This window comes from Miniopterus natalensis, chromosome 13, assembly GCF_054644295.1.
Source record: "Miniopterus natalensis isolate mMinNat1 chromosome 13, mMinNat1.hap1, whole genome shotgun sequence".
Lineage (NCBI taxonomy): Eukaryota > Metazoa > Chordata > Mammalia > Chiroptera > Miniopteridae > Miniopterus > Miniopterus natalensis.
In genome coordinates this window covers 32,473,924-32,534,912 of record NC_142093.1, presented here as the reverse complement: position 1 = coordinate 32,534,912, position 60,989 = coordinate 32,473,924, and the positions used below count along the sequence as shown (strand labels likewise).

Here is a 60,989-nt window from a genome sequence, read left to right as displayed (position 1 = left end):
GCAATAAGAGAAAAGCAATTTGTTACCTACAAAGTAGCTCCCATAAGGCTGTTAGCTGATTTCTCATCAGAAAATCTACAGACCAAAAGGGAATGGCATGAAGTATTCAATGTAATAAAAAACAAGGATCTGAAACCAAGACTACTCTATCCAGCAAGACTATCATTCAAGATAGATGGTGAATTACGGAGCTTTCCAGACAAAATAAGGCTAAAGCAGTTTATCACCACCAAACTAGCAATACAAGAAACGTTAAAGGGACTGCTGTAATAATAATAAATATATAGAGAGAAACATAGGCATAAAGAATAAAAACGGCAATAGATAAGTTCCTATAATAATAACCTTAAATGTAAATGGAATAAATGCTCCAATCAAAAGACACAGGGTAGCTGAATGGATAAAAAACCAAGACCCATATATATGCTGTTGACAAGAGACCCACCTCAGAACAAACGACTCACACACGATGAAAGTGAAGGGATGGAAAAAAATTTTCCATGCAAATGGAAATGAAAAAAAACTGGGGTAGCAATACTCATACCTGACAAAATCGACCTCAAAATGAAGACCATAACAAGAGACAATGAAGGTTACTACATAATACTAAAGGGAATGCTCCAACAAGAGGATATAACCCTGGTAAACATATATGCACCCAATATGAGCACCTAAATATATAAAAAAACTTCTGGAGGACTTTGAAAGATTGACAGCAACACAGTCATAGTAGGGGACTTTAACACCCCACTGACTTCACTGGATAGACGTTCCAGAAAAAAATCAGCAAGAAAACAGTGACCCTAAATGACACACTAGATCACAGATCAGATGGGCTTAATTGACATTTACAGAACATTTCACCCCAAAGCTGCAGAATATACATTCTTCTCAAAAGTGAATAATGGAACGATTATTTTTTCTTTCCTCTTCTTTACTTCTAGGAAGCTTTTCTTTGTACACGTGAAACACTGGAAGTTTAATTTCAGAGACACAGGGGTCATGAAACAGGAGTGGGAGGGGAAGGATACTGCTCTTTGACAATCAGAATTCAAGTATTTCAATCAATGGTAAAGGGCTCACAAGAGAAAATGAACTGCTATTACTCCACTGGCTAAAAGCTGTCCCTATAAAATACACAACCAAGTATTTTCCCTGCATTATTCAAATGCACCATTTGTGTTTTTCCTACTGGATCTACTAAATGCTGAGTGAAAGCTGAGTAAGGTAATATATACCAGCATTCCTTGCTGTGTAATCTATTCATTTTCATTTTAAGAATAGTTCAAGCATAATCCATATTTTAAAAATTAGACTAAAGAGAGACAGTAAAGGTTTTAAAGTTTTCTCTTTGAAAAGATGGTATCTTACAGTACATACAAAAATACTCTGAAAATACATACGACTTCATTTACAAAACACTGAATCAACATATTACAAGAATTACATGGTTATGGATTTTAATAAACTGAGCATGCGTTCGTGAAAACTTAAAAAACATTACGAAATGCACTGAAAAAAGCAGTGTAAAAAAAGACAACTCATATAGTTAAATAAAAATTACAAAGGTCCTGAGCCAATTAATGGTTGGTAACAATATCATTCAAAAATGCCTTTAGGTTTCAATAAAATCCACTGCTTATTTTTGCATGCCTAGTCCATGAAGAAAATGGGTGAAGTTGTGGGGTAAGTAATGGTCAGGAATTATCATGCCAATTTAATTTCACACCTCAAAAATACAAGTTTGTCATACTTAAAGGTATCTTGTTGATGCTGGAATGAGTTATTACTCAGTAAAAAATACCAGCCAGCTAACAAGAATGGCATGAAATAGGATATGTAACAATTTCACCTTTCATATACTGATTTTTAGTATTCTGGTTCTATTTTGATAAAGATGCATTTTGAAGGCCTCCATAGGAGGCAAAATATAGAGAATTTATGGTGGCCAACTCTTATGTAATCACTAGACTAATCCTCCCTGGTAACTATGTAACATTTGGACAGAAAGGCACACAAAAAATGAAAATTTAAATATTCCATGTGCCAATCTGGAAAAAAATAATTTAAATTAATAGAAGACAATAAGTACATCTACATAAATGAGGAAAGCAGAAGATACCTCACATTCGTTCATCTCAGGTTTCACAAAGTGGTTTCAATGCTAAAATAAATGTGTTAACATTTGGAAAATTACAAGACAATTTTTTTTTTTGTTTTCAACTTTTTCAATTCTATACAATGATTACAACATAAGACCAGAACAAAAACAAAAACAAAAAAAAGACCAAAAAAAAAAAGGAGGAAAAAGGGGGAGTTCAGGACTTGTTTTATCAGTGTCCAAAGAGCCAAGAACTGGTTCCCATAATAGAGAAATAAGCGTCAAAAGTTAAGGCAGTAAAACCTCCAACACAAAGCCATAAAGTTGTAGATGACAATTTGACAGCAGGCGATCTTCAGAGAAATGTACGTAGCAATCAATGAGAGGATGCTACAGCATCTGCAGGTCAAAGTGTGAGAGTTCAAAAACCACTTGAAGGTTGTCAGACCGATGACTGTAACTTTCACCTTATTTTATGTATGACAACCACTTCTATTTTTTAAAAAGTGGCTGCATCTGTGTCACTAATGATTGCATATTCACCTAAATAAGGAGGCACTGCTTTTACCGATTAAGGGTCAGTCGAATAGAATTTTTGATGACACGAATGTTACTTGCTGGAACTGGAGATGATGAATCTGGTAGTTCTTTACTGGGCAGTCTCTAGTAGGAAGAAATAGAAACAAAGAAGGGAAAGCAAATATAAGGCTCAACTAGTAAACCAGTCACAACTGAGTTTTCTTCCAAATCCCTTAAGCTCCTAAACACTCAAGTATGTGTTGAATATTTTATCCCAACGTTGATGGGCATTTCTTGTTTGGAGGTTTGTTTTTTTCTAACAAAGATGAAAAGCAGAGGGACACAAAAAGGATGAAAGTACTAAGAGTGTGATGTACAGGAAAGAGGACTTTGCTAAATCAACGACTACTGCTGGACTGAGAAACAGAGCACAGTCCTCCTCAAGTCAGGCAACGGTAAGAGAAATAGGAAGAGCTTGGTCACTAAACAGGAAACTCTTAGGGTGTGAAGTGTAAAATGAATGTGTTAGTTATGGAGGAAAATTTGATATGCGGTTACATCCCTCAGTTTCTGTAATATATTCATGAAGAACACTGTGAAATTCAGGGACATGTATATGAGAACTTTTGAGAGTACTAAAGATTATTATATAATGAAGGCCGAAGTCTAAGAAACTGAGAAATGAAGACACCTAAAATACAGTTGTGTGATAGAAACAGTATGTTAGTTTCTTGTCAAAGATGACCACAAGAGTTAATTCTTCTTGCATACTACCTTGGCTAAACAAATATCTATACGATATCCACATCCATTCAAAATAACATGAAAAACTTCAAACATATGTAAAAATAGAAAATAGGACAATGAAGGCTTAGATGCCACAACCAAGACTCGGACATTATTAGCATCTTGCCACATTTGTTTGGCTTATGCCCTTACCCTTTATACATGCAATATTTTAAAGCAAAACCCAGACTTGTCATTTCATGCTTTCATACTTCAATATCCATTTCAAAGCCTTTTCTTCCATTATAACACCCATATTTTAATTATATGCCCATATTTTTTGTGACCCACTCTGTGAAAAGCAATTTTACAAATTCTACAACTAATAGAAAATATGAGCATACTTTCTATTTTGCTTTAGAATGGTCATTTAGAATACATCCTGGGGAACCTGCTAGGGCGACGGCTGACTGTGATAAGAAGCACTTTATTCTTTAATGGGTGTGTGTGTGAAGATAAGCCATTTTGTTCTTGTTCACTGTAAACTCTCAGAGAAGGACTTTCTCTACCTTACACAAGGTTGACTTTTGAGGACCTGCTTATCAGTTTAACCATGCTTAACACTACTATATTATTAGTTTCAATCTTAATTGTTCGAAAAATAGATTTTTAAATTGAGGTTTAGGGGCTCTTTAGCTCATGTTTTAAGGTACTCAGTGTGTACACTGGCACATTTGATTCCTTCAAAATATTAATAAATACAATTCCTAACTATCAAACCTAAATTTTGACAGTAAGCAGTGGTGTACCATAAAAGATATACTATCCAGTCTTGGTTAAGAAATTACTGTGCTGGGCACTAAACTGCTTCTTTAAAGATAAATAAAAAACAAAGGTTGAATATAATATGAATAAATCATGAAGTCTTAAACTACTTCATTTATTCTAGACTTTTGAAGTACATATATTTAGGATCAGATACTTTGTTTGCTATTTCCACTCCCAACTCCCAACTATATTGCTGGTCTTTTGAAGATGGGGACAAAATCTTATTACCCTTCCCCTTCACCCAGTGCTAGGCTCTTAATAAACTTTTTGTACCTGTACATTAACTATACATTTTAACCTAGGTATATTACCTATCAGTAAGACTATCTGTTACCTTTTTGCGTGAAGTATCAATAGTTGGAATAGGCATACATTCTCCCCCAATGGCATCCTAAAAACAGAAGAATTATATACAAGTGTAAACTTTCTCACCTATACACAAACATTTATTTCTACATGAAATAAAAGAAAACTTGACAGATCTGACCTACTTTCAAATATAGTACTTTTCCTGATACATGCCTCATTAAAAGTATTTTGAAGCACACTATTAATATATTTACCACTGATTTTCTTTTTCTGTTTTCAGCAGCACGCGATTCCTTAAACTTTGATTCAAGTCGAATAAACTAAAATATAAACATTAAAATGATTGCTATTATTACCTACAAAAAAACATACAAAATCTATATAAACTGAGAAACTAATTAGTGATTAGGCTATCATAAAAACTACTTACAAACATGGGTTGATTACAGAAGAGAATTTATATTAGTTTGAATTTGACGACTACCCTTAATTTTTACAGTATGACTGATCTTTTGGTTAAAACAATTCAGTTTATAACAAATAAAATAGTTTTACCACCCTCTACTGGAGGCAGAGGAGATCGACATTATAATACACAATAAATATGACTGTTTAGTTACCAGTAATGACTTCTGTGTAAGAAGAAACTTATATTAATCATTCAAGTTTTCAGATACATTAGTAATTTGAATTTAGGATGAACAATTAGAATTGTTCCTTTAGGGTTAGGATAAATATTCTTTTTAAACAGTTAAATCCTAATAGAACACTAAGATGGCTATGGAGAATTGAGTTTCTTTAGTACTCTTTTAAAGTTAACTTTTAAAAAATCGACTACTGAATCACCACTAAAGTTTCAACTTTACCTTTTCTATATCTTTCAACCTTTTTGAAGACATATCTACAGACGGTGAGTGGGATCTCTTGGGCACAACATTTTTAGTTATATTTGCCATTCCATTTAGATGTAGTTGTCCCTGGACAGGATTGTGGGGTGTTGTGATCCTAGGAATAACATTTCGTCCTACTACAGTAGGAATGGTGCACACAGCTGGGGGTGATACAGCTTTTACTACAGAGTCAACTTCTGAAAAGGAAAAAAGATTACAGTAAATATATATATTACTATATAAATATATATGTAGTAATTAAATAAACATATAAATAATGTACAGGTACATTTTGTTAGAATAATTACTAACAAAAGTGTAGAAACCTACTTGCACCAATGACTGGAATAGATAGTCCTTGAGCTGGCAGAACACTCAGTGGCTTTTCCACAATTACAGCAGCAGGCTCAGCGTTATTCCTATTAACAGTGTTAAATTATCATCATTAAATAATTAAAATTTTACTTATTTAAACCACTTTTAACATTTAGGATTACTTCTTTCAAGTACTCCCACTTTAATATTTCATTGAAGAGAAAAGGGGAGGAAAAGGCACAGGATGCAGTGAGAATTGAGAAAAAAATTAAAACAAAAAAACGTGCATTTCTGTATACTAATCTAGTCCCACATATTCATAAACTTATACCATGTCCCATAAGATTACCAAAAATTCTCCAGTATTTCTAAACAAACACCTAATAAAATAAATTTAACTATTTAAAAAGGTATTAGAAAAGGTATAGAAAAGTTTACATTATCGTCAAATAAGCTAAAGACTGAAAGGACAATTTTGAAATACAGACCTTTCTGTTTCTCCTGAAGGAGAAATATCAGGCTTGGAAGGTTTGTTTGTAGACACTGGGGAATTAAAAGGTGTTCCATTATCAGTGTCTCTGGAGCTATCCAAACAATTGCTATCCAGAGATGATCTTTTGGATTGAGGTCCACTTGAACTTCGATTGACATCAGAAAGACTTTGCTGAAAGGGGGGAAAGCTTTTAGGATTTCAAAAAGCAAATGAGAACAATGACTTTTCAATTCTGAAGTACATATAAAACAAAGTATCTTTTGTAAGTAATGAAGGTGAGATTCTGGTCTTAGACTGAATTGTCTACACTGCCCCTCTTTCTTCTCCATAGGTTTGGGAGCTGTAAGAATGCAAATTTGGACCCAGGAACCATACGGGAGAGGTAAAATTACAAACTCACCTTTTTCTTCTTTTGAAGAATCTCTGCTGGAAGATAGTGATGAAGTTGTTTTTTTTTAACATGAGTTGCTTCGATTTTCATTCCCTCCTTTAGCATGTTTATATTGTTTGCCTGTCTGTACACTGTAACAATGTCAATATGTTAAATGGAAACTTCCTTCTGAACCAAGTGCTCTGTTTTCTTTTTCTGAAATGCATACTCATCACTACACAAACACACACTCCTTTTATAGAACAAATATTTCTGAAACGGTCTCATCAGGACACAGTCCTATTTAAATACTGACTAGTTTTCTCATGTCCAATTTCTAAGACTTTCTCCAAATCAAATCTCATTAACAATATAAATGTATAGAAAAAAAGGTTTTATCCAAATCTTGTTTTCTGCTATTTTCCCAAAAGGAAATCTCTTCTCAAAATTATTTGCCCAATTCTTATTCCAAATATCCAAGATGCAATTCAAGCTCTCCTTCTCCATGAAGCTTCTTTTACTACACCAATCACAGAATATCAGATGCCAGAAACCATCTAGAAGTACATCCTTACTATGCGGGTAGGGAAATGAGGATGAACAGCCCTGAACGCCTGTGCTGGGATCCGAATACACACAACCCAGGTGCTTTTCAAATACCTTAAAAGAAAACCAGTTTTATTAACTACCACATAAATTATTTAATGTACGTTAACTGTGATTACCCAATTACATTATAAGCTTACTGAAGACAGGGATGGAAGGCTTCTTTTGCATGGTAACTATGTGAAATACGGTAAATTATTTAATGTCTTGGGGTTTCAGTATCTCTACCTGGAGAACATTTTATAAATTTGTAATAAACAGTTTCCTACCCTCTTCATTTTTGAAAATTGAGCCCAAATTAGAATGAAAAAATTTGTATCTGTTTTCATTCCAGATTGCTGATAAAAGAATCACTAGGAGTGATTGTTCAACCTGCAGATTCTCTGGCTCCACTCCCAGAGTGTGATTCAGTAGTTCCAAGGTGATACACAGGAATGTGCACTTTTATGATAAACGTGAGGACTAGTTCAAAAGAATTTGGAAATCTCAGACGAGCCAAATCAAGAATAGTAATAGTATGAATGCACACTATTCCAGATTAAGACAACTCCAAATTTATAATAGCTATATTAAGATATTCCAGAGAGAGGTATTATTAGGGAGCTAAAAAGACTGTGAAAGACAGTCTTTTTACTAATTGTGAAACATTCAGCAAGCCTGTATTAACTGATACTTATTTCATGTAAAAAAAAAAGTAAAAATCAAGTCATTTTTATGACTGTGATTACAAACCCTGGCTGTGCACACTAAGAATCACCTGAAGAGTGTCTTTAATCTTTCTGTTTTAAAACAGGTAATACATTCACATGGTACAAAACTAAAAGGGTTCAGGAGTATTCAGTAAAGTCTCCTCACTACTAACCCTGAACACACCTAGAAGCAACCAGTTCTGCCAGTTTCTTTTTTTAAAAGCATGTACCCTTTCAGAAATATTCTATTTATAAGCAAGCATGCAATATATTCTTTACTCATATAAATGGTAGTGCACTATATACACTGCTCTGCAATTTCCCCCCCTACTTAATGTCATGGAAATTGTTTCATCATGCCTTTATTTTAATAGCAGCATAGATTTTCATAATATGGATGTACCAGATTCACTTAACCAACTGTAGAACTTTAACCCTTTGCGGTCGTTTGTCTACTCTCAGCCACCAAAGCTTTTTTACCGTTCCGGTTGTATGTCTGCTCTCAGCCACCACAGCAAGGAACCATACGAATCTTAACTCTATTCATTCATGTATCAGTTCATAAATCTTGTTTATCCTTCATAATCTTGCATGTTATGTATCACTGCTCTTTCAATGGAAATTAATTCCGACCAGTACGACACCCATGTCCAAATTTAATACAACCGCAAAGGGTTAAAAATTCCGCCAGCCAGATCCTAGGCAGATAATACTGCATTACAGCCAAGGTAGAGAACCATTGCTCGATGATGACAAAGTCTTACCTGTATCAGTAAATGACTGTATATCATATGTCAAGTCTATGTTAACACTTTCTGCATTCTCTACTCTCCGAAAAATTATTCCGAGGAACCACATTGATACGTAATTATTGCTACAAAACAAAATTTAAGAATTTCCATTAGTTTTTCACAATTTTACAGATGCTATTTGGTAATTAAAACTTGGGTGTTTATGAAAGCATAAGTACAAATTTCAACGGTCTGGCCAAACTCTTCACCAAGAGCATTGGTAAGTTATACTGTGTTGTTATAAGGATTAAATGACTTTGAAAATGACTTACTGAATGCATACTTAAAGATCCTCCAAATAGTGTGATGGAGGTTTTGCTGGGGTCTGTAGGCTACGAACATAGCATGTACTTTGTTTTAATGCATGACTACTCAAATACATAATGTATCATCCCCCATCAATGTCTGCTAAACAACAGTCTCACAACTGACCTTAAACAATGCTATGTTAAATAACAGTAGTTTAAGAAATGTAATATTAAAAATAAATTAACTCACTCTTTATAATGTTCCTTATTTCCTGGGAATGACTGGGGATTTACATGGGCAAGAGTAATAAATTCATTCCGCTCCAAGTTTCCAACAAGTACACGGATTTTAGATTCTACTAACCCAACCCTAAAATACAACAAGACAAGATTTTTCCATATTAAATTTGGAAGCTACATCCAAGTAAAGCAAACAGTGTATCAGCTATGATGCTCTATTTATTCACTTAAAAAATTCAGTCCAACCTATTAGTGACTCTTTAAAATACCACTCAAGTAAATGACAAGTAACTCAGTGAATTTGTTTTCCCTTTTTAAAAAGAACTGATTTATTTAATACGTTCTTGATCTAAAATACCTGTCTGTAAAGACCATAAAATAGTCATGACTTGAGCATAGTTAATGTTTCTAAATCTTTTTCTACTTTCAAATTTTATGTCTACACCCTAAGGCTAAGATATGTTTAAATAATGTAATCTAAAAGCTAGTAACTGGCACTTAGTGTATGAAATACACATGCTCTGATTTTCACAAAATTGATACTAGATATTGCACTTAAAAATTCACTAAAATCAGATCAGCTACTACTAAAATATCAAAAGTTTCATCATCAGATTTTTGCAACTTTCTATCTCACTTAAGGAATGTGACTGCTGCCAGGCCTGGCTCAGTGGCTGAGCATCCACCTAGGATGCAGGAGATTGTAGTTCGATTCCCGGTCAGGGCACATGCCCAGTTTGTGGGCTCGATCTCTAGTCAGGGGCCTGCAAATCAATGACGACTCTCTCATCACTGATATTTCAACTCTCTCTCTCCTTTTCCCTTCCTCTCTCTAAAATCAATAAAGGTATATTTAAAAAAAAAAGTGACTGCTGTTAGCTATCATATTAACTTATGATTTTAAGAATTCGAAAGAATGGCCGGTGTGGCTCATTGGTTGACTGTCTACCCATAAACTAGGTGATGGTTAGATTCCTGGTTGGGGCACGTGCCCAGTGGGGAGCATGCAGGAGGCAGCAATCAATGATTCTCTCTCAACACTGATGTTTCTATCTCTCTCCCCCTTCCTCTCCCTGAAATAAAAACATATTTAAAAAACAAATTAGAAAGAATAGCTACCAGAACATTTTTACTTTTAAACACTAGAAAAGCTTACATATAATAACTATGTGTGCTCCAATAGTAGATATACAAAACATTGAATTATTCCTCAAGGTAATCTAGACAACTGGCAAACTTTCTCTGTAAAGGGCCAGATAATAAATGTTTTAGGCTTTGTGCACCACTGTTTCTGTTGCAAATGTTCAACTCTGCCTTGTAGCAGGAAAGCAGCCATAGACAATATATAAATCAGTGGGTGATGCTCCATGGTCATGTACAATAGTCATTAAGATTTAATAATTTTGAAAATAAAGTGTTTTATAAATGGTAAAGCACCATATAAATATGTTACCATGATATAGTAAGTAGAGAACTTGAAATATAAGTCTTACCACTCTAGATGGTTTTCTTCTGTTGATGCACTGGCAGTCAATACTATATAATGTCTATGAAGAATTTTCAGCAACAATCAGAAAAAAAAAAAGGCATAAACATTGTTAGTGCCTGCTTTTCCATCATTACTTTTTCTCTCTCTCTCAATGAAAAAAAGAGCTTAATGCAGGCACACAGTTTATGAAAATCAAAACATACTCTGATTTTTTACAAAATTCCAGACCCTGCATTTAAAAAAAACAATTCACTAAAACAAAAACAAAAAACCAGTAACAATGGGTTATATACTGTACTACTTACAATACAGAAACTCTCTCATAACTTAGTTCTGGTTAACCTATTCTCTAACTCATTTGAAATATATGTGACAATTGTGACCTATCATTTATTAACTTTATAAGTTAAATGTTTTTCTTTACACATACATACACATACACACACAAAATGGAAAATTTCAAATACCTATACTTTTGAAAAAAATTTGGTGGCTCAAGTAGTTTGGACCAATCTGATTTCCCTTGAAGAATTTCACCTGTGACTGCGAGACCTAAGTTTAAAAAGCAAGAGAAAGGAGAGAGAGATTTTGAACACTGACCATCATATTATCAGCTTCTGTATTACCCTTCCCCCAAACCTCTAAACCCACCAAATTCTTGAGTAAAAAAAAAAAAATTATTATGTTCTTTGTCAGAAGACAAAAATCAGTTTCAACCAGACTGGGCTGATTCCATTTCTGGCCTTCATAATATATTTTGGAAAATCAATTACTAAAAAAATAAATATACATTTAAAAGAATTTTAAGAAATAACAGATATAACTGCAATATAGAATAAAATTATTGTCAACCAAAAACTTGTGGGAATATGTAAAAGGCAATAGGGCCAACAGGTTTACCTTGTTTAAATTCTTCTACCATTACTGTTCGAGTTGATGTGGACACATTATACGTAGAATTCTGTTGTGGGTAGGCTGGGGTGATTATGGGCATGAGATGATACCTATCTGATGGATTTACCTGTGAAATTAGAAGCAGAATAATTGATCTATTCTCCTATTTCAGTTGTCCTCACTTCATTTCCCCAAAAGTCTGAAGAATATGAAATATAAATTTAATACTACATTTCCCCAACTCTAAGAAGTACATTTCCCCTCCCCAACTACATTTATTTCTGAAGTCATATGTGACTGACAATCAAAGGAAACTCTGCAGAAGTTTATTTTCCCCCTGAAAAGCTGTTAAACTGATGATGCATCTTATAAACAATGGTCTTGTAGAACCAAGGAAATACAGTATCATAGCTGCAAAAAGCATTATCTGGTCCAGTGGTTCTCAATCCTCTTTCTACACCAACTCAATGGCTTACTTCCCCTAGGTTACTCAGAGAAATGAGCACTTACTTTAAAAGCAAATTAAAATACAAGGTGAGACTTATGCTATCTTGAAATCATGAATCTGCTTTAAACTGTACTGCAAAGCAAGTCTTTTATATACTTCAGTACTTTATTAGAAATTATTTCTAAGATAGTTTTTAAAAATGGATCATGACATTTGGGTTGATATGCCCACTCATCTAGTCTTGTATGGGAGATTTTTAATGACATAACATTTGGATTATCATTGGAGAAACACATTATCTGCCCCAAAAAACACAGCAGAGGAAGGGAAAAGACTATAGTTACATTAGAAGGAAGATGAGCAGGCACAAGAATTATCTTGAGGTTGTAATTTAGAGAATTGACCTTTTCATAAAAGATTTAATGAAATTCTGTAAGTCACATACCCGAGGATCCCAAACAGGCAAATTCAAATTGCTTTCTTCTGGTTGCTTCAGCAGCACAGGATTTGGCCATTCCCTAACATGAATAAGACAAATTAACTCACATAGGACCTCACTTCAGCAACTATATGAAATGTTAAAATCATGAGACTTTATTCCAACTTTCATACGGCAATTGTTTTGGGTATTTGGTATTTAAAAAAAAAAAAAGGAAAAAGCTGCTTATTTTAAAGCAATGTTCTCTGAAAGAGCAAATACTGCTTTGCCCATTAGCTGTAGCTAATTTAAATTTGAAATTTCCCCTTCCTTCTCATTTACTTTCATGGATCTAGCTCTGATAATAACAGCAACAGCTAATATTTACTGAAAATACTCCTAACAAATCCATGTAGTAACTATGATTATCATCTCCATTTTACATATGAGGAGATCTTAACTTCACTCGACCTAGTCAGTAATTGTATTGTGACCACTCTCTCAAGGTAAAGGTGCACATTTATAGACCCCGGGAAAGTGACATCTGGTGTCCCACCATTGCCTCAAATTTGATGTTTTTCAACTTTTAACTTAAAAAGAATGTAAGCCCTGGCCAGTATTGTTCAGTGGTTAGAATGTCCGCCCGAACACCGAAGGGGTCTTGGGTTTGATTCCTGGTCAAGAGCAAGTTACCTGGGTTGTAGGTTTGATGCCCGGCCCTGGCTGGGGCACATGTGGGAGGCAACAAGTCGATGTGTCTCTCACACATGAATGTTTCTCTCTCTCTGTCCCTCCCTTTTACTCTATCTAAAATCAATGGAAAAATATCCTTGGGTGAGGATTAACCAAAGTAAATAAATAAAAATTAAAACAGGAATGTAAGAAAACAGAAAAAGTCTATACATAGTGCTTAAATTTCCAAACAAATTCACATATAGGAAGAAGTTAGTAAATAATGAAAGTATACATATAAATACTTACCACTTGGAAAAAACTAAAAAGAACTTATGAACTAAAGTAGAAGCTGCTGCATTTGGATATAATTGGCAAGTTCTTGCAACTAGCATTGCCCAAGAGACACCACCAAGGAATCCCAGCATGTTGGAATAAATACCACGTCCTATAAAATTAATATATTTGTTAATTATTGTTAGGACCTACTATCCATGTCATTCAACTGTAAAGAACGGGATTACTTCCTAAGACTGTTGCTTAGAAATCTTTTACCCTATAAAAACATTAAAATCAATAAGCAGACCTTCATACTAGGCCCAGTCTTATTGGTAAACCGTAAAGCTGCTCGCCTTAGCCCCCTACTTTGCCCTCCAATACAGATAACCCCATTCCCTGCCTCAGTTCTGACCGCCCAACTAGGCTCCACTGATATAACATTAGAATCTCCCACATTTCAATATTTACAGCTGAGAAAGAAATGAAAAGGAGGCAAAATATCTGGAGGGTCTATAACTAGGGAAGAATAAACTTTCATTAGTAATCATATTCATGGGCATTTTAAAATTAAGTGTGAAGTGGGGACTAACTTTAGTATTTTGCACAATTTGGACATTTCTCCATAAAGTATAGCACACCACTGATGTTTATCTATAAAAAAGCATTACCATATTTCATCAAACCTAAGATCCCTTCAATTATATAATATAGCATGATTTTATATCCCATTAAGCAAGAGAAAAAATAAAAAATATCAATTTCAAATATGCTAAATATGAAAAATGTACATCTAAGAATTAACAAAACATGGTATTTAATCTGTAAGGAAAGACAAATTGTGATATCCGCTCACTACAAATTACTTTATCCCGACTATACAAGATAACTGAGCCAAATGACAAATTCTACTTGCTTAAGGTCTTTTTAGATGTGTACTGTCTAATATTATGGTTGCCATAAGTTACATTTGGCTATTTTTTGGAAGGGGCAGGTAACAGTTTTTATTGAGACATCATTTACATACCTTAAGATTCATTCATTTAATGTATAAAATTCAATGGCTTTTAATATATTCTTCAAAGAGTTGCACAATCATCACTATAATCAATTCTGGAACATTTCCATCACTCTCAAAAGAAACCTTTAACAGTCACACCTCCTATGTGCCTCCCAATCCTCCCAGACCCAGGCACTCTGTATCTACTTTCTGTCTCTATAGATTTGCCTGTTCTGGACATTTAACATAAGTGGAATTATATAATATATGGTCTTTTATGACTGGCTTTTCATTCAACATAATGGTTTCAATGTTCACACATGTTGTAACATATATCAATAAGTACTTCATTCTTTTTTATTGTCAAAAAATATTCCATGTTATGGATATATTAACACTTCTTGTTTATCTGTTCATCAGTTTATATAATGTGGTTGTTTCTACTTTTTGACTATTATGAACAACAATGTTGCTATGAACACTTGTGTATCAGTTTTTGTGTAGACATCTTTTTACTTCTCTTAGGTGCTATTTAATTTTAAATTAAATAAAATTTAAAAATTCAGTTCTTCACTTGCATGTTTCAAGGACTTGGTAGCCACATGGTTATTGTATTGAACAGCAGATGGGAAACATTCCCATCATCACAGAAAGTTTTATTGGAGAGTACTGTTTTAGACTTTGTAAAACCTGGTGCCAGAAATACAGCACTACTTAAATATAGTTACAAATAGTACAAAATGGGCTGTGTCAGCTCAGGACTGGGCATTTTATCAACCATTTCCTATACATGTAAACTAGTGCAGTTCCAGGTTTTATTAAAAGAATTATAATGTAAAAACAAAAACAAGCTAAAACTATCACTGTAGGCTCTACTGAACACTTACTATAAACTTTGTTGCTGACAGAAAGACAAAGATAAATAATACGGTCCTGCCCACAGAGAGCTCCAAGATCAGTGAGGGTTTCACTCTTGAAGTCCTAACTCATTCTGACTGCCTGGCTGAAACCTAAGATGGAAAGTCAGGGGCTTTTCAGTTTTCACCCACGGGAGGAAGAGGTAGAGTCACACATTATAGCACAAGCATTGCAACCTGAAGAAGAAATAGCTTCTTCAAAACTTACTGGACATTCAATCCCCCAGTATCAATAGGCTCAAGAGTTTTCGTGTATGCTTCTACCATTAGCAACTGAAAATTATAATTTTGCCAGAATGGCTACCATCAATAAATCAACAAACAATAAGTGCTGGTGAGGATGTGGAGAAAAGGGAACCCTAGTACACTGCTGGTGGGAATGCAGACTGGTGCAGTCACTGTGGAAAACAGTATGGAGGCTCCTCAAAAAATTAAAAATGGAACTGCTGTTTGAACCAGTGATCCCACTTCTGGGAAAATATCCTCAGAATCCTGAAACACCAAACAGAAAAAAAATATGCACCCCTATGTTCATATTAATATTATTTATAATAGCTAAAATCTGGAAACAGCCCAAGTATCCATCAGTAGATGAGTAGATAAAAAAGCTGTGGTATATTTACACAATGGAATAATATTCAGCTGTAAAAAGGGAAGAGCTCTTACCCTTTGAGACAGCATGGATGGACCTGGAGACTATTATGCTAAGTGAAACAGGCCAGTTAGAGAAAGACAAATACCACATGATCTCACTTATATGTGGAATCTAATGAACAAAATAAACTGGCGAACAATATAGGTCCAGAAGTATGGATGCGTGGAACAGAATAAAGGATTGCAATAGAGGTGGGGGACAGGAAGAGATTAACCAAGAACATATATGCATAACCCATGGACATAGACAATATAGTATGTGGAAGGCATGGAATTGGGCGGGGGTTGGGTGGAGGGGAACAAAAAGGGAGAAAATGGGAGACATCTGTAACACTGTCAACAATAAAAAAAATTATAATTTTATAATGCAAACATAAAATAAAAGAGTTGGGATACTTACGTTTTGCCCATAATTTGACTGCTCTTAGGGTGAGTCTGAAAGTTTCTTTATTTGGCACTAAATGTAAAATTTCATCAGTAACTCTACATCCTGAAAAAGAGAAAGCATTCATTTTTCACTATGCAACAAAATCTAGTTAATTCAAAGCCCTTCTAACTTCTGGACTCTCAAATGATAAAATATCAAAGATAATAAAATGTGAGGGTTTATTTTTCTCTATGTCCTTGAAATTTTGTACTTATATATGAGAAATCATTTTTCTTTTAAAGAATTCAAAAGCACATGGGTAAAGCAATTCAATACTATAATAAGAGATAGGTCTATTTTTTTAGCTTTCTTCCACATTTGACTTTACTGTTAATCAAATGCTCCCAAGTTATAAGAATGTTATTGCTTTAATACAAACCTTATTCATAAACACTGTGATTTACTGTTGTACTCTGGAAGTACAGCAAAACACAATGTATTCAGTTATATACAAGATACTATAAACCAATGGTTCTCAAAGTACAGTCTATGGACCCCTGGGAATCTGTTAGGTCGAACCTATTTTTATAATTACACTAAGGCTTTCTTTGCCTCTTTCACTGTGTTAATATTTGCACTGATGGTGCAAAAACAGTTGTGGGTAAAACTGCTGGTACCTTAGTAGTGAATCAAAGCTGTGGCAACATTGTACTAAGCAGACATATTTACTGCCACACATCTGCAGTTAGAAGACAGGAAAGGAACCTGTGCAGATATTTGAATGATGTTCAAGGTAAGCTGAACTATGTGCTTTTTTCAAGGAATACCAGTTTTACTTGAAATAATGACTGACAAACTATGGTTATTCATACTTGGGTATTTAGCAGGTATTTTCTAAAAAACAGAACAAAGTGAGCCCTGCACCAAGGAAAACAAATGACAAAATTTGTTGCCAATAACATTTGAGCTTCCAAGTAAAAATTAGAATTCTGGACAACTAGTATCTGCTACTGTGAGCTTGACAGCTTTCCAATACTTAAAAACTTTTCTGATGAGACTGGAGATGATATTAATGTAATTTTGATTTTTTTGATATTTTATAATAAAATGTGAATTAACATTTAGAACAGCCAAATAACTTTGTGAACCAAAATTTTCCAAATGATCAAGGCATCATAGTACAAAATCAAGCATGGGTAAAAGTACCAGTCAAAGAATAAGACAGATGAATGGATTTTTAATGTAATAGAGTACAAAAAGTTAAGTGATATTTAGATATTCTAACTAAAAAAAGATCACTTTTACTCAGCAATAAAAAGGAACAAACTACTGATATATATACTACAAACACAGATGAACTTCACAAACATTATGCTAAGTGAAGAAGCCAGACACAAAAAACTACATATTATATGATCCCATTTATATGAAATATCCAGAAAAGGCAAATCTACAGAAATAGAAAGCACATTAGTGGTTGCCGGGGACTGGGGGTTTGGAAAAGGGAATGACTGCAAACAGGTATGAGGGATCTTTTGAGGATGATGAAAATGGTCTAAAATTGAATTGTTGTGCATGTTTCTGAATATACTAAAGTCTACTAAATTGCACACCTAAAAAGAATAAATTTTACAGTATGTAATTAGATTTCAATAAAGCTGTGGAAAGAAAAAAACTGTCCTTAATCAAGTTTTAGTGTAGTATCAAAGAATATCCACAATTATCTGAAAGTATTAAAATACTCCTCCCTATTCCAATTATCTTTAAGAAGCCAGATTCTCTTCCTATACTTTAATCAAAACAAAATATTGTAAGAGATTGACTGTAAAAGCAGGTATGAGAATCTAGCTGTCTTCTATTAAGTCAAATATTAAAGATTTGCAAAAATGCAAAAAAAAAAAAAAGCCACTGCTCACATAAAAATGTTTCCTATTGTTATTTTAAAATGAACTAACAAACATTTTAAAATTTTGTTTTTCTGATATGGTAAATATTGACCATATTAGATGGTCAGTATAAGATATAATCCACATGAAAAGATCTTTGGGGTCCTCAATAAATTTTTAGAGTATAAATGGGTCCTGAGACCAATATGTTTGAGAACCACTACTACAAACATAAACATTCAAACAAATTTCTTTTAAAGATGCTTAAGTGTGGTCGGATTACCTGTATAGAGAAAATTACATCATTATTTTTAAAATAAGTTAATCCAATCCCTTAAAAAGTCCGTTAAGAGTTCTGCAAAAAAGATCTCTACATGTCAAATTGTTTTCAGGCAGGTGGTTGAGATTTCTTTTTAGAAGCTTACCATTTAGGCTGCGAATACACCTTATATCAAGGCTTCTCAGTCGAGAGTCGTCTCTTAGATCTAAATTATCTGATATGGTTTGTATTGCCAGTCTTGCAAAGACTAGATCAATCTTTGGAAAGATGCAAAAAAGAGAAAAATATTATTTTTCTCCTTTTAGTTCATCCCCCCCCCAAAATGTAAAACATTATAATTATTAGTTTTGGAAGTTCTACCAAAACTTCGAAAGGCCTATGTAGGCAACCTCAGATGGGAAAATCACCGAAAAGTTTTGTGAGGGCAATTAAATCTTCAAAGTAAGGGAAAGTATTTTTATTTTAACATATATGCCAAGCATTAAAAAAAAAAAAAATTAAAGATCTTATGAGTGAATTTCTAGATAAAGATGGCAGATCCAACACACATTTACATTCACTCCCTCTTGAAACCCCTCTAAAAAAACAGTAAAATTTTGTTTTGTTTTTGTTTAGTTTTGTTTTTAAAGCCATAACCCATTAGGACAAAGAAAAATACCACACAATAGCAAAAACTATGAAAGCTGGAAAGTAGATGGGCAATTGGTGACAGACTAAGCAATCTAAGAAAGCAAAGATAAAAAATACTTGTAACCAGAAAATAAGGACCAGAGGCTGTAAATACATACATAACAAAAAGGAATATTTAGAGAATAAAAAAATATTCTTAGAAATTAAACATATGACAGCAGAAATGGAAAACAAGAGAAAGTTTGAAAGATAAGAACCACAGAAAGCAGGGGGAAAAAATGAAGATGTGGCCAGTAAGTGGAAGAGAAAAAATTTCAAAAATTAGGAGCTCCAGGAAGGAGAGAGGAAACAAAGGCAGGAAATCCAATGGAAGTCAATACAATTACCAAGAACTGAAGGGCAGAAGTTTCTAAGTTGAAAGAGGACTACTGAATACCTAGCATATTTAATTGAAAATATACATACTAAAGTATATTACCATGAATTTTAGAACTGTGAAGACTAGGGGGAAAAAAATCATATAAGCATCCAAAGAGACAAAACAGGTCACCTAAAAGGATGAGGAATCAAATGGCATCACACTTCTCAACACAGCATGGAAGCTAGAGGACAATGAAGCAAGGTCTCCAAAATTCTGCAAACCATGACTCAGCCAAACTACCAATTTGGTGTGAGCAAATAATAAAGGCATTTTAAAACATGCAAGATCTCAAAAACATGTGCTCTTTCTCAGGAAGCTAGTGGATGAGTGCCACTAAAATGAGAGTCAAGAAAGAAAACTCTAGAGAGGCAAAAGGAAATCTCAAAATGACAGTTAGTAAAAAAGATGTTAGAATGTCAGCTGTGTATCAGCCGTGGAGAATAATAAGTGTGGATTGGAATAGGTGAGAAGATTCTGAGATTTTTTTCAGGATGATGACAGAATGCGAAATCTAAATCTATTTAAAGGAGATTTAGACAACTAGGACAGGGTAGGTTTGAATTAGTCTTAAGCATAAGGCTCAAGCAAATAAATCACAAAGCAATTAACTCCCAAGAAAACAAAATGCCTCATAGCAAAGAATGGTAGTCTAGATACTTTGTGCTCAGTTTTGAACATTATTTATAAGATCATAATAATGTAAACACTAAATACTGCTCCAACCAACATTATAATAATATAATTATGTTAGATTATGGAAATGAGAAGAATGGGGTAGGGACGAAAGTTGGTTCATTTTCCATGGTGAGAGGTCAACAGATATAGGAGAGGAAGGTGAGGGACTATTTAAAGACTATTTGATTCTTTAAAATAGGTTCCTAATTAAGTCTTATTTAAAAAAAAAACAACTAAAAAAAATCCTTATGGGTTAAAAATAGTTCAACTGTAAAGTCAGAAAAATACAAAAACACTTACTTCAATTCCATCAAATTCAAATTTTATAACAGGTACAAAGGCATCTTCTACAGCCTACAAAAGAAGAAAAAATTACATATATAAGGTGTAATCCTTCCTATCTCCTTCCTAACTGCCAATAATATAAATACCTTTCCTACCAATTTGTATTTTAACTCAACAGAAAAAGTGAAAATGCTCTTGGTGTCACATTCTAGGTAAGTGCTTCTACTTTGTGACTGTGTTATTTAAAATACACAAAATGTCTATGACAGTTGTTATCTAACTTGTTCTCCTAAAAATATTCATCATGAACTGGCAGGCAGAACTGCTATCATCTGAGTACTTATTATTTGTTGAGATTAAACTGAAAACTGATAATTTACAAAGAGCACTTGTGTTAGAAATTAAAATACAACCAGAACTCATGCTCAATCTATCAAAAAAATGAGTCAATATAGTTTGGATTTAGCAGAAATGTCTTTGAGTCTTCCTTAATCCTCCAACCGAATAAATTTTTAATCTTCTTCTCCATTCCCAGACACCCAAATAATGCAGATCCTTTGAACTTCACCTTATCCTAGCACCTCAGATTGTATTAAAACTATTCACTCAGTTCCCCACAGTCCCTCTCTCCCATAAACTATGGTAGTTGTGGGACTAAGACCAATGTCTGATGAATCACTGGTGCTGAAATTTTATTTGCCGAATGAATGGCTAAATATGCACATATAAAGGGTTACTACTAACTGAACTTTATATATATGTAAATTATCTCAATCCTCAGAAAAACCTTATTACTCCATCTCCATTTTACAAATGAGAAAACTAAGGCTCAAAGAGAATGTGTAACTTGACCAAAGTCTAAGAGCTAATATGTGGTAGATTTCTAGATTCAAATCCAGATCTGTAAAACTATAAAGCCCACGTTCTTAATCATTATCCATTATTTTAACAGGATATAGCAACTTCTTAAGAAATCTTTAAACAATCATAAGCCGTAGCTTTTACAGGTATTTACTTACAAGTTTAAAATATTAAAAACCAGAGGATACTTACTCTTAAATTTCTAATGCCATCTTGGTGTTTCAATTTTTCAAAAAAAGACTGGAAAAAATCAGATCTCTCCACATGTCTTGGAGCTACACAAAGTGCATCAATGTCAGCTCCTGCAAATCAAATTATTTATCACGAAGAGTATATTATGTATCATATTTTTGTTAAGTACACACAAACGTATGTACAAGAAAATATGTAACAAGTATAGAAAATGTTAATAATAATTCTGAGTAGTGAGATAACGGGAATTTTTTCTTCTGTATTTTTAAATTATGAACAAATAAAAGTTTGTTATTGAAAGTTCTTATTAGTAGGACATAGAAAAGCAGTTACCTTTGGTGTGTACTCCAAGCCTATAGGAGCCAAATGTGAAAATTTTACCACCAACAGTAGCCACAACAGAAGGTGGGAGATTCTAAAATAAAATTAAACAAAAGGCATTCAATTGTTCAAATTATTTAGCATAAAAATAGCATAAATGCTACAGACACATACTGTACTTGTCAATTTTAGTAAGCTGAGATTTGTAAAAATACTTTGGAGCTCTTTTGGTTATAGCTTGAAGTAATAAGGAGGGAAGACAAAATAAATCCATGCCCACTACACATGTACACATCTCTATCTTAAGAAAAATGCTTTTTTATCACTTGGCACTACTTGTCCCCTCCAATTGCCTATCTTTGGCCCCAGCACTCTCAATAGTCACAAGGAACTTTACCAAACTAATTAATGTGCTTTCAGCGCTCTACATTATCATACTCTTGACTATTCTCATCTGCCCTTTGGTTTTTGTGACAGATATGCTTAATTTCTTGATTCTAGCTTGGCAACCTTTCTGCAAGAAAGGAGGTCATCTTGACATGATTTCCTTATGAGAGCTAATATAACAACTTTAACCTAGTACAATCTTTTTTATTGTACTAGAATTGTAATGCTATTTTTCACCTCTCTCTAGAGCCAATTCCAACAGCCCATCAGATATTTTCACTTGAACTTTCTGATCCACTTCAATATCCATTCCTGAAACGAGCAAAAAATTCTATGATGAACCAGGTATCCTTCCTGATTTCTCTATTTCTGTTCCTCCTCATTTTCCTTACTGTCCATATCTATAATCATTATTCTTCTTTTGGGCTTACAATTCTTAGTTTATATCCCTCACGTCATCTCCTTTCTATTCAACTACCACCCCCATAATTCTAGGCTATTTAATAGTATCTTAAAGTTATCCTCTTGCCCTTAGTTTTTATTTTCTCTTCCTCCATTGTGTACAAAATTCACTAACTAATGTTCTTAAATTACTCTATTATAACTCTTCTACTCAAAACTTCCCAATACACTCTTCCCTGACTACTGAGGTAAGGATCCTTGGATCCTAAGATATTCACAATATGCTCCCATGGATCTTTCTTGCCTTGTGTCCTGATTTTCCCTTCTGAAGCTCCAACTGCCAACGTATAACATAACCCTGTCTCTTTTCCATTGCATTTGCCATTTTCCCTGCCTTGAATGCATACCCATCCTTTCTGAGTTATCTCAATATCATCTATTTTTCAAAGTTCACTTCAAGTTCCACCTTTCATGAAGCCTTCCCTACTATCTTCCCCCCCATAATGAGCTTTTTCCCCCTTCAATGCTTCTCTACTATTATCTTTAGCCCCTTTTAGACTATATTTAGTAATCTTTTTTATCTATATGTAAGTTCAATCTCTTCAAGTATATTTAAATTCCTGGGAAAGTGAGAACAGTGTCTCCTACTTCTTTTATTTTCCCAAAATGCCCAGTGCAAGTTCCAAAGGGTAATATCCACTGATTAACAAATAAAAATATCTGTATAACAGGATAGTTTACGTCCTCTGTTTAATGAATATTAACGTTTCAAGAGTATCACAAAAAATTTTATAGCTAGAATGGAGTCAGTACATTTACTGATGGCTAACATGAATCAGAGGATAGAGAATCAAGGACTTTTTAGTTTCCCTTCCTCCTTCATACCTTCCTACTTTGAAAACATGATTCTTGCATGATTTATGAGAAAGTAACACACCAAATCTCCAAGAAAAATATTTTTGCCCCAAATCTATAACTAAAATGATTTGATTTGGCGTTCTAGACTGTTTAAATATCCCAACTGTGTGTAGAATATTCAAATGATCTTTGATTTAACTCAAATCCTTGAGATATTTTCCAAACTAAAACATACATAAATTAAAGGAAATTATAATTGATATAGAAAAGGACCAATCACCTTTTATCCATGCAATTGAAAATGTTAAAAACAATTAAATTTTTTTTATAATCAAATTTTTTACTTACTTTGCTTTAGAAAAAAAACAAATTGTGACAAAGTCTCAAAATTTTAACAATGGTTTTATGCCTAGCTACAGAATGAAACCCAGCTACTGGTTTTTGCAGATTAAGGCACTAATTGATTAAAATAGAATAAAAAGCAATTTTATTAATTAAAAAAACAAAAAAAACCCTTTGACTTTGGAACAGAATTCTAACTGGGTTTTCCTTTTAGGTGCAAAGAAACCATGCAATAAGAAAATTAGGTGCATCTCTCAACTAATTTACCTCTTTTTGCTAATAACAACATATGACTTATCTTGAACACACCCTTGAATGGGGTTGGAAGCAAAGACCTCTGCACAGCCACAATAATTGACATAAGGACCATACACAAGAAATTATGAAGCTTGTTACTCTGATTTTAAAATAATTCTAGGAAGTTGGGTATTTGGCTTGCATACCCATTGAAAATGGACTGATTAGAGAGGGACAACAGGTTCCCCTAACATTTATTTAATGCCTGAGCCCTGTCCTGGGGTTGTGCAGGTGAACAAAACAGGTCTTTTTCTTAAGTAGCTGATCACCTAGTAGCAGAGAAACAAACATAAAAATTTTTTACTACCCATAACTAGCATTTAACCTGCTCAGAATTCAATTTACCTGAAAACTTTAAATATTGATAATGCTGTTGAGAGCTCAGAAATGAGCCAACAGCCATTTGGCAGCAAAAGTAAACAGCATAAAGACCACTTATTTAAACTCAATGACTATAGACTTAGCAGAGTCCCTCATAACCTTATTCATAGTTTTGTTTAAAAGAATTCAATTTTAAATATGTATCATATGTACAGAAAGAAATAAAAGTTTTAAAGAAAAGTCTAACAGGTGTTTATGTAATTTCTAAACCTATGCAGATTCAAGAATAGAAAGGGAGTTTGCAGAGACACATTGACTGCTATGAGACATTAACTTTCAGGTGATCGCTATTAAGGGCAACATGGGAAAACTATAAAAAACAAACAAAAACCTTAAAATACAATAGTTTGGGCCACTTAGTCAAGGGGCAAATATCACCCAGTATCATCTTATATTAGTACAGCCAGTAAAATAATATTCATAATGATGATTCCCAGATAAATGAAAATGCAATTATATTAAAAATACTCAAGAAAGCAAGAGAAATGTAATTAATTTTAGAAGAAAAATAGTTAAGCTACCAGAGGAGAAAAAGTTGTATAATTATAAATTAGGGTTTGCAAACTCCTGTCTCAGGGGCTAGGCATGTATGCAAATGAGGGAAGTACCCATAAGAAACACAGAAACTGATTGATAAATGACAGCTGCTGCTTCAGAGAGGGAAGGGAGTGATGGAAGCTGGGAGGCATTCTTGGAGGGCAGGAGCCCAATTCCATTCAAGCCTCTTCCTGCCTTCCACAAAGGCAGGCCCAGTACTGTCAGATCTGGTATTTCACAAGCCTGAAATTTGGCTTTTTAAGTAAAGTATTTTGATATTTAAATTGTGGTCCACTACTGTGAGTCATGCAAGACATTTATGTGGAATTTTAGCTAGACACTGGCTACCTCTAAGGTGAATCTTCATTTTTTTAAGACTCAACTATCTAGACCAATTCATTACCAAGTATACCAAAGAGCCAGTTTTAATGTATTTCGGATTACTCTCAACTCCTACATCTTATTACCAGGACTAAAGAACAGGATGTAATAAAACTATGAATTCACTGTAGTTTAAAGTCTTACCTTACTCTCACTAACATCAGAAATCCACTCTTTTACTAAATTGTTCAATTTACCAAGAACAACCAGCCTACAATAAAAAAATAGCATGCTTTAGATTAAAAAACAAACAATATCTTAATAAGTAATTAAACACATAGGCAGTACCTTTGTGTTGGTTTTAGGATAAAAGCATATTATACACACGTTAATACTAACACATCTGTTGATACATGGCACATCTCTTTGGCATTCTTAGGTCCCTAGGAGTTCCAAAAAGATGATAAATGTGATAATAGTATTTTGGTCTTTGAGCTGTTTTCAAAATTTAATGAAGTCAAAATTACCTTCAATAAGGCTGCAAAGGCCAAATGAGCTGTCAACTTTTTTTGGCCTTACCATGGAATAAAATCAATTCAAAGTGATAATAATAGAGACTAGCATTCTCTCATGAAATTCATAGGTCTTTGGATAATTAAAATGGGTAAATTAATTATTGGCTACTTTTTATGAAATAATATTCTTAATAAATGCAATTTCATATTAAAACAAATTTGCAACCAATGGCATATCCAAATCCACACTTGAAAAAGAGCCCGCTGGTAGTGGCTCAGCAGTTGAGCATCGACCTAGGATCCAGAAGCTTGCGGTTCAATTTCCAGTCAGGGCACATGCCTAGGTTGTGGGCTCGATCCCCAGTTGGGGGCATACAGCAGGAAGCCAATCAATGACTCTCTCATCATTGATGTTTCTATCTCTATCTCTCTCCCCCTCTCCCTTCCTCTCTCTGAAATCAATAAAGACATATTTTAAAAAAAGAGAGAGAAGAAGAGTTTAAATATCTCAAAGATAATAAAACTAAATTCCTGGATCTGTCCAAACTTGCTTCTCCCTCAGCCTTACCCATGTAATAAAATTCCATCCTTTGAGGTGCTGAGACCAAAAACCTTGGCACCATCCTTGATTCCCTCTCCTCCTTTCTCTCTCACATATTCCATAGTCATCAGACAATACTACCTCTAAAACATATCCAAAATTCTACTACTTATCGCCACTGCCAGCCACCATCATTTCCTCCCTGGATTATTATATTAGCCTTCTAACTAATTTCTCCCGTTCAGACCTGATCTTTCTTCAGACTATTCTCAATAGAGCAGCCAGAATGACTGTGTTAAAATATGAGTAAATCATGTCAATCTTCTGGACAAAACCCTACAGCTTCCCATCTCATTCAAAGTAGAAGACAAAACTTTTGTTTTGCTTTCTGTTAATCCTTACCTGAGGATATTGTTTCCACTGATTTTTAGAGAAAATGGAAGAGGGAGGAGAGAAACATCAATGTGAGAGAGACACATTGACTGGTTGCCTCCTGCATGCACCCCGACCCGGGGATCAAACCTGCAACCTAGGTATGTGCCCTTGACAGGGAATCAAAGCCAAAACTTTTATAATGGCTTACAATGTCCTAAGTGACCTTCCCCTCCAACTCCTTTCCCCCTCACTTTCTTTACGCCTATATTCCACTACTTACTCTGCTTTAGATACCCAGGCTACCTTGCTATATATTCCTTAAACAAAGCAGGTCCACTCCCACCTCAAGCCTTCTGCCTAGAATGCTTTCCCCTCAACTATTGACATAGCTCCCTCCCTTATCGTCAAATTTTCCCTGAAATGTCAATGAAGCCTTCACTGACAACCTCCATTCCCAGCTTTATTTTTCTCAGCATCACTACTCTTTCCCAGCAGCATTCATCACATGTAACATGTGTTTATTTTACTTATTTCGCTAAATGTTAGTCTCTTTCCCTAACCTCCACCTAACATATAAATTATAGGAGGGCCAAGGTTTCTCTTTATTTGACCTTTTTTTTTAAATCCCTAGGCAGGGACACAGTAGGTACCTGACATGTGTTTGTAGAATTTATGATTAAATAATATACTGTAAAACATTTTGCATTTTTAAGTGACATACCTGTGGTTCAATTCTTCCTCATCTTCAAACACTCCAAAGGGTTTCATGGCATCAATTAATTTCTGTGTGTAAATGTGATCAATTTCTTTAGGACATGCCAAGCTAATTGGAGAGGTGATTCCATAATGCTTTTGTTGACGCTGGCTGTCCAGCACGGTGTTTCTGTTGAAGAAAAATGAAACAGAAAAAATTTAAAGCATCATATCATACTGATACACTGAATCTCTCAATTCACTCATTAATTTAGCTACCTTAAAAGTTAACTTACTAGTACTAACAGTTGGGGCAGGCACTTTTTTTTAAAAGGAAAAAGGGGTATTTTGTGTTTATATTGATGAAAGGCTATTCATACTGTCTCCAGCTTTCATGGCTAGGATGTCTTTTCAAGCCAAAAACAGCATGTGTTGGCATCAGGACAACTGTGCCAACACCACTCAGCTCAAATTCAAAAAGCCTGAATGGAAGCTGGGCCAGGGCCACCTCCACTATGCCCTACAGACTTAAGTCAAGTACCATCTAGATTCAATCTCTGAAAAGCAGTCAGCCACTTGAAAGAATGCTCTAAGTAAAAACAATGTTTTTCTCTCTCTCAAGAAAGAAATAAAAACATTGTCAGAAGGTCCTTGTACAATATTCTGACTTTTAAAAAGAAATTACAAATACATTTGTCCTTGAGATACCTAAATTAACATCCACTGCTTGAATCAGAGTTTGTAGTCCTAACATTTTGTGACTCTAGTTAATTTTTCCTTCACTTAGACTGGTACCCAGACCATTTTCACACTGAATAATTATCAAATTTTTTACACTAAATGACAACCTTTTATAGAATATAAGCTATCCTTGAAAAGATCTTACACATCAGGAAATTACAGTTTTGAATACAGCAAAATAGCATTTCTCAGATTTTGGATTTACACAGACTAATAATGTAAAAATAAAAGTTGGGACCAACATGGATTGGTAAAACTTTTAATTATGTTAAAAAGGAAAGTAAAAACAAACATACACAATAACCAACTAACCCTATCACCTATCTTAGGCATCCTTTTATGAAGGACCTTTAATACCTACAGTAAGAGTGTAATTTCAAAGAACAGTCTTTTAAATGAATAAATTAGCCCTGTAAACAATAATAGACAAAAATACATAGTGATTGTTTAATTGTTTTTGAATTTTACTTGCCAAAACAATGACTTATCACATGCTCTTTGGTTAAAAATTTCCTTAGGTAGGGAGAGAGAATCAAATGGAAGATAAAATAGTCTATATACCTTCTGAAATAACTCAGACAAACAAAAGGGAAATGTCACTACCATTTAATTTCTTTCTGGTATTTATTTTGCTGTAGAACAAACAAAATTTCAATTTGTTATTTCAAGTTGTAACTTCTTTTTTAAAGATTTAGCTCTTTTACCTCTAAGAGAGCTAGAGAGGTTTTGGCATTGTTTGTGCATGTTTATATGTGTATGGTAAATGGATGAGACAGAATAATTATGTATCATAATTCGGTTAATCTCAACAATAACCCTGAGAGGTAGCTATTGAATAAGTGCCACTTTACAAGTACCCAAGATCTAAAAAGATAGGAAGAGTCAGAATATGAACTCCAAAACCCAAGATCTTCTACCACTCCACTCTCCCTTCCATAACTACTTCAGTTCTCACACTAATTATGATCTTGGGTCCCACTTTCTTTATGTATGGTGAAAAAGTTGACTAAGTTCCTACTAGCACTAAAATTCCAAATCTATGGTTCTGAACTTCCCTCATCTAGAAAGGAAAAAAACAAAAAAGCAAAACAATCCCACATTCCCTTCAACCTGCTGGAGAACATACTGGAGAAATTCCAGTACAAGTGTACAAGAAGACATGTACAAGAATGTTCACTGCCACATTGTAACATTAAATACTGGAAACATGACCCTGGCCAAGTAGCTCAGTTGGTTAGAGCCTTGTCTGACACACCAAGGTTGCGGGTGCCATCTCCTATTAGGGCACTTAAAAACAGCAACCAATGAATGCATAAATAAGTGGAATAACAAATCGATGTCTCTCTCCCCTCTCCTTCCTCTCTCTCTCTAAAAAAATCAATTAAAAAAACAAACAAAAAAAACCTAGAAATAACATAAAATAGTCACTAACAAGAAAAGGAAGAAATTAGGGTGTATCTCTACAATGAAATACAATAGTTCATATGAATTAACTACAGCTAAAAATATTAACATAGACAAAGCTCAAAGATACTATGCAGCACTAAAGAAACAAGTTGCAGAATGACAAGTAGGATACTGGTTACATAAAGCTTAAAAACAATGCCAGTTATTATGGGCATATACATAGTGTGTAGTAATAGCATTAAAAAACATGTAGCAATAATCATCAAATTCAGGACTGTGGGGAACTCCGGAGAGAGAGGCGAATGGGACCGGATTAGGAGGTAGGAGAATCCTTCAGATATACCTGGAATGATTTCTTTTAAATAAAGATACGTGTCTACACACGCACACACACATATCATGTTATGCTCTGGGAGTGATGGATGGTGTCTACACAAATGATGCTTGTGTTATTCTCTGCATTTTCCCATTATTTCCTAATAAACCAAATGTAAGAAGGTACAACAAAATCTTCCGCCAAGCACGGAAACCGTTTGACTTATCAAAGTGTGAGCAGGCTACAGACCCGTACATATGTTATGGGTAGGTGGGGAGGTCTGGGGAGGGCGAAAAGACCTTAGCCTTCATGAAAGAGAAACGGGCTGGGGGTAGGTCATGCACTCCTGAAGACCTGGAGACAGCGGGTCGGGAAGGGAGGAGGGGGAAGTAGGGGGATGGTATTTGCGCCAATGCAGACAGAAGAGACCGGTTCAGACACAGCTGGGGGCAGGAGAGTGACCGACAATTTCTTCCCACGGACACACTGGCTTCTCTCCGGCCGCATCCTCGCCTAGGGGCGTCCCCGGGGGCGGGACAGCTGAGGGCAGGTGGGGAGTCCTGGAGTCCCCGAGTAAGGCAATGTGCATGGGGTGGCCAGGTGAGCCGCCGGGTGTAAGGGAGGTACCCTCGCCGACAGGGGCGGGGAAGGAGACCACCAGGGCGAGCTCCGCGCAGAGCACGGAAACGGAGTTCCGGGCCGACCACCTCAGCCCACCCCTCACCGCCTCACCCCCCAACCGCCGCCCCCCACCACTTACGCAGACGTTTCTTTCATCGCTTCCTGCGTCTCCCTCACCAGCGAGAGTCTCTCGCTCGGGAGTCCCGTTCTGGTTCTTTCCCTCTCCGCTGTCCACTTCCCTCCGGTCGCCTGTAGCTCGCTCGCTCGCTCGCTTTCTCACTCACTGCCGCCGAGGCATCCAACCGAGTAGTGAAAACACCACATAACCGGCTCTATTTATGACAATACAGCGCGGGCGACGCCAACATGGCGCCGCTTCCCAGCCTGCCCCTCGCCCGCGCGGCCCCGCCCCCGGAAGCCTGGGCCCGCCCTCGACCCCGCCCCCTCCTCCTTTGGGTGGCTGGAGGCTCCGCTGGCCCCGCCCACAGGGGCGCGGGCTCTGGCTGCAAACGTAGGTCGGGAGAGCTTCTGGTCCGCTTCTTTGTCTGTGGGACTGTTAATCCAGCAGGCAAACTGCTTGGAAGGTAATTTGGGACACATTTTTCTTGTTTCTCTAATGAGAGCCTGTATCATGGTTTTTGAAACATCAGAACTTGCCTAGTCAATACCGCTTTCACTCTCCTATTATTGCACCTCTTCAGGCATAGTCATACGTCACCACTCCGCTCGCTGAGGAGATTCTGTCGTGAGAGGCTCACCTCCAGGAACGCGAAACTTTGCAACTGTCGGGGGGGGGGGGGAGCTTGTAAATTGGAGGTTAATTGTTCCCCTCGAAGCCCCCTCCCCCGCCCATTCATGACTTTCTGGCGGTTGGGTGAGGGAGGGGAAAGGCATGCCCGCGGCTCGCAGGGGATAAATGGGAGGCGGAATCCAATTCGCACGCTTGCAGCCGCGGGAATCGCGCTCCCTGTGAGCGTGAGGAGAACACGGGAGAGTAGTCACGAATTTTAAAATGTTCAAGGGCAGAGATAATGCAAAATACTAAATCATGACAAGAAAAAGGATGTCAAGAAGCTTTTTTTTTTTTTCTCGGAATGTGACTCAGAGTCACAGTAAAGAGCAGATGACTTATAGAATTATTCATTTATTCAAAAATATTTATTGAAAGCCTCGTCTGTCCCAAGCGTTGTGTTAGGCTCCAGGGATTTCATGGTGCATAAAACCGGATGTATTCTTTAACCTTACGAAGTTCAGAGTTGAGTGAGGAAACAAGGGATACTCTGCTGTAGAACTAAAGCACCTACAATGTGTCAGGCACGGGCGATACTTAATTGCTGCCCTCAGGAGTTCGGTCTAGTGGAGGAGAAAAATCATACACAGAGACCATTAGACTACATTATGGTCTGTGATACAGATGGGGTCGGGATTTAGGGGCGCCTAAAGAGGGCCACCTAAACTTGGGGGGAGGGGATGCTCAGTAGTGCCTTCCTAGAGGAGCGGATAATGCCTAAATTAGCAAGATTTGGGAGTAGGGATTGGGCGCAGGTGGTAGGGAGAAGGCAAAACCTATTCCAGGCAGCACAGGCTTCAGCGTGAGGGAGACCCAAATCCGAGTTTTAGTTTTGCTACGTACTAGTTATGTGACCTCAGGAAAATTAACCTTAAAAAGCCTTTTCCTCATCTGTAAAATGAAGATAACAGGAATGCAGGAGAATTAAATGAGAAGAGTATGTATAACCACATGAATCTCAAAGTTCAGACACGCAAGAAATATCACTTTATTTTCTAACACTTAATTTTTTATATGCCGAGCCCCTCATTCTTAGCTGGCAGACAAAGACAACCTTGGATGTCCCGTGTCTCCCCCTCCCCAATGTTCGCGATGGTGCCAAGGTATTGTTTTTAGTTGCTTTTCTTCCCATTCCCTTCTCTTTGTGAATCTCCCTGGGGTTGAATGCCAGTCCCCAACCCCCATTTCAATAAGGACACTTTCTTTCAAAGAACATTTTCCTATGGGGGGTGGGGCGGGGTGGACATTGTAGCTGTATTTTTTTAAGCTAAAATTTTCCAATTGCAGAAGTAATCCATGCTTGTAAAAAAAAAAAAAAAGAGTGGAAATCTGCCCCTCCCTTTCATTGTTTTATTCCTCTGAGAACCGTTATTAACAGATGGGTATCTATCCTTCCAGAATGTTTTTAATATACCCCAAGCTGCATGTAAACATATACTGGAGGGTTTCCTTTTCCGAGTAAGAACTTGGCATAATGGCCACCTGCAAAGAAGTTTTTATTTATTGGCTTGCTTGTTTAATTCCTCTTACTTAAAAAAGAAATCATATGGACTCATGGTTTTTATATTGTTATTATGTTTCAATCAATTACATTCATTATTCTTTTGATGAAAATAAAATTGTTCCAACTTTGGCCAGTGGGTTCCTTTGTCAAGCTGTTAAATCTGTTAAAATTTAAATAAAAAAAAATTAGTATGATAGGTTGGAAAGTGATGTTTCTTTGTGGTTTTAATGTGCATATCCCTAAACAGTGATAAAAGTGATCATCTTTCATATTTTACCAGCAATTTATATTTCTTACCCTGTAGATTGCCTCTCCGTGTCCATTTTCGTTTTGGCATAACTGTATTTACACCAGTTATCAAGACTCATTCCTACGAATGAAATGTTTTCAGTGCTTACTGCCAGTTTCTTCCAGCTGCAACTTCCTTATGCCTGTAACTTGTCCTTTAATCATCTCTTGCTCTAGAATGTTTCTTGAAGTAGCTTATTCAAAAAGTGGGTACATTTTTTACTTCTGGCATCTTTGAAAATGCCCTTCTACTAAATTGTAACATTTCCTTCAAGGCTTGGTAAATGTTGCTTTATTGTTACCCTATGAATCTTACTAGTAAGATTCTTAATATTTGAAGTTCAAAAATTCTCCCCAAACAGGCTTCTGTATGACAGTCTTTTCCTAAAATATGTCTAGAACAAAACATACATTTTAAATTTTTTCTGAGTATTTTTAAAAAATGTCCCTTTTATTTTCTACTTTAAAAATTATTATTGCTTCTGTTCCATCAATCAGCTCTTTTTTTTTAGTTTACTTAGGCAAACAGAATTGCAACTTGGGAGAGTATTAAAATGTTAGTGCAAGTAATTCAGGAAAAAACCATCTTTAAAAATTATGATTACCTGACCAATGTGACTCTGTTGGTTGAGTGTCATCCTGTCCCATGCAACAAAAGGTCGAAGGTTTGATTCCTGGTCAGGGCACATGCCCGGGTTGCAGGCTGAATCCCCAGGAGACAGCTGATCTATGTTTCTCGCATCAATGTTTCTCTCTCTCAAATCAATAAAAACATATATAAAAATAATAATAAATAAATGAAAAGAAAAAATATTATTTTAGCTTTTTAGGGTCTCCTGGGCTGTTTACCTGTCTGTAGGACAGGTAGGGATCGTATCTGTCTTGCTCACCAGCTCATCCTCAGAGTTTAGCTCAGTTGTCCAATAAATATTTGTTGAATGAATTTATTTCAAATATTATTCTCTCATCTATTTCTTCATCTCATCATCTCTTCATCGTTCTCCTCAATTGATTGGCTATCTCAATTTTGCCTTTTCCCTCTAACTTAATATTCTGATGTGTCTGAATGTTATACCAGTTCACTGTTGAAACTTTCATTTCTGAACAACCTTTCATCAACTCTAAACATTTCCTTTACCTGGCAGGTTGCTGTAGCATGGTTTTATTCACACTGGTCATTAGCAGGCTATGACTAACACTTTTTAAAGAATGATTAGAAGATGATGGTGCCTCAGGTAGGATCATCCAAAAATGACCTTGGGAGCTAATGCTGGAGTGCCAGGAGGGACTAGGGTTCTGTCCTTCTGCCAGCGGGAGAGGTTGTGCCCAAACATAGCTTCCCAGCGTGGCTTTCCACCCCTACCAAAAGGGGCTGCAACTTCCTAAGGGCTCTTGGGATCCCCAGGTGTTTGGCAGCTGGTACCTAAGCTCAGTCACCCTGGCTCTAAATAGTCTCTTTGTCCACATTTTGACAAGGCTGCTTTCTCACCATGTTACTCTAAGAAGGTGTTGTCTCTCAGAGGACATATCCTTCCACTGGAACACACGCAGCACCTAGTCATAGCATCCCTCTCTCTGGGATGATGGGAAGATCCGAGAGCAAGTCATTTTCTCCTGCTTGTATGTTTCCCCATTAAAGCCTGTTTTTTAACTCAAGCTGAATGACCACGTGGGATTCACTGGAAGCCCTTCTGCACAATTTGTGGCAGCTATGCAGGGACTCTCTACTTGCTTTGAACAGCAAAACTAGAATGGTTGAATTTTCTGTCAGTGGATTCATATCTGGTCTTTTTCAGTTGATTTTGAACAAATAGAGGTTGGACGTTGTCAGGAATTGATATGGGTTCTATTATGGACTGCATGTTTGTGTCCCCCCACCCCCACCTCCACCCCACCAAATTCATAGGTTGGAATTCTGATCTGGAGGTGGGGCTTTTGGGACGTAATTAGTTCAGGAAGCTGGAGTCCTCATGATGGTGTTAATGCCTTTATAAGATTAGACAGGAGAGAGCTTTCTTCTCTCTTTGTTCTCTGCCTTGTGTGGAGACGGCTAGAAGACAGCCATTGGAAACTAGGACACCAGACACCGATTCAGCAGGCACCTGATCTTGGACTTCCCAGCATCCTGAACTGTGAAAAATAAACTTCTGTGGTTTAAGCTCCCCAGTCTCTGGTATATTGTTATAGCAGCCCAACCTGACTAAGACCGATCCCCAAACACATTTTAAATAGTAGGACATCAAATCCAGATGAAATAAAGAGGGGAAAAAAGCTGGCACTAATGACATTTCAGAAATGTAGTAATACTTTGTTATAGAACTGTGTTGGGGGGGAGCAGAGTGGAATAGGGGAGGTCATCACACTGAAGCCACATGTCTATCACTATGTAGGGTCTCTGGGCCAAGGACCTTACTCTTTATGGCTTCATGCTTGTGCGGCAGGATAATGAGAAGCTAGGGAAATTCCTTGACAAGTGGAATAAGGGAAACTGAGACAAAATAATTTAAAAAGGCCAAACAGTTTGAACAATTTATGGCCAGCTAATGAATCACAAGGTTTTGTCTTCCCTAACCAAGGACACTTAGGAGCAAATGGTTTACACATTCCAAACCATCTAGAGGCAGACTGGCCTCGGACCCGGCCCCTTTTTGATGACATTCTTTGAAAATAAAACTAACCAACCCCCTCCTGACCCCTTTATACATACATTTTAATGAATCAACATATTGAAGGACACACCTGGAAAAGCTAGTGAATATTTTGTTAAGATCTTTCCCTGAGACCTCCCCTAGAATTCCCACTGGCCAAAGAGAAAAAGCCTCAAGACAAAGCACCCACAGCACCCTATCGATAGAGCATGCCCACACCTTGTTCTTTTTCTCCTAAACTCTAAGGGACCCCATGAGACTTGCGACCAGAGGAGCAGCAGGCAGCAGCAGCTTGTCCCAGGCTTGCTTCCTGAACCTGTCTCCAAGGCCCCTTTTCTCTGACTTTCTCTCCCCTGTTGCTTCTTCTACCTTAAGCCCTTCCTTTGTCTCACTGCCCCCCAGCTTTAATCTTTAAACACTGTTTCACTGTCCCCAGCTTTAATAAACACACTCTACCCATGGCATGCTCCTGTTAGAACATGCCCAGACTTGTATCTCTGCTTTCTCTCTAAACTCTAAGGGACCCCACGAGACTTGCAACCAGAGGAGCAGCGGGCAGCAGCAGATTGTCCTGGGCTTACACTCTGAACCTGTCTCCAAGGCTCCCACTTTCTCTGACTTTCTCAGAGAACCAAAGCAGTCCCACCTAGGCTCCTTGTTGCTGCTTTTACACTAAGCCCTTCCTTTGTTTCACTGTCCCCAGTTTTAATAAACATACTCTCAAAATCACCTGGACTCATGTTGCAAAATCTTTCCTGCACAAAGTCAAGAACCCACACACTACCAGCCGGCCCAAGGCAGACCTGCTCCCAGCCCAGGCCCTGTCCAGTAGTAACACTTGGATGGCGAACTTGTGCCCCACTAGGGCCTCAGCCCCTCTCTGAGGGTGTATAAGAGGTAGGGGCACCCAAGTGTTACAACACCTAACAGCCCTCTGCAACAGAGTGGCCTCTACCACTCCATGTTAGGGTGTCAGAGGGACCTTCTAGCATCTCATGCTTGTTTATTCCCACAAATTGTCTCCTCTCAGAAGAAGGATTGCCTTCGGTGTTTTGGTTTTATTTTGCTACCCAGTTCAGCATTGAATTTCAGCACAAATTGTCAATGTTTCTAACGTGAAATTTCCATTGCTGATGCAGATATTTCATTTGTACACTTAATTGCTTTTTTAAAAAATATGAAATTGGTGCAAAAAGGGACAAGGCACATGCCTATTCATTTTTCTCTATCTAGAATAATATGTAAAGTCCTGGACATGATTTAAGCAACTCAAGAGCCCATTGATTAGATGAGTTTGCCCCTGAGAGCACCGCCAATTCCAAATACCTGTGTTTTTATGGTTTATGTCTTTGGGTAAGGCCCCCTGCATCTCTGAGTATTTTCTTGCATTGAAAAACCCCCTAGCGTCATTGGAAGAGCCTTTGCTCTGTGCCCTGAGAATGCGTCAAACCAAGCAAGGTGGCCATCAGCTGCTTTCCTGGGAGGCGTCTTAACTGCCTGAAGTCAGGGAACTCAGCAACCTCTCCCAACTATTTCTTCTCTACAGGTTCGGAAGGGCAGAAAAAGTCCTTATGCCAATTTAAAAACTTTTTCCCAGAGCTCGGGGGATTAACGTATAAACTCAGCGGACAGGGCAGGTAGGTTCCCCGCTTCCCTCCAAATTGAAGCCGAGATTAATTACTGTATTCACCTGTCCCCGAGGCAGGCTGGGTAATGGATCCTTGCTGTGCGCTCCCCGCAGCAGCACTAATCCCACAGTTCCCCTCGCCCTTGCTGGCTTTGATCAACCCATTCCCTCTCAGCAGGCCAGCACGGTAGCCACAGGACACAAGTGCTTAGTTTACAATCGTGTTAATTTTGCTTTCTGTTTGTCTTTAGCAGCTGGAGATTAATGAGTAAAAAGGGTGTATAAATTTTCAACGTGCTTTCTTCTAATCACTTGGCCACACCGTTGCCGGCAGTCTTATTACTTTGATTTCCTGCATCAATCAGGTATACAGTTTCCTTGTCCAATATCGGTTACGGTGCGGGAAAGGACAGTTCTACCAGGAATTGTCGCTACCGCTCTGAATTCCACGAAAGGCTTTTGTGAAAATAGCACCTTTGTGGCGACTTTATGGGATGTTGTTGCTGGATGCGTCCCTGGCATTTCTGATAAATCAGAGACATTTCCAAAGCATTTTACATAGAAGGTTGCCATGACCATTTTTCATAGCTTGGGAATTAAATTAGCCTATAGATAAGGTGGTGAAGATTAATCCAGAATTTGGAGTAAATTCATTAGAAAATGAGGTCGTTGCTACTCCAACTCCTAATTCTGTCTTCTGAACTGAGGAAAGCAAACTCCATCCCATTGCACGTTTTCTTTAGTTCGTGCTTCCTGGCGTGTATGTAGAAAAGCTAGGCCTTGATAACTCTCTCCAAGATGCTTCGAATCAAAGAAACCCCCCTCAGGTTTATGCACAGTAATGGAGATCTTGTATACATAGTGCCGCCGGGTATGTGCTGTTCTTGGCAGTAAGGGACAAAGGTAGCTTTCCTTTATCATAGTGATGATTTTCCTAAGGCGCAAACCTGATTGTGATACTTCTTGGCTTAACACCCTTTACTATTCCCTATATCCCCTGGATCACGCTCTGACAAGGTTATAGACACATCTTTCCACCGCGAGGCCCTGCTTTATCATGGTGCTGCCAGTTACTAACACAGGATAGAGTGACTGGCAATAGATAGATATACACATGGACATTTGATATATGACAAAGGTGACATTTAAGAGCAGGGGAAAGGATATTTTCAATAAATAGTATTGTTACAATTGTATATCCATATGGAAAAAATGAAGCCTGACCCTTGCACCACTTCATATAGAAAATTAAATTCCAAGGAATTGCAGATCTAAATGCATGAAGCTTCTAAGATAACATAGGAAACAACTTTCATGATCATGATGAAAAAGATTTCATAAGCAGAACACAAAAAGTACACTAACCAGAAGGAAAAGATTGATAAACTGGATCAAACTAATATTAACAAGATCTGTTCACCAAAAGGCACCATTAAGACAGTGAAAACACCAGCCATAGGATTTATGCCGGGAATAAATAAAGAGCTCTTTCAAATCAGTAAGACAAATTACAAACTATTTAAAAAATGGGCGAAAGATACGAAGAAATTTTATAAAATACTACTAACATGAGAAAGTACTCGAACTCATTAGTAATCAAGGAAATTAAATTGAAAACAATAATAAAATTCACTGTACATTCCTAACAGAATGACTAAAATTACCAAAACTTACAATACCAATTATTAGTGAGATTGGGGAGCTAGTGAGAATTCTTATTCATTGATGGTGGGGAGGTAAACTAGAATGACTACAACAGAAAAAACTGTTTAGTAGAATATCCACTGAACATACCTTAACATCCAGCAGTTTCACTCCTAAATATATGCCCTGCAGAAATGTGTACACATATATACCAAAAGACAGGTACAGAAATATTTATATTAGCCCCAAACTGGATATAAGCCAAAAGTCAAATGGATGGATGAACTTTGGCATGTTCACATACTTGAACACTATTGGCAATAAAAATGAATGAACTGCAACTTTATTCAACCACATGGATGAATTTCTCAAACAGAATGTTGAGCAGGATATAAAAGAACCCATGTGATCGGACTCCATTTAGACACAGTTCAAAAACAGGCAAAACCAATCCTTTAAGAAATTTTATTTTTTATTGAATTATAACTTAAGTAGAGAAAAGGAGCGAGTCTTAAAAGTACAGGATGATCTTTAAATATGTAAACACTTGTGATAACCATCATTTGGATCAGGATGTGGAACATTTTGAACATCCCAGCAGACGCCTCCCCTCCCGGATGATAACTCTCAACGTTAACCGTTATTCTGACCTATTTTTACCCTGAAGTGGTGTTTTCATGGATTATTATTTCTTGACCTGATTGTTGACTACACAGATGTGGTCACTTTTTATTATTATTTATCTATCTGTACACTTAGACTTGTGCACTTTCCTGTATGTTATACTTCAATACATTAAAAAATAAAATGAGACTATGACCTATGGCCCTCAAACCCTGCACAGGGGCCGTAGAATTTTAGTCAGGCATGTTCTGAACACTAGCTTTGTCCATTTCTGATACTACAGGCATAGTTAGTTCATGATTTTATGACTATTATCATTTTATGAGTCTGTCTGTTTAAAGACTCACATTAAAATTGAAGGAGGAATAACATTAAAAAATTACTGTACTATAAAAGTCATTATTTCTCTGTGAGGAGAGGTGATGAATACATGCGCTATTTTTTTCTCCCTTGGTTTCCCTGGCCTTCGAAAGAACAACCTGAAAAACACTCTGAAGAGGTGGGGGAAGGGGCTTAACAAAGAGCAAACAAAAGCATCTTGCCTGGAAGCAGGGCTGACCCGCAGGCCCCGTCTTCCTGGTAGCCCCGTTTAAATTAAGGTATGGCTCCAAGTCCAGCCTGCAACCTGGAAGTCAGACAGTAACACCCCAACGTAGAATCTCTTATTTAGTCCCGTTGCATTCTTGTCATGAGTTCATTAATTTCATGCTGGGACTATGTGTATTTCTGTCTGTTGCTTTCTGAGACAACTTACAGGAGTGGATACCAATGATTATCGAAACCGTGGTGTGTTACGTAGGAATCGACTTTTTGCTGATTTACCTCTCCCCCCACCATCTCCATGCTGTACAACCTTCCCACTGAGATAATGTCGAACTGTTATTATGGCTAATATTAAAGGGTATTATTTTTATCTGAGTTAGTTCCAATTTAATCTCATTTCATAAAGCTACCTCAAAATGAATTGATGGCTTTAAAAATAATCACTTTTATGAAATAATTACTTTGACACATTGTGTCTCTACTATTAGGTGAACATCAAGTAGAATTTTATGTTTGAGAAATTAGAAGCAGTTAATTGCACTCAAATTATGACTCTCTCCTGAGGAAAGTACTTTGCAGACTAGAATTATTAGTCCCACTTTGTAAATGAAAAAACAAGCATTGAAGAAATTAAGTGCTCTGTGTAAAATCAGAGCCAGGAGTGAGACTCGGGACTTCTGGGTCTTGTTCTTGTACCAAACCATTTGACCACAGGCAACTTTTAGAACTGAGCCAAGAATAAAGGATTTGTCAAGATAACCTTAATGAATTAATGTGCAACAGTAAAAGGAAATCTTTAATCTGTGCAGTCCTCTTTAACATTAAGTTTATGACTTCATACTTAATGGATACTGTAAGTAAGATAGGAAACCTTGCATGGATATTGTGGTACTTAATATAGGAGGAACATTTTGAAATGGCAAAGTTAACATTATGCTGTGATTTCATGTTCACAAGATGTAAAGAACACCTAAGTAAGTATTCTTTTCTTGAAAGTCTCACGGCCAAAATGGAATGAAATAATTAAAACTTTAACACAGTCCTTACAGGTTATCTTGTGTTACGAATACAGGCTAGTATACCAAGTGCTTCTGCAAATATTAGAGTTATTATATAATAGAATGCCTTTTGTTCTGTATTACATTATTCAATAAATTTTATAAACATGTTGGCTCAAAAAGAATATAAAATTCTTCAAAAATTTATGCAGCCTCTGCGCTCTTTCTAAATATTCATATTAATTGCTAATTTATTTCCCTATTTATTTAACAATTTTTAAGTTTTAAACTGGTTTTGTATATGAAATTGTTAGCTTCACAGTCACCACTGATTATTGTAGCACTGCACTCTTGCAATAATGAATATACATTTATACATATTTCATACAACAGGTATAATTTCCACTAATAAAACACATAAGGAAAATGTACTCAAAATTACATCTAGAATGCTCACTCAATTTAATTTATATTATTATTATTATTACTTTTATTAGCATTTATTTGATGCAGAATTTACTCCTGGGCTGTAAGTTTTTGTTCAGTTTCTTCTGGGATATTTTTCTTCTGTGCAGTCTCTGCTGGTGTAGGAACAATCTGCTCTTTTTCAGCAGGATCATCTCAGCAGGGCAGGGAGAGCTCACATGTGGGTTAATCCGCCCATGAGCTCCGTAAATCCTGCGCTGCAACTTGGGAGCACAGTTCACCTGGATGGGCTCAATGACCAGAGAATCTACATCTAAACCCATAAGTTCAGCATTGCTCTGCATTTTTAAGCACATGCAGCAAAAATTCAGCACTCTTTTTGTGCTACTGACCCTGTGTCCAGCCCTCCTGTTTGGCCTGGGCACACCTACCAGCCCCGCCACTGTAAGGATGGAATGGCACACACTGCTTCTGTAAGGTGGCATCCGTCAGGTACTTGGTGGCTTTTCGGATACGCATACCTTTGATGGCCTGGGCAGTTTCACCAGCGTTCTCAAAGTGAACACGAAGATTTGAACCTCTTGATTTGCATGATTTTGCGGTTTTCTGGGTCAAGAGAATAGTGAGCCATTTTCAGAGCTCACCTCAGGCCGCTTACGGGAAGAAAATGCTCACTTATTTTAGAAAACATAGCCTAGTACGAAAAATGAAAACAAATCATGTACCTTGTTTATATCATTGTTGCTGTTACATGACTGGATAGGATGGTGAACTATGCTTGCACAAGATCACTGATAACAGAGGTTCAGGGACGTCAGAAATGACATGAAAGTGGGCACTGGTCAGAGTCAACGTTAATTGGCAGATTCTGGTTGAATTCTGAGGTTGAACTGAAACTTCAGGGTACACATAATATTTTTTGTTTATTATATAACACGTCCTATGACACTATTATGTACATTAGAAGCCATACACAAAAACAAAATAATTAAAGCATAAAAGTTCTAACATTTTCTTCCTGTATTTTAGTGAATGTTCTCGTGCACATCTGGGGGGTTTGTGAACCTCCCGCTGGGGACCACTGACCTATAAGATAAAGTTCAGGCTCCTTAACTTGATGTAATAGAGCCCTTCAAGATCTGGTCCCTGTTTTATTTGTTCCCTCTCCGTCTTGAGCAGCATTGAATGGCTTATAGTCTCTCCCACGGGTCCTGCTATTTCTCGCTTCTGCGCCCTGTGCCGAGAGTGCTGTTTTCTTTCCTTCTTTGCTTGGCTTCCTCCATTCATCCTTTGGTTTCATCTCACACATCACATTCTCCAGGCAGTTCCCTGACAGTCCTTGTTTCCTCTTTTGAAGCTGTTAGGCTATTCTCTTCTTGGCTCCCAAATTCCTAGCTCGTAGTTCTATTCTTACACTTATTAATTGTATTTTAATTGTCAGGGGTGACCCTGAACTGATTTAGCTTATCTTTCTGCCACCCTGGAGGATTGGGGCTGAAATAGAAATTAACTTGGGTTACAGAAAAGTAGAAAAAGTTGTATTTTCAGACTGAGGTTTGAACCTACTACCGCTCAACTGAGCCTGGCCCTTGGCACAAGGAATTATACTTTACCCAGGGGTTAGGCTCAAAGGTAAAAACACATGAGGTTGTCAGGTAGAGTGCTAGGACATAGAAGGCACCATTAAATGAAGATATTGGGAGAGATTTTAATAAGGGAATGTCTAGGAAAAAACTCACTGTGTTCCCTTCACTCTCACGCACTGACCAATTCTCTGATACCAGCCGGATGTCCTACAGTTCAGTTCAATTCTGGATCAGGAATACGGGGTCAAAGACTAAATATTACAACAGTGTATGTATTTCTTCTTATTTTACAGAGATGACTTACAAAGGTGTCCGCTGCGTGTAGGTAAACCACGAGGGGCTGGGCGGTACCCAGGCCTTTAATAGCAGGCTCTGGTTCCACCGCCAGGCTGGCAGGGGCCACGGGAGGGAGTGGTTACGGGAACCCGGAGACAGAGAAAGGGGTCCGGACTGGGTCACTGACGCGAGCAGAGACATTTGAGGTGACTGCTGGGAAATAAATACCCTCACCTTGCTCTCCTGGCCTCCATCTCCTGCCAGTGGCCCCAGCCTTTGGCTGAACCCAACTGGAAGCGAGCGAGCAAAGCAGCCTGTAGCTGCAGACGCTGGCACAGGACATGGTGTGGAGGGCGGAAGGTGGCGAGAGGAGCGTGAACAGAAGACATCCGTCCGGCACAGCAGATAACCCAAAGTACCTTTGAAAGTCCCTAAAACTCACCGCAGCCCCTCCTTTTAATCTTGAGATTGCACATATGAAGCTTGTAAATAAGCAACTTATCATAAAGTTACGGCCAATGCTAAAATCTTTCTTTTGTTCCTTCTCACCTGAGAGGACTGCTCCCTCTCTCTCTCTCTCAGCCATTCAACCTTGGCTGTTTGGCTGGAGTGATGGGGAATTCTATAATGTAGAAAATTAGCAAAATATCAGACATCACAGACTCAAATGCCTCGGGGGGCAGGCAGGTGATGAAAGTCAGACAAAAACCAAAAAAAAACCCCACCGATGGACGCAGTTGCAGGCAGTGTGGGTGATCTCTGGCTCACTCTCCAAATGATATTTCTTTGCATCAGCCTGTATTTAATAGTGATGAGCACCCACAGTGTTGGCTACTCACTTCTGGGTGCAGAGTGGGATTTGCAGAAAAGTCTCTTCCACGTCCTTCGGAAAGACTGACCCCCTAACCACGGGCAGAGGCTAGGAGCGCTTTGGAGGTCCACTCTGTGCAAACACTGTTGTTCTAAGAGCTGCACCTCAATTAGCTCCTTTAATCCTTCCCACGTCCCTACAAGACAGGCATTATTATGACCACCACTTTACAGGTGAGAAAACCGAGGCACAGAGATGTCAGGAAAGGACCGGGTGACTTGCCACATCTGTTTAACTGTGCATACTGGGTAGGACTAGCTAGCTAGGGAGAGCCAAGGGGATTTTTTAGTTAATTTTTGAAAATCATTTGAATCTAACTTGGTTAAAAAACTGATGTGAGGTGTCTAGAATGTTTCACCTTTGAAATAAATTGTAAATTATAGCTTTAAGGAAATGGAAAATCTGGAAAATAATAAAGCTTACCTTTCAAGGGGCTGGCTATTTGAGCGGCCACATCAAGGCTGCATTAGCGTCCTTGATTAGCATGAAGCCATAGCAGCCTCTCCTTCACCTGTCTACGCTCTTGTCTTGATCTCTTGGAGGCTGTAGGTTTCCAGGTGCTACGTGTGAATCCTGCATTCCAGGCGTATCCCCTTAACAGTGGGGAGAGGTAAGCTTTGTGGGAAATTTTCCCTCCCGGTTACCTAAACCCACCACCGGCAGCTCACCGTAAGGGACAACTTACAAGTGTTCAAGCTCAACAATGGGTATTTCATCAATGGCCTTATTGTCTCGGGTCCACACAGTAAATCTCTGCTTGCTAAGGTAGTTTTGCTAAAATCTCAACAATTCAGTATTAATTCAATGTCTTCTCTGATCTTCCTGCAACTAATAACGTTTCAGAGTCTCCAAATAGCTCTCGCATACATCCCGCCCAGGTTTTATGAGCGTACTCAGTGGGAGAGACTAAAGTACGCATCCTCCACGCTGCTCCGACTCACTCGTCCTGAGCCCCAGCGCTGGGCCGGCAGCTCGAAAGGCACCAGGACACACGACGAGGCACTGCACTGTCTGGCATCCGGGCAAGAGCTGGAGGGGCAGCTTTCCCCCAGACAGAAGCTGCTGGCAGAGGCCGTTGTTCCTTTTCTGCGACGCCCCTCCGGCCCTACAGAGCTGGCAGGGGGCACCGTCCAGTTCGATGTATTTTCCATTTCCCTTGAGACTTCCTCTTTGACCCCCGGATTGGTTTAGAAGTGTGTTGTTTAGTTTCCATGTGTTTGGAGATTTTCTTGTTACCTTTCTGTTACTGAGTTTTAGTGTGATTCCATCGGGGTCAGATAACACACACAGTATGATTTCAATTATTTTATACTTGTTGAGCTTTGTTTTATGGCTCAGGATACGGATGATCTTGGTGTGTATTCTGTGGGCACTTGAAGAGAATGTGTGTTTCTATTATTGGGTGAAGTATTCTCTCTCTCTATATTGATTAGATCCTTGGTTGGTTGATGATGTTGCTGAGGTTTCTGTATCCTTGCTTACTTTCTGTCTAGTTGTTCTATCTACTGTTGATACGGTCGGGCTTAGGTCTGCCATTTTATTTTACGTTTGTTCTTTGTGTTTTTGTTTCTCTGTTTACTTTTCCCTACCTCCCTGTGGGTTACTTGAACTTTTTTTTTTTTTTAGGATCGCATTTTGATTTATATATAGTATTTTTGAGTGTATCTCTTTGTATTGTTTTTTAAATGGTTTTTCTAGGCATTACATAATATATGCATATCACAGGATACTGATGTCATTTTACCAGTTTCAGTGAAGTATAGAAACTTCACCTATCTTTATGTTTGTTACCCTCCCCCATTTATAATATAACTGTCTTAAATATTTCTCTACATACATTTAAAACCACATCAGCATTATAATTTTTGCATCAAACATCAAACATAATTTAGAAAACTCAAAAGGAGAAAATCTTATTGTATTTATCCACATATTTGTCTACTGCGTTCTTTCTCCCTTCTGGATATTCCAGGTTTTCTTCTTTTATCATTTCTTTTCTGCTTAGAAAATGTCATCTACCCCCACTCTTTTAGGGAAAGTCTGCTGCCATCAAATTTGTTAGTTTTCCTTTGTCTGAGAATATCTTAATTTCTCCTTCATTCCTGAAGGATATTTTCACTGGGTATAGGATTTTGGGTTGCAGTGCTCTTCTTTCAGCACTTGGAAAATACTGAGTCACTTTCTTCTGTTCTCCATTGGTTTCTGAGGATAAATCCACTGTTGGCCTAACTGCTTTTCCTCTACTAGTAAGTGTCATTTTTCTCTGGCTGCTTTCAAAATACTTTTGCTGTTAGTTTTAAGAAATTTAATTATGATGTGTCTTGGCAGGGTTTATCTTGGGTTTATCCTGCTTGGGGGTTGCTCAGCTTCTTGAATTTGTTGGTTTGTATCTCTTGCCAAATTTGGGAAGCTTTCAGCCTTTATTTTTTCAGGTACTTTTTCAGCCCTGACCTCTTTCTTTTATCTTTCTGGGGCTCCAATGACACAAAATTTATATCCTTTGTGATAGGCCTACAGATCTTTGAGGCTCTGTTCATTTTTTTTCAGTCCAATTTCTCTCTGTTGTCTAGATTTGGCCATTTCTATGGTTCTCTCAGTTCACTGATTTTTTGTTCTGTCCCCTCCATTCTGCTGTTTATTTTGTTGCATGTTTGTATCTTTTAAAAAGTCAACTTCTGGGTTTATTGATTTTCCATGTCACTTCCTTCTCTATTTCTTTAATTTCTTTTTTAATCCATATTTTTATCTTCTTTCTATGTTCTTTGGGCTCATCCTGTTGCTGTTTTCAACTTGTTACCTTGAGTGTTTAGGCCATTAATTTTTAATCTTTCTTCTTTTCTGATATAAGCATTTAAGACTTAAGTATCCAGTAAGTATCACTTTTGCTTCATCTCAGAAGTTTTGGCATGTTGTATTTTTATCATCATTCCACTTCTAACTATGTTTTTCATTTCTGTTATAATTTCCTCTTTGACCAATGGATTGTTTAAAAGTGTTCTAAAATTTCCAAATGTAGGGAGACATTTATATTTTTTGTAACTGAGTCTTAATTTAACTACACTGTGGGCCGAGACTGTGGTCTGTATTATTGGTACCTATTCTTTTCAATTTGTTGAGACTTACTTTATAGCCTGGTTCAGCAGTTCTCAAAAAGTGAAGTCTGCAGATCTTTGGGGATTCCCAAGAGCCTTTTGGGAGATCTGTGAAGTCAAAACATAACAACACTGGGACATTATTTGACTTTTCACTGTGTTGCTATTTATACTGGTGGTGGGTAAAACTGCTGGTGTCTTAGCACAAATCCAGGCAGTGCGGGCAAATTGTACTATTAGTGTAAAGCTTGAGGGAGGGAGCAATGGGCCAGTGGGTCAAAGGAGAGAAAACACAGGACTTCCCATCTGGAGCGATGGCCAAAGATGAGAAGGGTGTGAAACATACTGGGATTGGCTGGCTGTAAGTTTTCAAACAACATTCTAGGTAATGAGGCTCAAACTGGGGCCCAAGATAGCTTCAGTTTCTTGATAATTTAAGCAAGGAGGAGGGCAAGGAGGGGTAGTTACAGATCAACAAGAAAGGTGACTTTCTTAATAACAGTGGTGCCCAGCTGTAGAGTAGCCTGTCCCATGGGGGTAGTGAATTCTCCATTGTAAATTTTAAAAATTTGTTTAAAAAGAAGTTGGATGACATTTTCCAGGGAAACTGAAAGGAGGTCTGGGCTGTAGGGCTTCTAAAATTCTGAGGGAAAAAGTCTTAGAATTTGAGAGTATAGTATTTGGCTATGTCTCCCTCTAGTGGCCATTATGCAGAATTAACAAAAATGAATTAAAAATCTCATACCCCTAAAGCTAGGGTTTGGGACTTTCAGAGCATCTAAGTTCTGTTTTATGGTCAATTCTGCATGAAATCCATATAGGCATATGGGCATTTATTGTTGGAAGCACATTGATGATATTTGTAAATCTGAAGTGGCTGCATTAGGAGGATGCCATTGGGTAGTAGACTTCTGTGCCAGGTCTGGAGGTGAAGCAGAAGAAAAATTAGATTCCTGCCCTCAGTGGGCTTACTTTCCAGTGTAGGGAAGCAGACCCCCAATAATCGGTAAATGAGAAGGTTTCAGCTCTCTGATTAGTGTTATGCAGGAAATAAACAGAGTGTTGTGACGGACTAACTAGGATGAGCTACTTCGCATAGGGTGGTTGAGGAAGGCATTTTTGAAGATGTTATAGTTAAGATGAGAAAAAGCAGAGGAATAGTCTGGGAAGGAACAAGTGAAAAGGCTCAGTGACAGGAAAGAGTTTGGCCTGCTCTAGTTGCTAACAGAAGACTGGCACAACTAGAACAAAATTAGCAAGTAGCATAAGGCATGAGTTGTGGTTGGATGAGATGGTAGGGGCCACGTCATGTCAGGCCACGGGCAACCTCAAAAGCCACAGAGAGTTCACCAATGATGACTTTCATTCTATGTCAACAGATTGCATTTATTTTAAAAATTGATTTCGGTGAAATTATCAATACCTATACTTTGCTTCTGAACAAATGGAAGAAATATTTTAAAACGAGAATTTGATTTCATAATAACTGATTTGATCTGTTGGCTCAGCTGACCATGGATTTCCTTGGCAACAAATATTCTTTCTGTATGGGCATTTGGTAGGGAATTGAAACAGGTTTTGAATTAGAACAGCAGGGTCTTTGCTGAAAACCATTTTCACTTACATAAGATATTGTTCTCTTGAAGGAAGTGAAGATCACATTCAAGGACTGGCTTCCTCCTGGGCAGAAACTGAAGAGAGCTTTCTCTTTTCATGAGCATGACCTCCATGTTTCAACTGCCTTATCCAAAAAGAAGATTCCCCAGAATTAGCCAAGCCCTAAAATATGGTAGTTCTTCTGCAATGTGAAAATGTGAAAAATGTAACATCACTTATACTTTATCAAACAGTTTCAGAAGTGAGTTTCAAATTAAAACTCAACATATAGTCAGGTTTTTTCTGACCTAAACGTTTCTTACTTTGGAAGAAGCCCTGAGAAATGAGGAAGATGAGTGCAACACAAAAGCAACACTGTTTATAAGGGGAAAACGTTCAGTGTGGTTCTGTGGTTGGTAGACTTGCTTGCATGCGGCCAGTGAGCTCACTGTGCTGTGCTGTGTTAGACACACTGTGTGGCTGTACCAAGGAGTGTGCCTTACCTACCTGTGCATCAGCACCCTGAGTGCCAGGGAAATAACAGTCTGACAGGATGACGGTAAAGCTTACTTCATGAGATAATGCAAGATATGTGACCCTGTTAGTTTTTCAGTCAGAAAATAAAACACTAGACCCTGGTTCAAAACAAGCAATTGCAAGAATGACACTTGGCTAGAAGGAGGAGGTGAGGAGGTAGGGAAGAGGCATGAATGGATTGACTGTATCATCAAAGGTGATGGGCATGAGGAAAAGAACATCAGGGTTGTCTACTACCCCCCCCCCAATGCTTTCCCCACCTATAAGGAATGAGAGCAATAGTTAACTAGGGGTCTTCAAATTTAACCAGGATTAAATATTTTTGTTAAAAGTTAAATCATATTCTAAAACATATTAGCACAGGCGAAGCTTGGAGTATCTGAATCCTCTATTATTACATCTTTGTTAGTATTGCCACATGATTTTAATGCCCATGTATGCCTTTTTATATATAATTGAGATGAAGCTAAGTGATGACATTTAACTGTTCTGTTTATATTTATAGGATTATTTTATTGTTTTCCATAAAGAACACGATTAATACTAAAAATAGAATTTGCGTTTTGTTACTAACAACTAATAACATCCAGTCTGTTGCTCATCAGCTCATGCCACATTTGTCCCTGGGGTACATTATGGCTGAAGTGACCTAATGGAAGCAAGGCTTCTGCATGTCACTTACTCTATGTGCACTTCTGTGTGTGCATTTATTCAATGATGCCAAGACTCAGTAGCCACTCAAAGGTTCTGTGCATCATCTTTTTCACATCCTAAACTGAAGTAATGGGTTGATGGATACAGCACCAAAAGCCTCTAGATTGAGTCAACATGTTGAGTTGTAATCAGCTGTGCTTATAAGATAGGTCAAGTTGAAAATAAATGCTGGCTAAGGAGCAGACAGAGTTTTTGGGGAAAAATTACAATGTTCAGTTCCCAAAGCAGTATTTTCTGCCTAGAATGCTCTATAGCTGTCACTTTACATGGCCTTTACTTTCTCAACTTAAATATCATCCCCTCAAAAGGATAAATTAAGGAACAATATCCATTAAAAAATGAGCAGAAATAAAAACACAGTTCTATAAAAAGAAGTCATTAGCTGGACAAACTCTAGATGAGAATTAGAGAGTTAGTAAGTTGAGAAATGGTGGTGAGACATTCACCCAGGACCCAATATAAAAAAATATATAAACATTCAGTTGAAGATGTGAAGGATACCTTTCAGAGGCTTTAAGCAGGTCTAATAAGAATTCCAGAAGAAAAGAAAGGAGGAAATTATGAACAAGCAGTATTTGATGAGATAACAGTTTTAAAAATTCTAAAATTAGAGAAAGATGTACATTCTTAAATGAAAGTACATTCCAAATACCAAGCAGTATATATGTGAATAAATCCACACAGTAGACACATTGCATCCTAGACAATGAGAAAACATTAAAGCAGCCAGAGAGAAAAGACATATTATGTACAAAGGAATTACAATGGATAAGTAGCTTCTCATAAAAAAAATAATAATTGATGTCAAAAGACAAAGGAGTAATATTACAAAAGTACTGAGGAAAAATAACTATCAACCTAGAATTTCATAACCAGTTAAATTATCACTCAACAAAAAGGGAAAGTAAACTTTGCCGCAGACTCTTGTTGAAAAAACTTAAGAATCTTTTTTTTTTTTTTTTAATCAAGAAGATAATTGAACCCAGAGGTAAAGCAGGTGGTACAAAAACAAACAACTGACTAAAAAATAATGAGGACAGGCACAGATAAAATATATCTGGAAATGTATTTATGTGATTGAAAAATCCCCCATAAAATGAAATTTTGCATGTTTTAATTAAAAAGATAAAAACTAAAACTCTCCTCAATAAGATTTGTGCTCATTTGTGCGCATAAATGTGTGTGTGTTCAGTGGGTAGATGAGTATGCTGAGTCCTTTAAAAACAGTTTACCATTATTCAGCTTTAACAGTAATCAATATTTTGCCAATTTTGTTTCATGCATCACTAAAGTCCTTAAGGGGATAAAAATATGGGATAATTTTAGAGTCTATTAAAACTTTATAGTTAAAATACATGCTAAATTTAAGACAGCCTACACAAATATACAATCTATAGACTCTAAGATTACAGGACATTTGCAAATATTTATCAGTCTGACAGAAGACAGGTAAGGAGAGGAAAAGAGCTGATAGAAGGAATTGCAAGTAGTAAATTAAAAAATAAAATGGTAGGAATAAGTCTAAATATATCACTGATAGCAACAAATCTAAACAAATTAGATACATGTTAAAAGACAAGAAGCTATTAGATTTGATTGTGCTTCTTTTTTAAAAAAAATATCTTTATTGATTTCAGAGAGAAGAAAGGAGAGGGCGAGAGAGAGAGAGAGAAACATCACTGATGAGAGAGTCATTGATCGGCTGCCTCCTGCACGCCCCCGACTGGGGATCAAGCCCGCAACCCGGGCATGTGCCCTGACCGGGAATCGAACCCCGATCGCCTGGACCCTAGGTCGACGCTCAACCACTGAGCCGCGCCCGGCCAGGCTGATTTTGCTTCTTACAAGCATATTTTTGCTAGTATGCTTGTTACCTAGAAAGATTTAAATTAAAGGAAGGTAATAAACTTAAGAAAAGCATAACCAAAAATGAAAAAGTAAACAAAGCAAATTATATTAAAATTAGGAGCTTGTTTTCATCAAGTATCAGCACAAAGAGAATTAAAAGAGTAACCACAAACTAGGAGAAGCTACTTGTCACGTGTAGCCAGAATATATAAAGAAAACCCATGAATCAATAAGAAAGAGACAAATATCCTGTTTAAAGTTAGGCAAGATACACGCACAGGCATTTTAGAGACCAGGAACCAAGAATAGAGACTGCACCTGTGAAAAGACGTTCAAAGTCATTCATTGCCCGGGAAATACAAAATAAAAAACAAAGGGGTTTGATTTCACACTTAACATACTGGCAAAAGTGAAAAAATCTGATCATTTCAAGTGGAGCCAAAAGGACATACATATATTCTGATAGGATAAAAATTGGTACAACCTCTGTGGGAAACAACTGGATATAACCTAGAAAAGTTTTCTCATTAGAAAAATGGGCTTAATTATATCAACCTCATAGAGTCGTGTTGAGGATTGACTGAACATGTCTTAGGAAGGTTTTATTATGCTCATTTTTTTAAATAAGGAAAGTGAGACTTAGAGAAGTTTAAGTAATCTGTCTACGAATGGAGAGCCGCTACCTGCAATGCATATAAATGACAAAGCATGAGGATCCAGAATATGTAAATATAACTTATAGCTAACAAAAAGGCAAATAACTTCGTACAAAAGGGAAGATTCGCATAAGAGGAAGAGTAAATGGCCAATAAACATATGAAAATATACTCAATAATGAGGGAAAGACAAACCAAATAACAAAAAAACCCACACACACAATGCCGATGAAAAGTCAAAATACATCTCGAAGTCCTACTGCTGCAGGACTACAAACTGAGTCTACTGCTTTAGGAGCAATTGTCAATATCCCAGTAAAGTTGAAAATGTGCACAGCCTGTGACTCTGTAATTCCTCTCTTAACATATGCCCTGGCGCAGGGGTCTAAAACTAAGGTCCTCGTGTCCTTGTGATTAAACGAAGATTCCGCCAGGGCACTGGGATGCTCATAGCTGAGAGAGTCTTCAGCTTGCATGTATACTTTCCCCCAGCGACTCCTGTGCGCTTCCTTCCATCTCCTCTCTTGTAATTGCCCTTCTTCCACTCTTCAAAAAGAAAAAAAGGCATACTCCTTTTTTAATGAAGTTTCCTTAATCTAACTCTTCCACCCCCTAAAAACTGTCAAAGGATGCATCGACTAAGAGAGAGAGAGACTAGTGTGAATAAAGTAAAGAGAATGCCGAGAAAGAAAATGAATGCTAAAAATGGTTTTTATCTCCAACTTTCCAGCTATTCTTAATATTCATCTCAAAATGGAGAGGGAAACACCCTCCTGGGAAATGCAAGGACCGTAAAGCACCGTGCATCCTATTAAAGTTAAACAGCCCCAGTGGCTAGCGGGTTATAGTATTCCTTTGATAATAGGAAGCAGGACTTAAACATTCTGTACAGTGAAATAAAATAAGGAATGACTGTCATCGGAATGTTTATAAAATAATTTTGTATAATGGTTTTAACAAGTTTATTGAATGACATAAGACACTCTAAAAGAAGTAAAATAAAGTTCTATTTGCAGGTGTTATTGAGTGTAACTCGAAAGTTTTGATAGGCCCAGGATACACTGCAAGGGCCAGGATCAGCATCGTCACCCTACACTGCCTCGGTTGCTCAAAGGCTTTTTTTACTTCTACTAAATACACAGTGTTTCACCCTAACACATATGCAATTATTTTTGAAATTTATATATAATTTTAAAAACACCTATTTCCAAAAGCGAGCACTACAGTACATGTACATGCACATATTTACTGAAAGAGTAGCCTGCTCCTTGCTTTAGAAAGCTCCGCTATTTTAGCTACATCTTACATCCCATTTTTGCAAATGAAGAAATGAGAAACGGCGTATAGATTTATTTATGTTTTAAATAATTTATTAAAAGATAATTATATTAGATCTACATAGTTTTGATCTTGACTGCTTTCATTAATTTATCATAAATATGTGCTCAATAATTTATTTCTGATAATAATTTATTTTCTGATATTCCTTGAAATGCATATGAACACATTTATTTTAATTAAAACACTTAAATTCCTTTTAGCTCCCCCTCCTGCCTCCTGGGCTGTTGCCTCTGTGTATCTCAAACCTCGTAAGATACTGTTTGATAGAACTAACCTTCAGATCCATTTACCTACTCCCTTTTTAGCGCAGTTCACTCCTTCCTGCATCTTTGTACATGCATCAGGGATGGTTTTCCTTTTTGAAGAAAGCAAGCCTTTCCAAAGATAGTAAGTTCCAGAGGTAAGGAGAAGGGGGAAAGAGTCTATAGGAGCAGCAGTAGGAGCAGAGAAGTGTCACAATAATTAGATCCAAGGAAACTGCAGGAGTCTGAGAACTTCTGAGCCAACCTGAAGGCCCTATGAGATGCCCTAGAAACAGACAACACATGCCCAGGACCAAAAACCCCAGAAGGAGTTATTCAGGATCACACCAGCTACTTGCAGCTAGTCACGGTTAGAAGAATTTTCTAATCTGTCAGGAAGGCACGGTCAAGCAAGAATGCACTCATGCACACGGCTGGGCCAAAGTCAGTTTACGGTCGTGAGTATGTGAAATGCAGTTTATTCTTGTATTATTACTTATTACTTATTGTATTATTTTCATACGAACAACTGTAACCCTACTTTTGCCACACCGCCTATATGTATTATAATCAGCTGAAGTTAAGTAAACTAGAGTGTGATATATGGAATCAGGCATTTTTGTTTTGATTTCCACTCTGTGACCTTGGCCAATCACACCCCTCTGGGTCCTTAGTTTTTGTAAAATGGAGATAATAATACTCCCCCGACCTTCCTCACAGGGCTGCCGTGAGAGACAGCGCTGGGAACTAATGAAGAGCAGGGGCTCTGCAGTCAGGTGGGCCTGGGTTTAAGTCTCGGTTATGATACTCACCTGGGTATATGGGGTAAGCGTCAATGTCTTTAAGCCTCAATGTCTTCATTTGTAAAATGAAGTTAATGATGGTAACCTCAGGGTTCACCAGAGAATGCTGAGATTTTTGCACAGTGACTGATGTATACGATATATAATATTTTCTATTATTCTATGATTGAGAAATGAGTAATGTATACAGAAACACTTTGAAAATTATAAAGAGTTAGATAGTTATTAACAATCACCATGATCACAGGTCCTACTTTGATTCATTAAATGGATTCTCTCTATGCTTTCCAGAGTCTTGAGTAAAAGATCCCCTCTGGAACTATGACTGCAAGCAGTATGGTTGATCAGAGGGGACTGAACAGACCATTCAGACGTGAGCTTCTTCAGACAGAGTGTGCTTCATGCTGGTTACATAATCGATTATCTGTGCTGATTACACACAGGTCTTAAGGACTAGTTCTCGTAGGGCATTCCAAGTGCCTTTGGTTAAAGTGCTATAAGTCTTAGGTGGCCCCACAAATGGGATCCTTTGACGGAGGATGTTAGAAATAGCAAGAGACAAAGAGCACATGAGAACCAATCTACTAGCCTTGTGCCCATGGCTGAGAGAGAAACCATATAAGTTCCCCTTTCCTCCTAACTTAAGTACCCTGTAATATGCAACACTGTATAAATATAGAAAGCAACTCTCACCCTATTTAAAGAAATAGAAACAAAGGGTGAATATCTCTGTATCTCTACATGCAAATACAAAGACGATAATTTAAAGAATTTTTAAACATTTCAAATGCTTATTTTTTTAAGTAGGTAATAGAGTCATGTGGTACAACGCTTACAAGCACAAACGCCATGCCTTCCTTCCCCTTTCTTAGTCACTCTACTAGATTCGACTACTATGCCCACTTACTTATTTGTCTTAGATATGACATATGAGTATGAATATATATGTACACTGTGTGCATATATGGGCACACACACAGATTTGTTACACGGATTTAATTTTATGCAATTGCAGAACGCTGGCTAAACAGTCCTTGCTAGGCTGTTGTCTGTTTTTGTTTTGCGAATCCTTACCCGAGGATTTTATTTTCCCATTGATTTTCAGAGAGAGTAGAAGGGAGCGGCGAGGGGGAGAGAGAGGAGGGAGAGAAATATCGATATGAGGGAGACACATCGATCCGTTGCCTCCCGCACGTACCCCTACCTGGGCCAGGGATCTAACCTGAACCGAGGTGCATGCCCTTGGCCGGGAATCCAAAGGCTGTTTCTGCATCTGTCGAGATGCTCGTATGACTTTCGCCTTCATTCTGTTACTATGGGAGATCACACTGACGATCTGCAGATGCTGAACCATTCTTGCATCTCTGGAATAACGGGTTCATTGCTTGAAGTACCCTCTTTTCCTGGAGAAGCTCTGATCCGTTTGGTGAGAATAAGACCAGCTTCCTCGGGGGAAATCTCCTTTCAAAAGTAAGCGTGCGGCCCAGTCCATGTTGCTGGTATTTACAGTGGCATTGCGCTTGCTCAAGACTTTCAGGGAACACTCTTCATGTGTCTGTGTGGAGTTGATATTAATTGTGTCCTTTGGCAAGTGTAGGGAATGTTTCATTATAGCAACTCATCAGAGATAAGTACATATGAGTGGAAGGCACATATTAATACCCAGCCACCATACATGCCTGTTTGCTTTGCCTGTGAAATTAAAGTTCCCTTCTACTTCATTAAGGAGAGCCCTCATCCTGACCAGTGGGCTACCTAGTGTCGTGTGTGAATTCCTTCTTAAGAATGGTGATGGGTTTCATGTCTTACCCTACTTTCAGGCTAACAAGATAGCCTGCCAGTTTCCTGGATGTTGGAAGAAGACATGAGGCTCCTGGGTCAAAAACAAAGGACTTCATTACCTGTGGCACCGTAGGTGGCATGACCTTCATGTTTTCTCACATTCGCCTTACCCCCCGAGTCCCACAGGGAAGCTGGACATACAGGGGTTTAGCATCATGGCCGAGGGACCATGAGCTTAGGAAACCACCAGTCTTACAAGGGAGTTGCTTGCAAGCCTGTTCAAACTTTGCCCTGGAGAGAAAACATTATTTTTATTATGCTGTGTCCTTGAGGGAGAAACTATCTCTATCTTCTAATGCTGTGCACTTGAACAGATAATCTGGAATAAAAGCTGTCAGAAGTTGAGCAGAAACACAGGGGACTGATAGAGAATTGTCTGCCAACAAGCAGTAGGGATATTTTCCCAAACCATTGTCATGTGTGAATTCCTTCTCTCTCTTCTGCATAATGTTTTCTATAACTGAGACATAGTTACTCATCCTAACTATCATCTTCTGCTAGTGGGCAACTTCCATATATGTAAAGAATTTGTTGGAAATAACTACTGAATTATGAACACAGGATATGGAGACCTAGAATAATTCTCTGCATCTGTCTCAGATGGAAATATCAGAATAAATGAGGGAGAGAACCCTGAATGCCCGACTTGGCCTCTTGGGGAAGCTTTCAAATGCCCCTCAGTCTTCTTGGATGTGAAGTTCCATCTAAGTAGGTGAGGTGAGGACTCCCCAGCACCTAATATGGCCCTAAAAACGAATGCTTTAATAAACGTAGGAAAGTATGGGCTTGGATTCAGGTGACACTTTTTGATACTCACTGATGAGCTTAAGAATGTCAAGGATGTTCAGGCAGTTTGAAAGACCTTGCAGGAAAAAGAGTGATTTTCAGGGACTGAATTACGTTGTCCATAAGAAAACACATCACATCCACCAGCCCCCTGAAATGGCGACCTTTGCCTAAGGATGCAAAACAGACTTTCTTAGAGTTCTCAGTAATTCCCCGAGGTGATAGGGAATGCTGAACACAGTGAATATTTAAAGAAAGGATCTCTTTGGAGCTCCTGTTAATAAAATATTCTCCAAGTCAAAGAGTATCTTCACCTCTCAGCTTCTTAATAATAAAAGTGCTGGTCAGGGTAGCAGCCTTTGGGCATCCTCCGTGTTTGGAAAAGACTGACCAGTGTGTGTGTGTAACCTTTAGGAAAGTGTTCTTTTGTCTGTCTTTAAAAAATTAATTTCCCTCCATCCTTATCAGGGAACTATAATTTTTTTAAAGTCCTTCACTTCACTTTAGAACAACTCACTCTGCCCAACTAGATAGAAATGGTAACTTTCTCGTTGAGGGATGGGAGACTTGTTACAGTTGTATTGAGGACAGGAAAGGATTCTTCCTTTCTTTGTTTTTTGTTTTTTTGGGCGATGAATTATAAAAGAAATAATTGATAATATGACATAAAAATATTAGAGAAAATTTTGAAAAGAGAAAATGTCACCCATGATCATATTGTCTGAATGTAGCAGTTACTCTTTTCAATTTTGAATCTTGCCTGTTGGTCCTTATTTAAGTACATATTTTTTGGCATAGTTGCAAGCAGTGTATTTATAGCGAGTACTGACTAAACTTATGGATATATCATGCTAGATTTTTTAAGAACTGAGATTTTTTCTTTAAAAGTCATCATACGCTGCTAAGGTAGAGGGAATAAATATATAAATATATTTTCATCCCATAATAGACCTGCAGACTAATTGCTTTTTGGGGTCATTCCTAGTTTTGATAGAGAGACCCCAGTACCATCCCTTTTTTATCTGGTATGACAGACATTCAGTTAACCTAAAAGTCAGGCTCTTAAAGCATAAATTAAACAGAGAAGGGACTAAAATCATAACCCTGTTTCCTGCTGGTTGAGATCATGATCTTATTTGTTGGAAAATAATGTTTGCCCACAATGGTGTTAAAATACAAACTTCACAAAAGTGTTGATAGCTGGGGAATGTATGTTTGGTTATATCAGCAGACCTTAGCTGATACCTCTTAAAGGGAGCAACCAGAGAAAGCTTCAACTGCCCTGTATTACTTGTGGTTTTAAAATCTATAAGTTTAAAAAAGGCATATGGTAATAATAGATGTAGTCTAGAGGAGGGCTGGGGAAGTCTTCATTTTTTTATGTGGTCCATCCTATCTGCTCATGACACTTTACAATGACTCAAATCTCTGGCTCAGGGGAGCTGTAAAAACACTGACAATGAAAATGCTTTATTGGATGGGAAGACCGTTAGGGCAGAGACTGCCATGTGTTCACCCAAAACTCATTGTCTCATTTTCCCGGGCACACAACTGGTTGACACTTCTCAGCCTCCTTTGCAGTTAGGTGTGGCCGTGTGACTGAGTTGTAGCCAATGGCCATATAATAATGTGTGCCACTTGCAGACCTGGCCCATCATGACCTCTAAGAGATGAGCCTCCCTGCTCTTTCCCTTTCTTGCTTGACCCAGAAGAGTATGGAGACCTTGGAAGCCATGAGTTCCCCAGATGGTGGAGCCATAAGATGGAAGTCTATTTGCAAGAGTCATCGTCTCACTGGGACACCTATTTTGTACTTTACTTTAGCAAGAATTAGACTTCCATTGTGTCAGGCAAATAAGACTTTGGGGTTGTATCCATAATAGCTGCTGATGTTACCCTAATTAATATAATTATGAAATTGAAGGTTATTTGACATGTGTAATCACACACAGAGACACACATTATTCTGGTTCCTCTGTAAACAACCCATGATCATGGCAGAGAAAGTACTAGCTAAAAACATTTTGAAGTTAAAGCACAGAGGGGGGCCAAAATACTCTCTATGGGATCTAAGAAGCAGCGTAAAGTTGTGGTTAAGTACCTCATACAATATCCTCCTTTTGTGTCTGGCTTATTTCACTTAGCAGAACGTTTCCAAGGTTCATCCCTGCCGTAGTGTGCACCAGAGTGCATTCCATTTATGGCTGACTAATATTTCATTGTGTGTATACGCCACATTTTGTCGATGTATCCATTTGTTGATGGGCACCTGGACTGTTTCCACCCCTTGGCTATTGTGAATAGTGCTGCTATGAGTGTGGGTGTACAAGCACCTGAGTCCCACTTTCAGTTCTTTTGGGTATATACCTAAGAGTGGAAATACTGGTAATTCATGTTTTTAAATAAGAGATTTCTACATATGTCTCATTGGCCAAAACTGAAGGTGTCTCCTTACTGCAGGGGGGATAAGATGGGGCTGAGAACACTAGGTTTTATTCCACCCCCCCGCCCAGCCTCTATAGTAGAGAAAGGCAAGAAAAAGGGGTGAGTGAATCCACCTATCGGACCTGCCACAATATACATCCTAGACGACGAATCTGGAATTGGGATTCCATACTTCCACAGCAGTCAGCACGGATAGGAATTGATTCCCCGTGGTAACTGTGATGTGGTTGGTTCTATAAATTCAAATGTAATGCTGTCCTTTTTTCCTGGATCTAATTTTGAGTGGTTTTATGACTTGAAATAACTGTCTCAGCTAGTTTCAGTGGGAAATTACATAAATCTGCTTTTGATAGGTAATTACCCATGGTTTGGTTTATATACAATAGGCTTTCCAACAGAAGGGGGTGGGCACTCAACTGTAGATAAGGGTAATTAAATGATAATTAAAATTGGGAGGTTTAGCAATAACAATACAAGTGGGGAAGGGGCAAGATGGCATCTTGAAAAGGAAGTCATTTCTATTAGAATGCTCAGAACTAAAAACAACTGTTTAAAGATTACTGTTCAAAGATTATTGCGCAATTACTCAATCTTTGTTGTCTGACTTACCTAAAGACATTCATTTATCACCAGGAGTTTGGGAGTAAGATCTAGCCATCGCATTTGTAGACTCAAGACTTTCAGAAAGTAGACTTGTCTTTATCTTAGATATAATTT

The 60,989-nt window shown here is 37.5% G+C and overlaps 1 protein-coding gene across 1 annotated transcript; it reads right to left on the bottom strand.

Moving 5' to 3' along the window:
- Positions 1-976: 976 nt before the first annotated feature.
- Positions 977-30,888, bottom strand: PAPOLG (poly(A) polymerase gamma). The gene is made up of 22 exons (XM_016214040.2): positions 30,685-30,888; positions 27,489-27,650; positions 25,541-25,607; positions 21,824-21,905; positions 21,491-21,600; positions 20,453-20,506; positions 18,572-18,683; positions 16,294-16,383; positions 13,356-13,494; positions 12,402-12,474; positions 11,515-11,635; positions 11,082-11,166; positions 10,619-10,672; positions 9,136-9,255; positions 8,611-8,720; positions 6,582-6,703; positions 6,177-6,352; positions 5,704-5,792; positions 5,350-5,570; positions 4,738-4,803; positions 4,509-4,565; positions 977-2,764 (listed from the first exon to the last, which is right to left on the bottom strand). The coding sequence occupies exons 1-22, from the start codon at positions 30,699-30,701 to the stop codon at positions 2,666-2,668; spliced, it is 2,226 nt and encodes a 741-aa protein (XP_016069526.1). The 5' UTR covers positions 30,702-30,888; the 3' UTR covers positions 977-2,665.
- Between the last annotated feature and the right edge of the window lie 30,101 nt (positions 30,889-60,989).

What these genes read in the sequence shown, in the direction of transcription:
- PAPOLG (XM_016214040.2), bottom strand. An exon ending in ATGGCATTAGAAATTTAAGA is followed by an intron (nt 20,507 to 21,490) that starts GTAAGTATCCTC and finishes CTTCTTTTGTAG; the next exon opens with GCTGTAGAAGATGCCTTTGT. An exon ending in AGTCAAATTATGGGCAAAAC is followed by an intron (nt 13,495 to 16,293) that starts GTAAGTATCCCA and finishes TTAATTTTATAG; the next exon opens with GACGTGGTATTTATTCCAAC.